At 35.9% G+C, this 72,089-nt stretch overlaps 4 protein-coding genes and 1 pseudogene across 9 annotated transcripts in view; 1 reads left to right on the top strand and 4 right to left on the bottom strand.

The window, feature by feature from the left end:
• LOC101257678 (protein WEAK CHLOROPLAST MOVEMENT UNDER BLUE LIGHT 1) overlaps positions 1 to 1,041 on the top strand; it is a 6,452-nt gene extending 5,411 nt beyond the window's left edge. For all 6 annotated transcript variants that reach the window (XM_069286778.1, XM_004242905.5, XM_069286776.1 and 3 more), the window contains one exon: positions 1 to 1,041. This exon is cut by the window's left edge and continues 1,112 nt beyond it. In XM_069286778.1, coding sequence (XP_069142879.1) covers positions 1 to 757 — 757 coding nt within the window. In that variant the 3' untranslated portion in view covers positions 758 to 1,041.
• Positions 1,042 to 1,549: 508 nt separating this feature from the next.
• On the bottom strand, positions 1,550 to 6,700 carry LOC101257186 (photosystem I chlorophyll a/b-binding protein 5, chloroplastic). Its single transcript, XM_004242903.5, has 7 exons — positions 6,450 to 6,700; positions 2,797 to 3,804; positions 2,584 to 2,716; positions 2,395 to 2,507; positions 2,224 to 2,328; positions 1,881 to 1,969; positions 1,550 to 1,805 (listed from the first exon to the last, which is right to left on the bottom strand). The coding sequence occupies exons 2-7, from the start codon at positions 3,000 to 3,002 to the stop codon at positions 1,663 to 1,665; spliced, it is 789 nt and encodes a 262-aa protein (XP_004242951.1). The 5' UTR covers positions 3,003 to 3,804; positions 6,450 to 6,700; the 3' UTR covers positions 1,550 to 1,662.
• Positions 6,701 to 13,928: 7,228 nt separating this feature from the next.
• On the bottom strand, positions 13,929 to 14,788 carry LOC138337371 (uncharacterized). Its single transcript, XM_069287281.1, has 3 exons — positions 14,527 to 14,788; positions 14,184 to 14,301; positions 13,929 to 14,022 (listed from the first exon to the last, which is right to left on the bottom strand). Exons 1-3 carry the CDS (start codon positions 14,786 to 14,788, stop codon positions 13,929 to 13,931), a joined length of 474 nt encoding a protein of 157 aa, XP_069143382.1.
• A 13,965-nt stretch (positions 14,789 to 28,753) lies between these two features.
• Positions 28,754 to 32,292, bottom strand: LOC101244968 (3-hydroxyisobutyryl-CoA hydrolase-like protein 4, mitochondrial; annotated as a pseudogene).
• Positions 32,293 to 33,212: 920 nt separating this feature from the next.
• LOC101244681 (uncharacterized) lies at positions 33,213 to 48,538 on the bottom strand. The gene is made up of 6 exons (XM_010325247.2): positions 48,411 to 48,538; positions 38,377 to 38,462; positions 36,814 to 37,687; positions 34,166 to 36,769; positions 33,533 to 33,647; positions 33,213 to 33,446 (listed from the first exon to the last, which is right to left on the bottom strand). Exons 1-6 carry the CDS (start codon positions 48,536 to 48,538, stop codon positions 33,213 to 33,215), a joined length of 4,041 nt encoding a protein of 1,346 aa, XP_010323549.1.
• Positions 48,539 to 72,089: the final 23,551 nt, after the last annotated feature.

Below are 72,089 nucleotides of genomic sequence, written 5' to 3'. Positions count from 1 at the left end.
TGCACAAACAGCTTGTGAAGAGTTGAGAAAGGCAAAGGAAGAAGCAGAGCAAGCAAAGGCAGGAGCAAGTACCATGGGAAGTAGACTAATTGCTGCTAATAAGGAGATAGAAGCTGCAAAAGCTTCTGAGAAGTTGGCGCTAGAAGCCATCAATGCACTGCAAGAGAGTGAATTAGCTCGAAGCACCAATAATGAAGATTCCCCATCTGGAGTAACACTCTCTCTTGAAGAATATTATGATCTCAGCAAACTGGCCCATGAGGCGGAGGAGCAAGCTAATAAGAGCTTAGCTGCTGCTATAACCCAAATTGAAGTATCCAAGGAATCAGAAGTGAGAAGTCTAAGCAGGCTGGAGGAGGTTAATCGTGAGATGACCACTCAAAAGGAAGCTCTAGAAATTGCAATGAAGAAGGCAGAAAAAGCAAAGGAAGGGAAATTGGCAGTCGAGCAAGAGCTGAGGAAATGGAGGGCTGAGCATCGGCAAAGGAGGAAAGCTGCTGAATCTCTTCCACTGATAAACACTATCAGAAGCCCGAGAACAAGCTTTGAGGAGAGTAAAGCATCAAAAACCTATGAGCGTGCACCAGAGGCTGCTTCACTACATCATAGGTCAAGTCCAAGAGCATATGAGCCAGCAAGTAATACTGAAATTGATACATCTCCAGAAGTGAAGATCCCAAAGAAAAAGAAAAGGTCCTTCTTCCCAAGGCTCTTGATGCTTTTGGGAAGGAAGAAATCACAGGCCAAGACAGCATGATGTGCTTTGGGGTTTTAGAGACTCTCATCATTTTATACAACTGTCCCTTTATTTTTCTGGTTATTTGTCTTTGTTGACGGAGTGTAAATTCTCACTGCTTTTCTGTATACATCCCGAGCATCATGTATTGTACAATATGAAAAGTACTTCTCTCACCTTTTGGAGGGGTGTTTATAGAACCGAGTAAGGTTGTTATAGGTTTGGCTGAGGCCAATAAAGTGATTCTGTAAGTAAATCATCTGCTGCTTCAACTATTTTATCCAGCTAGTTCTCAGATTCTGAAATATTGGGCTTCTTGGCAGTATGGGTTGTATAATTCTAGTATTTTCTAGTTTTTTTTTTCAAATCATTTGGTATCCCATTCGAATTGTTTACTTCCCATTGTGATGTACTCTGCTTGTTTTCCGCTTAGTTCATGCAACCCTGATCGAATGCTGTTATGAAGTAGCAAATATTCATATTGACCATTTCTGTTGGGTAGAAGATGCATAAGATATTTGAAGCACTTATACACTAATTGTGAGAAAAATACTTACCTGATCTCATTGTTTACACTTTACACCAAACCAAGGTATTTAACCTGAGTAAAACATTATATGCATGAAATGTGTATTGCATTCACTGATTTGGCACAAAACCTGGTGCAAGTAAGATTATTACTTGGTGTGGCCTAAAGATCATCCTTAGATAACCTGTCCTTTGATCTTTATGTAGAAACCATATGATACTGTTTAATTTCCTTCATTGACAACTGTTCTCTATATGTCCTAGTATTATATTGTCAGTCAGAAATGGAAGAACATGATTGAAATACACATAAGTTTATTATACAAGGTTGCTTGCTTTACTGAATGGCCTTTAAATGAAACATTTCAGTATGCCATGTTCTAAACAAACTCCAATAATCAAGAACTCGATGCAGCAATGGTTTGAAGAATGGTTTTGTGCCATGGATTGGAGAGATGATCGATCAGATTGTCAATAGGACCAACATGAGTAACAGAAGCCTGAACGAAGATACCAAGCATAGCCACCATAGCTAGGCGTCCTACAAAACAAAGGAAAGTATAAAAATATTTGACAAGACTTGAAAGCACTAAAATAATGATGCATCTCAACAAACCGTTTTTAATCTCTTTCAGTTTCCAGTCTTTAGCATTCTTGATATCTTTTCCAATTCCAAGAGGATTCAATAAAGGACCACCTGGATACCTGCTAAATGTCAATGTCTGGCTATGCTTAGTAGGAGTATAAGCCTGTGCAGAGGCAAATCCAAAATTTAGAATGAGTATAATTATATTGTATACTAGAGCTTAATTTATTATCTGTCATCTATGAACGTAGTTTGGACAGCAAACAAGGGGTTTAGTTGAACCCATAGTACTCGAGGTGGATCAACCTATACGGTTCTTTCCCTACTCCAGCACTAGCAAAGGTAAGTTGGCAAAAGAAAATATTTAAATTACCCTGGTTCAAGGCCTTCCAGTGCAGCTTCTAGTCCAAAAAAAGATCCAGGTTTTGCTTGAGAGCCAGGATGAAGAAAATCCATGTACCTTTTTGTTTCAACGAACCTGTAAATACAAAAAATCAGAGAGAGGTATAGATTGTCCAGAATCAACATTGTGTTAACGTTGTACCCCATCAATAATAGTTGAATGATGAGCAGAGTCGTTGTGCTGGCAAAGTTAAATTTTGTAGCTCCTGCTTCATACCACACTGGCAAATCCCTTATTCGAGTGACACGAAGCAACTTAAAAAGAATGACCAGAAAAATGTTTAGGATAAAGAGAAAAAAAAAATGTATATATTATATGATGATGACTTACATCAGTTAAAAGTATTCCAGCAACCCCAGCCATGGCGAAGCGGGCATGAACAAGTTCTGCTTGTACATACCATTTCAAACTTTCAGGATCCTCTCCAAGTCCTAGTGGATCAAAACCAAAATCTCCAGCAAGACTATAGAAAAAGAAGGAAAATGAGGTACTAATTAAGTAGGAAAGTTGGTTAATTAGTAGCTAGGCAACGAATACGCTTACGTTCCATCAAGATGAGGTGGAGGGTCAAGGCCAGGAAGCCATGTTGGCCTTTGGTGAGCTTGAGCCAGAGGTGTTAGAGAATGTCCTTTTCTAGCTCTAGTCGAATTAAATCCTTTTACACAAGTTCTACGTATACTCTTTCCATGAAAAGATGAACCAGACAATAATGTCAAAACTTGGAAACTTCTACCCACTGCAATCTCCATATATCACCACTCAACAAGCAAACTCAATTGGTGAATAAGCAACAATCCATTCTACAAATGATATCCAAAACTTGGCTTTGTGGCGTTACAAATAAGATAGAAGGGCCCCCCTAAAGGGTCCATATTAGGAAGATGACATGATATGGCCACAAAATTTTTTTTTTTTTGAATGATCCAACTTTGGATGATCCAAAAAACACTTTAAGCCCAATATAATGATCCATGAATTCTCCCTCTATTTTCACCATATTCATTACTCCCATTTTCGATTTTGAGATTAAAACAAATATATCATCTTTTATCATAAATTTTTCGTATATCTTTTATGTATTTTGAATTATTAATTATTCTTTATAAATATATAACTTTCATTGTTTTAAAATTGAAGATTTCATGAGCGAATTCTCAATTAAATTTAAACCGTTTGATTCTTGCAAAAACGAAATTTGTCGGATAAATTAGGACAAAGTGTAACGGAAATCCTCAACGTGGTGAGCAACAACAAATATTAGGTAGCTAACCAAATTGGAACACTACAACAAAAAAGAACTTTTAGCAGCAATAAATATTGACATTAATAAAGAGTGTCGAAGTATTTATTGATATTAATTAAGTGTCATTAGAATCAATATTGCTAAAGATTTTTTTGGATCATTTATAAAAAAAATTTAATTATCATTAAAAAATATATTTAACAGTAATTAAAATTTAATTACCATTATTTTTGATGTAGTGAAAGAAGAGGCTCTGAACCTGGACGCATCACTTTAAGCTGGTGCGTGCTATATAGCGAAGCACAACTCTGCAAGTTTAAAATATCAATGAACAAGAAGGATTCTTGAACAACATTTGGAATAGATGAATGGAGTGACAGAGAAATTGAAAAAAAAATTAAGCTAACCAAGAAAATTTGAATATATTCTTCTTTCATACAAAACACAAGTTAAGATAAATGGATTGGATCAATTAACTTATTTTGCTTGTCATGTTCCAGCCTTTTACCACTATTTATTACCACCATCAGAATCCAACTATCAGTTTATCATATCATCATATCATATATGATTATAAGAGAAAATTAAAAAAGTTGAATTATAATTTTATTTTTATTATAAATTAAAATGTTATAAAAATATTTAACTATTTCATTTAAATATTAAATTATATTATTATAATAAAAATGTTAATAACTTTTACACTTTTTTAGAATGATTCTTAATTAAAATATCTAATTTAATTTATTTTCTTTAAATTATTCACCCTCTAAATAGATACATGTGTATGGTTTATTTTCTAAATTAATTTTTGTTCTTAATTAATATTTGTCTTTAATTTTTATAACACTTTACTTTTCAACTTTGTAAGTGAATCTTCATATTCCAAAGATATATACTTTCCTATAAATATAAATCTTTTAACATTATTTTCATAGAAAGATTTATATGTGATACAGTTTTTGTGTGTGGAAGACTAGAGAAGCTTTAATCAAGTGAAGAAAATTTTAAGGCTTGATGTATTTTTTTTTTATTATTTGTCGAGTTCAGAACTATGATAAGACCCCTCCATTCATGTAGTTGAATATCACTTTCATTAACTTGTCTTTCAAAGATTTTAACTTTTTTTATGGTCAAAAGTTGAATGTTTATTACTATAAGTTTGTTTCAATATTGTCTTAGAATTTTTCTATTTTTCGTTGGTAGCGTTATGCTAAATTTGCTTCTATATATGATTCTTTTTTTGTATTTGTAATTTTGTTTTAAGAATATATTTGATTGAAGGGTGTATTTTTTGCTTTAGAAAATGAGACAAATACAATCATAAAAATAGTGTATAAGGCATGTAAAACAATTATTTCCTACAAAATATTCTGATTTCATATTATTAATAATTACATTTTTGCATCTTAAAATTTAAATATTTGTAAAGAATCATTCTTACATGGCTTGTGGATAAACTCTATAGTTTTTAAACAATTTTCATTAAAATTATCATGAGATCCAAATTTCAAAGGCAAAAAAAATGATGCACCAAAATGCTTAAAGTTAGAAAATCTTTTATCCTTTGACCAAATATTGCTACCATTAATTTTTTAATAAAAAAATGTAAAATATATTTTAACAAACTTTTAGTTGTAAGAATACTAATATTGTCATTTTGGCTCTACAATAAATTAAATTCTGATTTATTTGTTTAATTATTAATATGTTATTTGTATAATTACATAATTTAAATACCAATCATTGCACTTATAATCTCTAGTTATTCCTTCTAATAAGTTTCTTATTTATAAATTTGAATTATTTAGTTGCAATCTACTCAATGAGAATGAGAATTTCGTCTTGTACTAATAAATGTCAAACATTTATCTTCTTGAAATGTATATATTGTGTAACTATTAATTTAATTTCAATATTTTTACTCTATTCTATGAGACAAGAGAGACATTTATACTATTTTATGAGGAAAAAAAAGACAATTTAAGGAAGTTATTCATAAGATACTGTGCCTCCATCTTTATTATTGCTACTTTATTTTGTCTTTTAAAAACAAATATAAAATTTCTATATCAAAATTATAATAAAGAGAGGACTAAATGAAAAAAAAAAAAACTTCAAGTTAACTATACACTACAAACATTTTTTTAAAAGTTAAATCGCGCATTGCCCTTATATTAGTTAGTTTATACACTAAAAACGTTTATCACTTTATTTATCGTTATGAGTAAACGCGCAACACACGTGCCCATATACTAGTATTAAAAAAATCATTTCAGAAAAGACTCATCAAATGATCAAATCAATATACAATCCAACACAAATGAAAAACCTCTTTAGATATGTATATATAAGGATCGTTACATTTAGCTCCAGTATTTACCATACTAAAGTTGAATGGAGAAATTTTTTTTAAACTCGCGAAAAGAAGAAGAAGACTAAAGAGCGAAACAGTTGATCATAGATAAAGCTTGTCCAATTAAATTGTATTTAGGACACGTGTTGAATCTCTGCATTGCAACATAGATGTCAAATAAACAGGTTAGGTTAAAATTTGATATATTAAAATGAATTGAAATAAAAACTGGATTGGATCTTGACCCACCCTTAACTTTGGACTCAAATATGATGGACTAAAAATCTAAGCAAGACCTGCCAAATTTGATATTCTTAATCTCAATAATTTTAACCTTTTGTTATCTAACTTTTATAACTACAATTTGAATTTTAACTCGTAAAAAATAATTACAAATGGATAGATAAATTCTAAACGATATAAAATAGATTATATCAATGCAACAAAAAAGACTTAAAATATATAAGAATTGAAGATTAAATTGAGCTCAACTAAAAATTTTCTTAAAATGAATGAAGTCTTGAAATAATTAAGAGTGAACTTAATTCAAATTATCTTGAACTCTATCATTAAAATTCTGAATGAATTAAAGAGTACCTATATTTTGGCTCATTTTCTATGCCCCTACATTGCAACACATGGGAAGCTAATTTAGTGGAGGCGAGGGGGTTGAGTTATTGTAGAAATTGTTGCTTCTCTTTTCCTTCATTCTTTGGAATAATTTTGACCCCACGTCGTCTCCATTCTTATCCTAGCTAATGAAAAAGAGTGTATTCCAAAAATATCCAAGTGAAAGGGAAAGACATAAAATCTAATAATCCCTAATAAGTGAGAGAAAAAGCTAACACATTTCCCTTCAACCTAGCTTTTATATATAGGAATTGAAATATAGATCTTGTTCATATTGTTAGGATATACTATTAACCATATATTTTGATATAGTATGAATATTGAACAATTGTTTATTTATTTCTTCAATTCAATAAAGTGTTACATTAAATAGATCAATTGTCATATATGTGTCCTTAACTTATACAGTATATGATTTGGTGTATAGAGTTTAAGCTTATACACAAAAGATTAAATCAACGTTTCTTATAAGTTAAAAGTTGTAGTTTACAATCATAGATGAAAATCTGGACAAAACCATCAGAAAGATTATAGCACGAGATAAATGTAATTTATCTTGAGTATGAGAATGACATAGTTCTGACTTCTCGTGCTAGTGCATTTGGTATGTATTGAACGGGACCGAGTAGGGATAGTTGTTTTAGAGTGACTGATAAAAACATATTTTCTAAACTATTAAATGTACTTATATTTTTAATCTTTATATAACGATTATGATATGCATTTATTAATTATCATTTTGATTTATTAAAAGGAGAGATTATGAGATGTGTCAATATTCCTGATAGATTAGATGATAATAATATATATCGGTGACATAATTAGTTAGTTGATGGAATCCATGTCTCAGTATAGAGATTGATGATACACCTTTTATGAAAAGCTAATAAGTTTTCATGTCTAAATCCGGACAGTAGATTTATGAATCTGGCACATGAAATAAGTTAAGTATTGCTCTAAAAGAAGTTAATCATTGAATTAAATTCGTCAGTAATTTAATTTATTAATTAATATCGGTAATCTTAACATGGAAAATTACACAAGTGTTTAATGGTGAATTTCGAAATAAATAGAGGAGTGCAATTACGAATTTTTAGTGGAATGATTTGTAATTTATTATGGTAAGAATAACTCAAATTAAATATTTAGAAATATTTCCATAATAGGGAGTCTCAGTAATAAATTTTGTGGTCCCTCCAATGCCCATTTTAACTAGAACTCAGAATCCTATTTTCTAAAAAAGGAAAAAGAAACATGTTCTTCTCCAAAAAGAAGAAGAAAGCTGTAGTTTTGTTTTTCTTAAAAGAAAAGGAATTCCCTTTGGACTAGGAAGAAAAATCTATAAGTAGGTATTCTTCTGACCTTGAAAGAGACGGAATTCAGTATTCTATACAATACTTGCCCACCCAAGTACTGAGAGAGTTCAATTGTTAATTGGGATTACTGTAGAAGACTTAGAACTGGAGTTGGATTTGCTTCAAGATATCTGCACACGCTTCAAGAGGTAATTCTGAGTTAATTTTCAACGTATTTGTATGTGATGGATATTTGTGATTGTTGTTTATATTAATGCAAGATGTATGATTCTGGAATGCTTCCGTTGTGTATGCTATTTTCTAACAATTGGTATCAGATCCATAATTGCATTTTTATAAACAATTGAAAATATGTATATATGTATATTGATATACCGTGGTTTCACGGTATTATTAATACTTTTTCCTTAAGTTTAGTGTGTCCAAAAGTCTTTTTGTGTTAATTTTTATATAAGTTTCTTTTTATTTTGCAGGAAATGTGTCCAAAGCTGAATACGGAGATTTTGAGCAAAGAAATGCAGAAGAGACCACCTACGGAGCTTATGACGGTCCTTCGTGCTTGTGACGGTCCGTAGGTGGCAGCGTAGTGCAGTTGCTGAAGGAAGATGGGGAAGTCTGACCAAGTGTGGGGTTACGAAGCTTGTGACGGTCCGTCATGTCTATGACGGTTCGTCCTGCAGGTTCGTCATGAAGTTCAGAGAAGTAATCCAGTACCCATATTCCAAGAGTTGAAGTGTGTTGGAGCGAAGACCCTCAACGGACCGTCTTGTGACTATGACGGTCCGTCATACTTACCGTTGAGGGTAATGAAGAAGATCAGCAGAAGAAATTGCATAAGTATGGGACGACGGAGTCTATGACGGTCCGTCATGACCATGATGATCTGTCGCGAGGTTCGTCGACCCAACCGCGTTTTGGCAGATTTCCAGCAAAAATGAAGTCCTTGTTTAATTAGGTTTTTATTTTTTATAAATAGTTCGAAAAACCTCATTTTTGAGGTTACACTTCGGATAGTTAGACTCCGGATAGTTAGACTCTGTTAGGTTAGACTCTGGATCATTGTTAGACTCCGTATTGTTAGACACCGTATTAGAAAATATTGTATTGTTAGACTTTTGATTATCATTGATTATTGGTGATTTTTGGTGATTAATCAAGCAAACTTTCGGATTTTACTCTTTCTCATTGAAGTAAGTGCATGAATTCTTATTTAATATATTTGAATATTATGATTATGACTATGAGTAACTAAACTCCATGACTAGGGTTGTAGGAACCATATGCAAATAATGAGATAAAACCTAACTAAAATAACAATTCTAGAATGGTGTCTTGCATGTATTAATAATTTTTTCGCTTAGAAGTCTTTTTAACGGATGGCCAACGTTAGAACTCTCCTTAATGCTACTTGCTGGACCAAGGAGGTAGATAATAGGAAAAGAATTATCAACATAGATTTAGTATATACTATCTAATAGGGTAGTATTGATTGGTACGAGGTAATAACTTAGCCAAATATCGAATATGATGCTTAATATGAGGTAAAGATAAGGGTTAGGATAGCAACACACGTAGCCGGACCAAGGTGCGGAGTGAGATTTTCTAGATGTCGGACCAAGGATTTAGAAATACATAACTTATCACTTTGCATGCAAGATACTAGGAAAGAATTGTTATAGTTAGAATTATCAAGTTATGAACCTGTGGGGAACACGTAAACCCTAGTTACTTTGATTAATTGTTTATAATCCAACATTCAAAGCTGTTAAGTGTCTCTTTCAATTGCGTTAGTTATTTACATTCATTTAGAATTAGAAACCCCCCTTTTATTGTTTTTACTTTCCAAGGAAGTCATTGACCAAACAATAGTAATAACAAGTCATTCCTCGTGGGAATGATTCCAACCTCACTAGTTGGGTTATTTACTTGACACGACCGCAAGTGAATGTATGATTTGTTGTGAGAATTTTTTTATTACGAAAAGAACAAAACGGATAAAATTTGAATTGTTTTGTTTTGTTAAGTGCATACAGTAATATTGACTTGTGAAAATTATCCAATTAGATTTGATAGAATAATCTTGAGATCTTGCATAAGGACATGAATATTTTTTATTTTTTTTTGAAAAAATTAATGGCTGCTCGATTCGTTTGTTTTTTTGTGCCGGCAATCTTGTGAAACAGCTCACAATTTTTTCTCATGTTACTGTCGGCTGGTTGTTTTCTAATATATTAAGAGAAGACAAAATTGAATTGCTAAAAACAAATTCATTAACTCGTGATTGTTTTAAGACAAGAAGTGTTGGGTGTTTTTTTGAATAAAAAAAGGTGGAGGCTGTTTTATGAGATGTCTTCCAAAATTTTTTATAAGTGTCGGCTGAAATTTGTTCTTGTAATGATACTGCTGGTTGTTTTTGATACGCTCAAACTTACTTCTCAAATAAGAAGTAAAGCGGTCGTGTCAAGTAAATAACTCAACTAGTGAGGTTGGGGTCGTTCCCACGAGGAAAATAGTCTAGACTTAACTTCAACCTGTTATTACTATTGTTTGGTCAATGACTTCCTTGGAAAGTAAAAACATAAAAAGGGGGGTTTCTATTTCTAAATGAGTGAAAATAAATAACGAACTTGAAAGAGACACTTAACAACTTTGACAGTTGGATTTTAATCAATTAAACAAAGTAACTAGGGTTTACGTGTTCCCCACAGGTTCATAACTTGATAATTCTAACTATAACAATTCTTTCCTAGTATCTTGCATGCAAAGTGATAAGTTATGTATTTCTAAATCCTTGGTCCGGCATCTAGAAAATATCAGTCCGCACCTTGGTCCGGCTACGTGTGTTGTTATCCTAACCCTTATCCTTACCTCATATTAAGCATCGTATTCGATATTTGACTAAGTTATTACCTCGTACCAATCAACACTAGCCTATTAGATAGTACACACTAAATCTATGTTAATAATTCTTTTCCTATTATCTACCTCCTTGGTCCGGCAAGTAGCATTAAGGCGAGTTCTAACGTTGGTCATCCGTTAAAAAGACTTCTAAGCGAAAGAATTATTAATACATGCAAGACACTATTCTAGAATTGTTATTTTAGTTAGGGTTTGTCTCATTACTTGCCTATGGTTCCCACAACCCTAGTTATGGAGTTTAGTTACTCATGGCCATAAACACAATATTCAAATATATTAAATACGAGTTCATGTACTTACTTCAATGAGAAAGAGTAAAATCCAACAGTTTGCTTGATTAATCACCAAAAATCACTTGCAAGAATCTCCAAATCTAACACTAATACACAAAGTCTAATAATATGATGTCTAACAATACGGAGTCTAACAATCTAAGAGTCTAATTATCCGGCGTCTAACCTCAAAAATAAGGTTTTTCGAACTATATATAGAAAATAAAAACCTAATTAAACAAGGACTCTGTTTGCTGGAAATCTGCCAAAATGCGGCTGGGTCAACGGACCTCGCGATGGATCGTCATGGTCACGACGGACCGTCATGGACTCCGTCGTCCCATACTTGTGCAATTCCTTCTGTTGCTCTTCTTTATTACCCTCGACGGCAAGTATGGCGGACCGTCATGGGAACAACGGTCCGTCGAGGGCCTTCGTTTCAAAACACTTCAACTCTTGGAATATGGGTACTGGGATCACTTTTCTGAACTTCATGACGAACCTGCAAGACGGAGCGTCATAGACACGACGGACTGTCACAAGCTACGTAACCCCACACTTGGTCAGACTTCCCCATCTTCCTTTAGCAGTTGCACTACACTTCCACCTACGGACCGTCACAAGCACGACGGACTGTCATAAGCTCCGTAGGTGGTCTCTTCTGCATTTCTTCGCTCAAAATCTCCGCATTCATCTTTGGACATATTTCCTGCAAAATAAAGAGAAACTTATATAAACATTAGCACAAAAAGGCTTTTGGACACACTAAAGTTAAGGAAAAAGTATTAATAATATCGTAAAACCACAGTATATCAACACCCTCAACTTAAATTCGTTGTTTGTCCTCAAGCGATGCACTATGACTCAATACAAAATCTTTGTACAATAGTATCCATGTTTTATCCTTTGCAATCATTTGGCTATCAATCCCGATTAATCTCATCAAATCTATGCATGCTATCACTATTAGGCTTGAATTATATGGGATCAGAACATGGCACAGACTCATCATGCACTAACACCTATCCTCTTCAATTTCTCACCGAGGTGCTAACAATTCTGGTATTGCAACTAGTGTACTCACTTTAAAACAAAATCCTCATTTTTCACACAATGATTTCAGTTTGAGTATAAGGATTACTTTTCAACACTCGCTCTCAGAACAAAGTCACACTCATTCATACCTATTTCCATTAGCTTGCCCTTATTTTCACTACCTTAAGTTCGCTATACAACCCTTAGGATCACGATAGGACTTTCTTAGCTAGTAACATAGGCTCAGGGTCAGGTAGGGTATATTTAGGTATACTTTAGTGACTTTTTGCCCTCCTTGACATATCGGCTAAACCTTCCACTTTCTATCATTTTATCTCGCCCAGTTTCTCATATTCTTTCACCTTGCTATTTCTGTTCTTTCTTCATTTGTGTAAGTGACTCTCTTCTTTTCTTGCTTGTATTTCTTGTATATTTTTCTTTTTCTTTACTTTTCTTTCAACTAATTCTTGAGTCATTTTGTTTTTGTTCTTTCTCTCTCTTTGTTATTTCAACCCCACTTTCCAGAGCATTCCTCATAATAGCCACCCTCAACTCATGGCTTTGCCATGAGTCAAGGTACACAATACCCAAAGTTTGGTCAGGGACATAACGAAGGTTGTTTACTGCATTATCCACCCTCAACTTATGATTTTGTCATAAGCTGAGGTGCACATGTCCAAGGAGGGACCAGGGCCAACACATTGTTCCCAGAAAAGATCAGTTGGGGTGAAAAAGAAAGGTCTAATTTAAGCTCAGATCATTTGGATAAAAGAAGGATAAATTTCATTTGGTTTCTTTTATTTAGGCTAGAAATGGGCTATACTAAATAAGGGCCTATGATCCTTTCCTAATTGTTTATTACAACTCACTTTTAGCAGGACTAACCAAGCAAGTTCTAGCTCAGTACCAATAGTGGACTATTCAAATCTTCCTCACACTCACTTGACATCTCATCACTATACCAGATTATCAGACACCTAGTTCAAATTTTAGACTTAGGGTAATGCAATGGTGTACCTCTATGTCATGCTCAGAGCCACACAATTATCAGTTACTATGCCTAGTCATGCATCATTTTCCAGTTTATCAGGATATCATTTTAGCCATCATGCTCCAGAATTAAGCTATGTACAAAAAATATAAACATGCCGGTTCAACAAAAAAAGTAATCAGTCTCTTGGGGAAAAAGAACACAGGCAAGAAAACCCCAAAAGGGATAGTGAATTGGGCTACTCAGACTTCACCCTAGCACTCACTTTCCATTTACCCCACCCCCAACAAAAAGACATGCAATTGTCCCCAATGCATAAAAAAAATTTGAAATACAAGAGTAGTAGGTGAAGCAAACCTGGGGCGCAAAGAGACGACAATCAGCACGGACCGTTGTCGATGTCCGTCGTGGGACACTAAAAAAAATGGAGACCCTTAAGAGAGGGGTCTCTGACCTTCATGACGGTTATACAGGACAAACCGTCGAGAGTATGACGGTCCGTCGTAGATGTCTGTTGGAGGACACTTAGAAAATGTGAGAGACCCTTAGGAATAGGGTCTCTGATAACCAGAATGGTTGTGCAGGACGGACCGTCGAGAGAATGACGGTCCATCGCATGTGTCCGTTGGTGACTGTTGCAGAGTGATTTTCTGCAGAATTTCCTGGTGATGTGCCTGTAAATTTAAAACCCATTAGTAGAAAATGCTATCATTACTAAAAAGACTATAAGTATTGGGTTGCCTCCCAACAGGCGCCTGATTTAATGTCGCGGCACGACTGGGGACCCTTGATTACTCATACTTCATCAAGATGGTATGCCTCTATCACTTCATTCCCCGATGCTTTATGCCCAAAATTGAGTTTTATTCTATATCTATTCCTCTTAAACCGCACTCCCTCCTTGGCTTTTAACTCAACTGCTCCATGAGGGAATGCTTGGGAAATCAAGTAAGGTCCAGTCCATTTGGACTTGAGCTTGCTTGGAAGACAAGGCACCCCTGAACTGTCTACAATCACCAAATCCCCAACCATAAACTCTTGTTTTGCATTTTTCTGTTCAGTCTCCTTCTTCATCTTTTCTTTGTGGGATATGGCATATACCGATTGGAGCTCACCACTCTACCTCATGGTCCTACAAATGTTGAAGGTCGCTTCTTCATTATTCAACCGAAATGTCATCTGTCCCTTCTCCATATCAACTAATGCTCTACTTGTAGCAAGGAACGGCCTCCCAAGAATAATAGGCACTTCAAAATCGACCTCACAATCAAGAATAACAAAATCACCTGGAAAGATGAATGACTCCACTTTTACTAGCACATCATGGAGTATCCCTATAGGCCGTTTCACTGTCTGATCAGCCATCAGTAGCCGCATCGCAGTGGGTTTTGGATCCCGCAAACCCAATTTCTTGTAAATCGAGAGGGGAATGAGATTTATGCTTGCCCCCAGATCACATAATGCTTTCGCAAAATATAATGACCCAACTGTACAAGGGATAGTGAACGCACCAGGATCTTCTTTGTTTTGTACGAGGAATCTTGTAGCAATAGCACTACAATGCTGCAGTCTATCGTCATCCTTGAAAGTGACCGATCTTTTCTTGGTGACCAGATCTTTCATAAATTTGGCATAACCGGGCATTTGTTCTAGAGCTTCTACCAAAGGGACATTGATAGAAAGCTGCTTCAACATAGTTATGAAACGCTGGTATTTACCATCCTCGGTCTTTTTCACTAATCTCTGAGGGAAGGGTGGTGGTGGCCTAGGCATGGTAATTACCTTGATAGGTACTTCTGCATCTTTTCCATTAATTTCCTCTGCTTCACCACTACCCTTTACCACATTATCATTATCCTTTCTCACATTTTCCTCAGTAGATGGCATAGGGGGTTCAATGGTGTGCTTACCACCCCGAGTAGTGATTGCCATACAGTGCGCATCATTCTTTGGATTTTGGACAGTGTTTCTAGGAAGAGTGCCCGGTTGCCATGTGTTCACTGTCGCAGATAATTGGGCCACTTTCAATTCGATCTGTTTAATCGAAATTGCATGTGTATCAACTTTTTTCCCAATACTAGCTAAATCACCCCTTAACTCTTTAATGTGCTCATCACTAGCATCGAACCTCCTCATCATTTTGTGCAACATATCCTCAACTCTCACCATACTATCTCCACCATCCCTAGGAGTAACTTCACGATTTTGAGGAGCGACATAGGGCCTAATCCTGTCGTTTCTATTAGCATAGTTACCCCTGTTAAAGTTGTTGTCGCGGTTGTAGTTTCCATTTCGGACATATTGACCCTCATGATTGTAATTACCATAGTTGCGACCTTGGTGCCAATTATCTTTATTTGAGCCTTGGGTGCTTGGTCGGAAACCCCCCATCTGCTCATTTACTGCATAAGTGTCCTCCTCATAATAGCATTCATCATTAGGAGGGGTGGTTTAGCCAAGTAGTTGACTGCATTTATCTTTTCTGCACCCCAGTGACATGTTTTAATACCTACCCAAGCTCAGTTCTCATATGAGCCATTTCTTCACAAATCTCATCTGTGGCTGGGTTGTGAGTGGACTGCATTGCTAAGGTGTTTCTCCCTGTATCAGACTTCCTAGTACTCCAAGCTTTGTTATTCCGGGAGATTTTCTCTAATTTTTCAGCGATCTCAGCATAAGGACACTCCCCATAAGATACACCTGCTATGGTGTCAACACCGCTTTATTGTTATCATCCTGTCCCGATAGAAGTATTCCTTCAGTGACTCATCATCTATACGGTGATTTGGAACACTTCTCAAGAATGAGGTGAATCTATCCCAAGAACTACTAACTGTCTCTCTTGGTAGTGCCACAAAGTTGTTCACTCTGTCTTTGTGGTTTAGTTTCTTGGAGACTGGATAGTAGCATGCTAAGAAAACATCCCTTAATTGGTTCCAAGTGAAGATTGAGTTGTATGGGAGCTCAGTGAACCATATAGCAGCCTCTCCCGTCAGTGAGAGAGGAAACACTCTGAGACTTATTACATCTAAATCCAAATCAGGCCACCCTACACAGCTTTTACACACTACCCTTACCTTAGCTATATGAGCATGTGGATCCTCAGAGGGTAGCCCTGAAAACAAACCTCTGGCAGTGAGCATTTGCATCAGGCTACTAGTTACCACAAATGTGTGGCCTGTGGGTAGAGGAGGCAAAACCAGTGGCCCATCAGAGTCTGCTATGTTATCATTGCCTCTGTAGTATGCTTGGGGCCGTGGAGCAGGATTTTGTCCCCTCTGTTGATGTTCACTCAGAGCATTGGGTAACAACTGACCATGAACATCAACCGGAGCTGGGATGTTCTGGTTCGGATCATCATCATTTATTTCCAAGTTTGGATTCATATTGCGCTGTGTACGCTCTAACTCGTGATCGTAGGGAAACAAGGGTTCTCTTCCTCTCCATGTATTTGGCATACAAGGAGGATAGTTCTAAAAAAAATCAAAAACAATAAAACAAAGTAAAATCAAGAAAATATCAACAAAACTATAGTAATAATTTCAAGTTAATCTAAAAGCTATAATCCCCGGCAGCGGTGCCAAAATTTGATAACCTCAAACTTACTTCTCAAATAAGAAGTAAAACGGTCGTGTCAAGTAAATAACCTAACTAGTGAGATTGGGATCGTTCCCACGAGGAAAATAGTCTAGACTTAACTTCAACCTGTTATTACTATTGTTTGGTCAATGACTTCCTTGGAAAGTAAAACATAAAAAGGGGGTTTCTATTTCTAAATGAGTGAAAATAAATAACGAACTTGAAAGAGACACTTAACAACTTTTACAGTTGGATTTTAATCAATTAAAAAAAGTAACTAGGGTTTACGTGTTCCCCACAGGTTCATAACTTGATAATTCTAACTATAACAATTCTTTCCTAGTATCTTGCATGCAAAGTGATAAGTTATGTATTTCTAAATCCTTGGTCCGGCATCTAGAAAATCTCACTCCGCACCTTGGTCCGGCTACGTGTGTTGCTATCCTAACCCTTATACTTACCTCATATTAAGCATCGTATTCGATTTTTGACTAAGTTATTACCTCGTACCAATCAATACTAGCCTATTAGATAGTATACACTAAATCTATGTTAATAATTCTTTTCCTATTATCTACCTCCTTGGTCCGGCAAGTAGCATTAAGGCGAGTTCTAACGTTGGCCATCCGTTTAAAAGACTTTTAAGCGAAAGAATATTAATACATGCAAGACACTATTCTAGAATTGTTATTTTAGTTAGGGTTTATCTCATTATTTGCCTATGGTTCCCACAACCCTAGTTATGGAGTTTAGTTACTCATGGCCATAAACACAATATTCAAATATATTAAATAAGAGTTCATGTACTTACTTCAATGAGAAAGAGTAAGATCCAAAAGTTTGCTTGATTAATCACCAAAAATCACTTGCAAGAATCTCCAAATCTAACATTAATACACAAAGTCTAATAATATGATGTCTAACAATCTAAGAGTCTAACTATCCAGCGTCTAACCTCAAAAATGAGGTTTTTCGAACTATTTATAGAAAATAAAAATCTAATTAAACAAGGACTCTGTTTGCTGGAAATCTGCCAAAACGCGGCTGGGTCGACGGACCTCGCGACGGATCGTCATGGTCACAACAGACCGTCATGGACTCCGTCGTCTCATACTTGTGCAATTTCTTCTGATGCTCTTCATCATTACCCGCGACGGCAAGTATGGCGGACTGTCATAGGCACAACAGTCTGTTGAGGACCTTCATTTCAAAACACTTCAACTCTTGTAATATGGGTACTGGGATCACTTCTCTGAACTTCATGACGAACCTGCAGGACGGACCGTCATAGACACGACGGACCGTACAAACTACGTAACCCCACACTTGGTCAGACTTCCCCATCTTCCTTCAGCAGCTGCACTACGCTGCCACCTACGGACCGTCACAAGCACGACGGACCGTCATAAGCTCTGTAGGTGGTCTCTTTTGCATTTCTTCGCTCAAAATCTCTGCATTCATCTTTGGACATATTTCCTGCAAAATAAAGAGAAACTTATATAAACATTAGCACAAAAAGGCTTTTGGACACACTAAACTTAAGGAAAAAGTATTAATAATACCGTGAAACCACGGTATATCAGTTTTTCCTTTTCATTAACAATAGAGAAAATAGTCAAAGTTTGTAGTGGGACCAATGAATGATTCCTTTTAGTAATGCATGCTGATACTATTCTTATATGGTCACAATTTTTTTACGGTAAACTTTAGTACTCATATACTTGTTGTTAGTATATGTGAGATATTTTGGTGTCCCATAATAGAGGATGTTGTTTATGTTGTATGAATTCAATGGTACATTGAATGAATTGAACTAGTCATGTTTATGTTTTATTTTTCTGGACTTTTTTTTTTGTATAAATTGATAAAGAAAATATAAATTGTGATGAAAGTTATTTTCAATATTTACCAAGATTAAATAGCAATGAAGTATTAAGTTTATGTGTTGACTTAGACCTTTCTCCCCATCGGATGAATTTAATACAAGTCGCTACGTATTTAATCAATTGTTTGATAATTTGTATTAACTCTCTTAAATTGAGTAATATATAATTATATCAATGTAATTAGAGGATATTCACTTGAATTAAACTAACTGTAGACTCTCCATCTGAGTTAGGTCTGGATAAATTTACGGAGTGAATAATCGGTCATTTTATATGTATATTGTATGAGTAGTCCTCCAGTCCCATCGATTGGCTATGCAAGATGCATGAATGTATATGGCTGTGATGAGTTTGAATGTAAATATTCAATGTTATATGACTGTTTGATTGATCTATTGTAACTATTTCTTAAATCTCAGATTCAACATGTCTCCTTTTAATCCCATTAGTACTATTTTGGATCAAAACAAATTAGAGGGTTGTAACTAGGTTGACTGGAGAGAAAAACTCGACATTGTGTTAACTACTGAAGAATATAAGTTTGTACTTCATGAGGAATGTCCATTGAAATCAAATGATCAGTCTAGTGATGAGGATAAGTTAGCTTATCAGAAATGGCGCAAAGCTGATGAGATGGCGCGATGTTACATTATGGCTTCAATGTCAAATGTTTTGCAACATCAACATCAAGCTATGTTGTCTGCTTTTAAAATTTTGGAGAATCTCAAACAAATGTTTGGAGACCTAGGTCGATCAACTAAGCAGACTTCCATGAGAACATTCATGAACACTAAGATGGTTGAAGGCACTCATGTAAGAGACCATGTTCTGAAGATGATAGGTCTTCTGAATGAACTAGAGGTCTTGGGGGCTGAAATTGACAATGACTCCCAAGTTGATATGATATTGCAGTCTCTACTTGACAGTTTTCAACAGTTTTTCCTAAATTATAATATGAATAAGATGAGTCTATCTTTGGCGCAATTGTTGAATGAGCTGTAGGCGGCAACGACTCTTGTCAAAAAACATGCACCATCAATGACACTTATTGTTGAGAAAGGTTCTACTTCTAAGCCGCAAGATGGAATGAAGAAGAAAAAGGCTCACAAAGCTAAGGCAATTGCACCTCCAAGTGGGGGCGTGAAAAATTCTAAGGGCAAGTGTTTTCATTGCAAGATGTCAGGCCATTGGAAGACACATTGTCCAAATTTCATAACCAAGAAGAAAAACAAACCAGGTAACTCATTCTCACTTGTCATTGAAACATTTTTAATGGTTGTTTCTACCACTTCATGGTGTGTAGATTCAAGAGCCACTGATCATTTCTGCATTACTTTGCAGGGGTTTCAAGAAACGTGCAAGCTGATTAGAGGTGAAGTTACCGTTTTTCAAGCAGATGACTCAACAACTCCAATTTTAGCATTAGGAAATATTACTTTTCGTTTGATAGTGGTAGAGTTTTAATTTTAAAAGACATTCTATATGCACCTACTGTTAGAAGAAATTTAATTTCAGTTTCTAAACTTTTGAGAGATGGTTATGATGTTAGTTTTTCTGATAATGGTTGTGTTATTAGCTATAATAAACATATTGTCTCTACTGGTACATTGATTTATGGTCTTTTTATTATTTAATGTCTCTACAGAATTACAACAAACCATAGAACTGAATAATGTTAACCTTTCAAGTAAAAGAAAACATTCTTCTGTTTTTAATGAGACTTATCTATGGCACTTGCGTCTATGTCATATAAATCTAGATAGGATTTCAAGGTTGATTAGAGATGGACCTTTAGGTTTATTTAAAGTGGAGGCACTACCAACAAGTGAATCTTGTTTAGAAGGAAAAACGACTAAGAGACCTTTTCCCTCAAAAGGAAATAAAGTCAAGGATAAACTAGAGTTTATTAATTCTTATTTGTGTGTCACAATGAACATTAAAGCGAGAGATGGGCATGAATACTTCGTGACTTTGATTGATGATTACTCAAAATATGGATATATATATTTGTTGCGTCGTAAGTCTGAATGCTTTGAGAAATTCAAGGAGTTTAAGGCTGAAATGGAGAAACGACATAGAATAGATATCAAGTCATTGCGATCTAATCGTGGTGGCGAATACCTCTCTAATGAGTTTATTAGTTACTTATTAGAGCAAGGAGTTTCATTTCAAATGTCTGCATCTAGAACTCCACAACAAAATGGTGTAGCATAAAGGAGAAATAGAACTCTTTTAGAAATGGTTAGATCAATTATAAGTTACTCTGGTTTGCCTTATTTGTTTCTATGATATGCATTAGAAACTACGAATTACATTCTGAACTTAGTTCCTTCTAAATTTGTTCCTTTGACACCCATTGAACTGTGGACTGGGAACAAACCTAGTCTGTAACATATTCGGATTTAGGGATGTCCAACACATGAATTGAAAGGGAAGACAGAAAAATTGGAACGTAAAACAGAAGTGTGTATTTTTATTGGATACCCTAAGGAACAAAAGGTGGTATGTTTTACAATTCTAAAGAAAAAAAGGTCATTGTGACACCAATGCCAAGTTTCTGGAAACAATTTTTTAACAAACCATATTCCTAGAAGTAAACTAGTTTTACAGGAATTAAGCAAAGAGATAACAAAACAGTCTACTGAAAATAATTTGGAAAAGGGTCTAAAATACCCTCAAAGTATTGGAAATTATACAAAATTACCCTCCATCCACCTATTAGCTCCAAAATACCCTTCCCACTCACCTATTGGGTCCAAAATACCCTTGTCATCCACCTTTTGGTTCACTACCCACCCATTACTAATTAAACCCTCCAAATTAATAAATCACTCACATTATTAATGCAACAACAGAAAAGTTACTGCCAATTGAGTACTTTTAAAAATTTGAGACGAAAATATCTATAGATTTAAATTATCATACATTCAAGTGTCTAAATAAAAATTATCGATAAACTTAAAAGTCTGACTATGTTCATCTTAATTATTCTTACGTCTCAATTATGTGATGTTACTTCATAGGTAACTTCTTTTTAAAACAATATATTAAAGGTTTTAAAACAAATCATAATTATTTATAAAATTATATTTTAAAAAGTGCATGAATTAATTCGGGATATATTACTTCTTTACCTTTAATCATAAATTTCTAATTCAATCTTGAAGAGAATCAAATTGAAAATGTCCTCCTAAATAAGCGACTCAAGATACATTTAATTGGGGCTTCGATTCAGACTCGAATAATTTTGGATGTCATTTTTATAAATCTATAATTTTATCGTGTTTTAATAGTCTTTATGACGATTTTGATATTATAGTTGGATTATTAATTGAGTGGGGTTTACTTAGTAATGGGTGGGTAGTGGGTTTGTTTATAAATAATATAATTAAATTAAATTAAAACCAATAGTTCAACATAAAGTATTTTAAAAATATTTAAATAGTTTAAATTTAAAATTATTAAATAAGTGGTGAATTTTGAACTCAGAGGTGGATGACGAGGGTATTTTGGAGACAACAGGTGGGTGAAAAGGGCATTTTGGAGCCAATAGGTGGATGAGGGGTAATTTTGTACCATTTTCAATACTTCAATGATATTTTAGACCCTTTTTTGAAAATAATTAAAACCAAATTCAGACCCCACATATTAGAGTTTACATACCATTGCATTATAGTAGTGGGGTTAACAAACATAAAATTCCACAAGTACAAGATCTTGAAAATTCATTGCAGCAAGGTAGTGGGATTAATAATGAGAATATTGTATTAGAGGAAGAAGTTGTTGATATCTCTGCACCACAACGTACTGAAGATAACATGGAAACAAGATCCTAAAAATGATGTGGTTCCACCACAAGATCATAATATGCAAATCTCTCTGAACCTGCCCTGCAACTATAGTGTCTCGTCGTAGTGGGAGAATGATAATAAAACCACTTCAGTATACACTCTTGGGAGAGTATTTCAACAGAATCCCTTAAGAGTCGAATACCAAACTGTGAATTACGATGAAGCACTACAATATAAAGATGTAGAAAAATGGATTGTTGCTATGAAATAAAAAATGAAGTCTATGTACTCTAATAAAGTTTGGGATCTTTCGGAACCACTTGTAAATGAAGTCAAACCCATTGGATGCAAGCAGTTTTATAAGAAAAAGAGATAAGTATATGGACAAGTGCAAACTTACAAAGCTAGACTTGTAACAAAAGGGTTTACCCAGAAAGAAGGGATCGACTATGAGGAAACTTTTTTGCCAGTAGTCATGCTTAAGTCTATTAGAATTCTCCTATCCATTGCTGCTCATTATGATTATGAAATTTGGAAAATGGATGTCAAGACAACTTACCTAAATGGAAGTCTTGATGAAAGCATATTTATGCGACAACCAGATGGTTTCATAGAAAAAGGAAAAGAACACATGTTGTGCAAGCTTAAAAGATCTATTTATGGATAAAAGCAAGCTTCTAGGGAATGGAAAACTTGCTTCGACAATGCAGTCAAGTTTTTTGGTTTTGAGCAATGTCTTGATGAGTCGTGTGTGTACAAAAAGTGAAATGGGGATAAAGTGGTGTTTTTTGTATTATACGTTGATGATGTCTTCCTCATAGGAAATAATGTGCGCTTGATGAATTCATTTAAGGAATGATTGTCCAAAAACTTTGAGATGAAGGATTTGGGAGAAGTTGCTCACATCCTTGGGATCAAGGTTCTTCTTTATCGCAAGAAAAGGACGTTAGGTTTATCTCAAGCTATTTATATTGATACAATTCTTACCAGGTTAAGCATGCATAATTCCAAGAAAGTATTTCTTCCTTTTAGACATGGAACCTCTCTATCTAAGGATCAATGTCCCAAGACAGATGAGGAAATTTAAAGCATGAAGATAGTTCCTTTTGCATCTGTGGTAGGAAATTACTTATGCATCTGCAGTAGGAAGTCTCATGTATGCGATGTTGTGCACTAGACCTGATATTTGTTTTATTGTAGGCATGGTTAGCAGATATTAGTCTAATCCTTGATGAGAACATTGGACAGCAGTTAAGCATATAATTAAGTACCTGAAAAGCACTAGGGATTGCATGCTAGTCTATCATTCGGATGAGTTGGAGCCCATAGGGTACACAAACTCAGATTTCCAGTCTGATATGGACTCTAGAAAGTTGACCTCAGGAAATGTGTTTACTTTGGGAGGTGGAGGCATTGTTTGGAGAAGCATAAAGCAAACCTGTGTTGCTGATTCTACCATGACAGCCGAATATGGAAACCTCTAAGGCAGCTAAGAAGGCAGTGTGGCTTAGAAACTTTCTGAAAAACTTGGCAGTTGTTCCTGCAATAGAAATGCCTCTTACAATGTTTTGTGATAAGTGGAGCGGTTGGACATTCAAAGGAACCAGGAAGTCATGAGAAGACAAAACATATTGAGCGAAAATACCATTTGATTCGAGACATAGTAAAGATAGGAGATGTGATGGTGGCGAATATTGCATCAAAGAACAACCTTGCAGACCCTTTCACAAAAGCTTTACAGCAAAAGTCTTTAGATAGACATGTTGAAGGAATGAGTGTTAGGGTTGTAGGTTCATGTTTATGAGTCTAAGTGGGAGATTGTTAGGATATACTATTAACCATGCATTTTGATATAGTATTAATATTGAACAATTGTTTATTCATTTATTCAATTAAATAAAGTGTTACATTAAATAGATCAATTGTCATATATGTGTCTTTAACTTATACAGTAGATGATTTGGTGTATAGAGTTTAATCTTATACACAGAAGATTAAATCATCAGTTCTTATAAGTTAAAAGTTATAGTTCAAAATCATAGATGGAAATTTGGAAAAAACCACCAGAAATATTGTACCACGAGACTAAATGTAATTTATCTTGATTATGAGAATGACATAGTTCTAACGTCTGGAGCTAGTGCATTTGGTATGTATTGAACGGGACCGAGCAGAGCTGGTAGTTTTAGACTGGCTGATAAAAACATATTCTCTAAACTATTAAATGTACTTATCTTCTTAATCTTGATATAACGATTATGATCAGTATATATTAATTATCATTTTGATTTATTAAAAGGTGAGATTCTGAGATGGGTCAATATGCCTGATAGATTGGATGATAATAATATATATTTGTGAAATAATAAGTTAGTTGATGGAATCCATGTCTCAGTATAGAGATTGATGATACACCTTTTATGAGAAGCATATAAGTTTTCATGTGTAAACCTGACTGGTAGATTTATGAATCTTGCACATGAAATAAGTTAAATATTTCTTTAAAAGAAGTTAAACATTGAATTAAATTCGTCAGTAATTTAATTTATTGATTAGTATCAGTAATCTTAACATGGGGAATTACACAAGTGTTTAATCGTGAATTTTGAAATAAATGGAGGAGTGCAATTACGAATTATTAGTGGAATGATTTGTAACTTATTATGGTAAGAATAATTCAGATTAGTTATTTAGAAATATTTCCATAATAGGGAGTCTCAGCAATAAATTCTGTGGACCCTCCAGTGCCCAATTTAACTAGAATGTAGAATCATATTTTCTCGAAAAAAGGGAAAAGAAACATGTTCTTCTCTAAAAAGAAGAGGCCAAATTCTCACTTCAAGAATTAAAATTAATTTGAGGAAGTGTGAAATATTTTTTGTTGGGGAGGTGAATGATATTGGTACTTGCTCAAGTTTTGAATTTTAAGGTTGGGGCTCTTCCAACTACATACCTTGGAGTACTGTTAGGTCCTTCAAACAAGGATGGCAGTGGAATTCAGCTATTTAGAGGGTGAAGAAGAGACTAGCAAGAAGGCAGAAAAGACAAATGTCCAAGAGTGGGAAGGAAGTGCTTATAAAGAGCACACTTTCTAGCATTCCCACTTACTACTTGTCCTTGTTTCTTGCTCAAACATCAATCATTGCAAATTTGAAAATTCATAGAAATTTCCTATGGGATATGGACAAGGATAGGAAGATTCATTTGATGTGGTGGGAGATTAGCACATCTCCTGTTGCTATAGAAGAACATCAAAACTGACGACTTGGATCATACTAGTGACAACATCGGGTGAATCCTCTTTCTCTTAGTGACTAAGTGATAACATAAAGACGGTTTCCTCTCCGTCTACCCCTAAGGTAGCTCAATCAGATGGAACTCATTTTTGGTAAAGCAATTGAAGAAGACTGGGCTCTATTGCCCTCTTTACCATTACTCTGTCTGTTCTTAGGATATTGTGGGGGGGGGGGAGTGGGGGAGATGGGGGAATTAACGATCTAGTAGTGTTTGGTAAAGTTTTATTGTGCAAATGGATATGGAGGTGCAAGATCTATGGGGGGTATTGTTAGGTAATAAATACGGTATTACATAAGGGGGTTGGAAAACCTTTTTTTTCTTTTTTTTGATATATATAAGAGAAGGGGGTTGGAAAACTAGAGATATTGTTTTGCATTTTGAGTGATTATGGAGAAATATTATGAAGGTAGGGGATTATTTTGTGGAAAGTATCTCATTCTAGGTCGGAGATGGAAGAAGAGTGTATCTTGGGGAAATAACGGTGGGAACATAATTTCAGAAAATGAATTCCAGAGTTTGAATAGAATATCTTGCCAAAGAGAATGACAATTCAACAAATTAGGAGATCACAAGGTGGAGAAACTTTTTAGGATTTGGTATTCAGAAGGGATTTTCAAGATTGAGAAGTGAGTGAGTTCTTAAGATTGATAGATCTACTTCATAGGCAAGTCAATCTGGTGAATAATCTTGATGTGTGGGGTGGGGGTTTTGGAAGTAATGGGGTGTCCTAAGTGCGATCCTTTTATGAGAAACTTTTGGTTAGAGAAAAGGTTAAATTCCCTCGTTATGCAATATGGGCTCCAAGTGTGACGAGGAAGGTGTCTTTTTACTTTACTAGGAACTAGAGGAGTGGATTTCGACAGCGAAAAATCTCAGAAAGTGGAAGGATGGAAGCATTAGTTGGTGCACAGGAACAAGGAGACGGGCGAGGACGTGGAACACCTTCTTCTACATTATAGATTGTCCATGAGATTATGGTGGAATATGTTTAGATAGTTCAACAATCCTTGGTAATGCCAAAAATTGTGAAAGATTTGATGCTCAGTTAGAAGAGCATGACAAGGAGGAGAAAATGAAGGGCCTAGAATGTGGTTCTGATGGCATAAATGTTGGTAGTTTTGAGAGAGAAACAGGAGAGCTCTTGAAGGTGTAGAGTCAAGCTTCTTACCGTTAAGAAGTAGTTTCCGCTCCTTTAGTCTTTAGGTGTTGTTGAGAATACAACTAACCAATAAAAGTGTGATCTCTCTAACAAGCTTAAGCTTTTAGATGAGATGCTCACACTTGAACATGGTATCAGAGCAAGCAAAGGTTCTGGGATTGAATCTCACTGCCGCTCATATCAAAAAAAAAAAAAATTCACGTGCTTGGCCCATGAAAAAAGAAGCAGGCCCGCAAGTGAGGGAGCATGCTAAGAATATAACTCTATATAAAAGCTTAAGCTTTTAGATGAGATGGTCACACACTTCAACATAGAATCAAAGCAAGCAAAGGTCCTAGGATCAAATCTCACTACCAACCAAATTTAAAGAAATTTCCACGTGCTTGGCCCACAAAAAGAATTAGTTCACACATAAGGGGGCATGTTGAGAATACAATTAACTATAAAGTGTGCTCTCTCTGTCAGCTTAAGTTTTTGGATGAAACGGTCACAAAATTCAGCAGGTGCCAACAAAAAGTTCCTTGTTGTATAAAGGATTGGGTGGAGTTTGTAGAGTGTCATATTTTGTAGAGGCTTGATCATTTGGTGTAATTTTTGTATATGGCCGTTTTGGTGATGTTTATTAGTTAAAATACTTTTATCTAATAAGAAAAAAAGAACAGAAAACTTCATTGTATTGATGCAAAATAAATGCATTTATGCCATTTGTCCCTAAAATCCATGGCCCTCGTAATATTGATGAAATACTTTGAGTTGACATGATCAAAAGATTTCTCAATGTCTAGTTTACAAAGGACTCGTGATTTCTTATCCTTCTACCTAGCATCAACACATTCCTTTGCAATAAGGGAAGCATCAATAATTTGTCTACCCTTATGATGGCATTGGTGTTTGTTTACTATCTTCTCGATCAACCTTTTTATTCTTTCAGCTAGATTTGTAAATAATGCTAATCTGACTTCTCTCAAAATAAGCATAAGAGTGAAAATTTGCCAGTCTTGAAAATATCCACCTTCAAAAAGTAACAGCAAGCACTTAGAAATCCCATTGACTAACCATCAGGAATAGGGGCTTTGTCATTTGCACATAATCTGATAATTTGAAGCACCTCCTGCTCTTGAAAAGGTCTCTCCAACCATGATTTTTCCTCATCTGTGATTATGGTCTGATTCTAGATGGTAAAGCTGTGTCTCCATGTTTCAGACTGAGAAAAGAGTTGTTTATAGGTAGTGATGATTTCTTCTTTATAGCATTGAGTCACTGACTTCCTCCCCATCGATGTCCGGTTTGTCTAGTGTTTGATCTCCAAAAAAATAAAAAATTGTAGTGCCTACCCCTGATTCCATTTATCTGAACCCACCCTTGTGATCGCGATTGAGTCCACAAATTAGTCTTTTCATTTGTTGTTCCCCTCTTTCCCAGGTTTGCATGTTAATCCCAAATGTGTTTGCATGCCTTCCCCTTAGTAATCCTCGTCCACTGTGAACTACTCTCAATTACTGTTGACCTGTCTATGATTTGCAGGCTAGAGACCCCTTATACCACGTTAATGGCAAAGCTGCACTAATAGTTTGAGAGGAGAATTCAGTATCTGAGGTGTTTATCGGGCCAAATCCATTTCCATATGCAGCGAAGGTTGACGAGGTAATTGAGGGATATCCTCTACTGGGTCTTGTTAGTCATTAGCATCTGAGGGACAAACTCCTAAACTTTGTCCAGATAGAAGATTGGGGAGGTGCTGTGTTGGTGAATTTGAGGCGCGTCAAATCGAATTGGTGCAGAATTCAGTTGTAATATACTAAATATGTTAGCATTTGAGTCTGGTTTATGACCGCCGACAGCCCTCTAGACTAATTTCTATTTTATTAAACTCCCACCTTCAATTGGGCCTTTCTTTTTGTGCCTTCTTTCTGTAATGATTTGTGCCTCAAATATGGCCCCAAATGCCAATTGTGTGCTTTAATCACGCATTACCCAGCGGGTTAACAGGTGGCTTAATATTAGAATTGAAGCTTGGCAAGTGTTCTTACGAGGTGAGACTATTGAGGGCCTGCTCCATCAGACCCCCTTTTGCTATTTCACCAGAGCCATTTTTCACAGCTGATCTGAGTTGAATGTGATTGTCATTTAGAATTGAAATTCGGAAGCTCTGGTCGAAAGAGTAAATTCTAGCACTGAAGTGAGCCAATGCAGTCCTTTGTATCCTCATTGATACCAAGGTTACCACTATACTAATCTCCAAACGTCTTAAAACTGTTAACAGATGACGCTTGAAGAGGTATGCCAAAAGCTTTGACCCATCTTTGTTCTGATTTTGGCAGATGCACACAGACAATTTCTACCATTCAAAACCACTCTACTTTGATTCTAACTAATTCTTGTCTCGAGGGAGATCCAACAAGAAATGATCGTGATTAACGGGAGTGACTTTGAGACCTTCGACAAGGACAAACCTTCTATCATAAAACTCAGTAAGATCTATTATTTTAAATGATTAAAAAGACTCTTCAATCCATAACTAAGCTGAAAAGGGACTTCATCGAAAAATTTATTCACCGGTGAGCTGAGAAGGGAGATGGAAAGAGGAGAGTTTTCAGACATTCCAAATAGAGAAGCATTTTTTGCCTACCACAAAGCCTTCCAATAGTAATAGGTGTTTCTAAAACTTCAAGTCCGTTTTAATTGATATTTCATTAATGCAACTTCACCAGTAGAAAGAGAGAATGCATACCAACTGCCCCTTCGCCAGGACTATGTGCAGCTATATAAGAAAAACCAACATCTGGAAACAACTCGATTCAATTTTCTGGCATAGCTAGAACAGTCCTCTGAAACAATATAAAGAGTATAAATAAGACAATAGTTGCAACAATCAGTACTCATACAAGGGGGGAGGGGGGAGGGGGGGAATACCTCAGTGATAAGCCTATAGATACCATGACCTGATAAACCAATGCCAAAGCCCATTGTTATGCCATCCATGAAGCTGATGTAAGGCTTTCTGTAATTGGATATTTTGCAAATCGGAGAATACTCTGCTGCGAATACCTGTACATAATGAAGGAACACCTCTCAATTTTCTGAAAGTCCTACTAACAAACTTAGTTGCAGTGTTCACTTCAAACATACCCATATATTAACATATTAAATATTAAGGCATCACCCAGAGGCTTGCAGAACTCATATATGGTGCTAAGAGTGGTAGAAGAACAAGAGTGGAGCAAGTCACAGACTCATTGTGGTGTTAAAGAGGTTCATCAAACGATGAATGTCTGAGAAAGACCATGAGTTTCCCCTCTTTGAATAGGACATATGTATACGTGCTATTATATGTAAACGAAGGGTTATATATCAAAAACATTTTTGCCAGGAGAATATATTAAGAACATAAAGAAGCAAATCATCGAATTGAGCATGATTAAGTGCAACTATCAACTCAAAGGATACATGGTAAAAGAAAAGCCCTCAAGTATTAAAAAGGACAAATATTTTGAAGAAGAATAAACATGTTTTGCATTAAGAAAATATCAACTTGTGTAAACAGACATCATTCAGTTATGAACAGTGCCATGAACCAACCACAAAGCACCAACTACACATACTTCAAGAATACAGAATGTTCAAATGAATCACATTATTATAATAGGTAGACCATCAAAGAGAAACTTATGAATGTCCTGTGGCAGACAAGTCAGCTTACTGCTAATTAAGTTCAAGTTTCTTCGAGATTCATAGCTAGATATTTTCTATTGATTCTTGATGAACGAAGAATACTGATGTGAATTGGATGTTATTATTGAAGATAGCCGATTTAACTCTAAATATTTGAATCTACCTACACCATTGATCTCCATTGTGAATGGCATTAACCTTACGAGCTATATTATTTGAATTTGAATCTTCCTTCTCTCTGGCACGTGAAATACGTGAGGCACCTTCTCCAGTGGAACTTGCTGGGTCTTTTTCCCAGGGAGGTGAGGGACTTGATGGTGGTGTTGGTTTGTACATGGCACCGACAAAAATATAGAGAACTACAATGGTACTGATCGCCAAAAAATTTGCATGACGACAATCGAGAGAGAGAGAGAGTTGCTGTAACTGCAGCATCTACCCCTAACCTTGCTCTTACTCCATGTGTGAAGTAGAACACAATAGAGAAATGGAAGAATGTTCTCGGTTGATTATTCTCCAATGTTATGGGGTGTTAAATAGTAAATGCATATATTTAAACAAGAAAAGAAATCAATGCTACATAGTCACAATACACAATGTCTCCCTAATTGTTTCTAACAATATTCATCAGAATTGCATAAAAGACTAGGGTTCTTTTTATACCTCCTTGTTAAGAACCAAACTACAAAAGATAATGGTATTCTGATTCTTTTTTCTTTTTTTATAAAAAAAAATACAGCTAGTGTATGTACCTCTGCTAACACAGACTGTTATGATTTTGCGCACATCAAGGGGACACTGAAAGACCTCAACCATATCTAATCAACGTTTTTGTCTAAACCAGCTTGAGCAACCTCTTCAGGTAAAATCACTAGTATTACTATTTCTAATATGCATCAGCATCAACTCAGCAAGACAAAATTTATCCAATGAAACTACAAAAAACAAAGACTAGGATACAGAGAAGAAGAAACCAACGATGATTCCAAAACACCACAGGAAAACTTTACATGTTGAGTACACTTATAGGGTAAATCTTATAATGTGAGAAAAACCTTTTGCACAAGAGGTGTAAATTTGTCCTTTTGAATTTCAGCAACAACCCCCTTAATATCCATACCTGCATCAGAAAAAAAAATTGTTACCCATATATATTACTAGAGCCTGTCAAACTAGGCATCATAACTAAGACTTGTAGTCTCTACCAAAATTGACTAATGATGTACCAACATAACTTTTTTAGGAAATAGATGCTGCAAATATACCAAATAAAGTACTAGCCAGTATACATCCAGTAAATTAAAGACTTCTGATGGTTACCTGCTGAAAAGGCACGCAGGGAGCTACTCTCAACCAAAGCACACTTGACCATTGGGTCTGTTTCCCACTCATCCAGGAAACTCTTGTACTTGATGTCCATATCTGTGTCACATATCAATCAAGCATGAGGTAAACAGAAATGAAACTGCTTAAATGAAGATATAGTATATCAATTCTCAAGCTTAGAGGGAAAAAAAGTATATATTTATACTAGTATTCCGATTTTTCCTTCCTTCATTTCCATTAAACTCCTATACTTGTTAATGGGAAAAACTATAATGAGAATACAAATTAAATACGACAAAATTTCACTTAAGACACCTCAGGGTCTGTTAATTTTGACATACACGGAACAAAGGAAAACAATAGAAAGATTTGAGTGTTTGATTCAGCTCCAAAACAGTTAAAGGGAAGAAAAAAAGTGTAATTATACCAGGAAAAAATGAAAGTGAAGTAAAATAAAAGTTCACCGAGGTTCATGGCATTGAGAGCTTTAGGACGATCGAGAGTGAGAATAGTAACGTTGTTACGGTGAACATGTCCTTTGACAAATTCGTCACCGTCGGAGGCCATGATCTCGATTGTTGCAGCTTTTGATGGAATGAAGAAAGAAGCAGGAGAAAATTCAATGGAAGGTGAAAGAGCATCGATTTATTTTTATCACACACCACTACAAACGTCTGTAACACTCGGCCTACTTGCATCCACGAAAATTGACTAGGTATAGAAATACTTAAAAGAGCAGCGTCAAACAACCAACAGAATTTACAGGAACCAGTCCCAACCTTTATTAACCTTTAAGTAATACAAAGGAAGGCTTCACGAATTAGTCTAAGGCTAGAAAAACTCTGTTTTTGCCTTAGACGAACTTCCACCTTTAAATCAAAATTCTGCACAATGGCAGTTACATGCGGCGGTTACAAATGACACCTGTCCGACACTTGTCATCAAAGGGTTCAAAACTAACTTTCCAACAGCTATATTTCTAACAGATAGAATCTAATTCAAATGACATACTTATCTACACGAAATATCAATATTCTAACACTTAGAATATTTCAGGCTTCATTCCAACACTTAGAATATTTCTGTCAGCTTCCAACACTTAGAATATTTTAGCTGTCTTCCAACACTTAGTTTTATTTCAGCAATTTCGGGTGAACTGCCTTTGTTCTTGACATTGACAAGTCTTAAAATCCTTGCCTCATCAAGTCAACATGTTGCCTTGCCAATGCCCTTAGCCCGCACATAAGCCATGCACGTTCAAGTTGCCTTGCCAACACCCAAGCACCTTGAACTTGTGTTGCACTATTTTGTCATCATCCATGCCAAGACCAATGCCCAAGTCCTTGAAATGTCTGCACGTAGTTAGATCAAGTAGTTTGCGGGTCTAACAGACCACCCGCACCACTTGAACTCGATGTCCTCATCGAGACTGTTTTGAGATAGTCCTCGATTTGAGCATCAAACTACCATGGGTCTTTTGCTTTCTCTCAAATAGCATCTGTTGCACTCTTGCCTTTCCAGTGAACCAAGAACTCAGTCTTAGTATTCTTCTTACTTGTGCCCAAAACCCGGTGATCAAGGATCTTCTCAATTTCAGCATCATACTGTGTAGGTACTGATGGAGGAGCTCTATTTGACCTGTTTCTGTCCGGATCATCCGCATCTGCAAAGTAAGGTTTCAAGAAACTCACATGGAAAGTCGGATGGATTTCAGCTTCAACCTATAAGCAACTTCGCCCACTCATTTCACCACTTCAAATGGACCATCACACTTAGGAATCAAACCCCGATGTCTGGTCTTACTTACAATCCGTTTCCAGATTTGTGGGGTTTTCAGCAACACCTTGTCACCCACATTGAACTCAACTGAGCGACGATGTTGATCAGCATACTTCTTCATGCGCCGCTGAGCCTTGCGCAAGCTATCTTATGCCTGAGATAACATTTCAGGTTTGTCCCTTGCAACCCTATATGTTGCTGGACATTTTCCCTGATTCTTAGATTTAGCAACATCTAGTGGTGTCATAGGCTGTCTGCCTAAGACGATTTCAAAAGGGCTCATTTCTGTTGTAGACGACTTGTGCAGATTATTGCAAAACTGCGCAGTGTCTAACAATGCTACCCAATTCCGTTGACTTGCTGTCACATAGTGCCTCAACTATTCCTCCAACAAGTGATTAATTTTTTCCGTCTGTCCATCTGTTTGTGGGTGATTTGCATTAGAAAATTTTAATTTAGTTCCCATCATATTGAACAATGCTGTCCAAAATCTACCAGTGAACCTTGTGTCTCTATCACACACAATGTCAGCCGGAACACCAAAATACTTAACCACATGTTTGTAGAATAACTCAGCAGCAACTTCAGATGAGCATAATTCAGGAGCAGCAATAAAAATAGAATATTTTGAAAACCTGTCAACTACCACCATGATAGATACTTTCCATCTACTTTAGGGTATCCAGAAATGAAATCCATGCTTACTGATAGCCATGGCCTTTCAGGAACAGGCAAAGGTTGCAGCAAACCTGCTTCCTTCCTACGTTCAGTCTTGTCCACTTGACAAACATGACAAGTCTTGACGTACGCCTCTATATCATCTTCCATTTTTGGCCAAAAATAAACACGAGACAGTAAGGCTAACATCCTTTCAACACCGGGATGTCCAGCCCAAGCAGAGTCATGCGCCTCTTTCATTAAGTCTTTGCGCAACCCACCCTGATTTGGTACAAAGATCCTCTCCCCTTTAAAATAGAGCAGACCGTCCTCGATCCAATACCGTCTCATTGTGCCATCTTGCACTTGACCCATCCATTTAACATACAATGAATCATTTGCAGCACACAGCCTAATTCTATCATAGAAATCAGTTTCCAGTTTCGAAATTGAATATACTGCAACAAACACTTCTTTTTTACTCAACGCATCAGCAACCTGGTTGTGTTTTCCTGGTTTATGTTCCCACATGAAATCATAATCTGCCAGGAATTCTTGCCACCGTGCTTGTTTAGGACTCAACTTTTTTTGTGTCTTGAAAAATGTATTTGCTACATTATCAGTTCTCACTACAAATCGAGTTCCCAAGAGATAGACTCTCCAAACCTGCAAACAGTGTACTACCACAACCATTTCTTTTTCATGTGTTGAGTATCTCTGTTCAGCATCATTCAATTTTCTACTTTCAAAGGCCACTGGATGACCTTCCTTCCCTAATACGCCACCAATTGCTTTGTCTAACGCATCAGTGTGCACTTCAAATGGTAACTCAAAATCAGGCAATTTGAGTATAGGTTCAGATGCGATAACATTCTTTAAGTTCTGAAAAGCTTCATCACACCGTTCAGACCAAACCCACTTTGTATCCTTATTTAACAAATCTGTCAAAGCCGCTGCCTTCTTTGAGTAGCCAGCAATAAACTTTATGTAATAGTTAGCCAAGACAATAAACGACCTCAAATCCTTCACATGACGAGGTGTCTGCCAATCAACAATGGCTTGCACTTTCTTAGGATCCATTCGAACTTGGTTTTTACTAACAAGATGCCCCAAGAACTTTATCTCTTGTATAGCAAATTCACACTTTTCCATCTTGACATAACGCATGTATTTCCTCAATTGAGACAAAACCAGACTTAGGTGATTAACATGTTCTTCCAATGTTCGACTATAAATGACTATATCATCTAAATAAACAACAACAAAGTCATCAAGATAGTCAAACAGTACATTGTTCATTAAGTTGCAAAACGTTTCCGGGGCATTAGTCAGCCCAAACGGCATTACAAGGAATTCATAGGAACCATATCTAGTTACACATGTTGTTTTTGGTTCATCACCCTCTGCTATCCTAACCTGCCAATAACCTGCCCTCAGATAAAGTTTTGTGAACCAGCATGCCTTGCTTAACCTATTTATCAAATCTTGCACCAACGGAACCGGATACTTGTTCTTTATAGTTGTCTTGTTCAGCGCCCGGTAGTCTACACACGTTCGCATTGTTCCATCCTGTTTCTTTTGAAATAGAACAGGAGCACCATATGGAGCCTTAGACGGCTGAATCAATCCAGCATCTAGTAATTCATTCAATTGTTTGCGTAATTCAACCAATTCCTTAGAAGCCATACGATAAGGAGCCTGTGCAGGAGCAACCGTACCAGACAACAACTCAATCTTATGATCAATATCCCTCCTTGGTGGTAATTTCTTTGGTAATTCAGGCGGCATAACATCAGCATACTGTTTAAGTAAATCAACAACACAATCAGGCACTTCCATTTTCACATCAGGTTTCACTTCGACCAAGACAGCAAGTATAGTGTCTTCACCCTTCTTCAGCCCTTTGTCGATTGACATAGCAGACAACAACATTCCCTTGTCTTTCTTCTTTGCAACCTTATTAATGTCCCCAAACGGATGAACACCTTTGAGAAAGCCAGCATTTCTTCCATTCATGACCATCACTCCATCTAAGTGAGGAAACGGAACAAACTGGAATTTCCATAGGAAATCAATCCCAAGTATGATTTCAAAGTCATCAAGCGGCATCACCATCAAGTTATGTTTTCCCACCCAACTTCCAGTCGCCATAGACACACCATAAGCCATGCCCACAATGGCTTGTGTCTTAGCATTGACTGTTTTGACGTAGGAAGGGCTTTTGGATAACTTCAGCCCCAATTTTGTAGCAATCTTCACATCTACAAACGTGTGTGTGGACCCTGTATCAACCATTGCCATCACACATTCTTCTTTCACTTTCATTTCTATATGAATTAATGAAGCATGAGGATTCGAAGTACTAGAGATTTCTCCAACATTATTGATCCCCATAATGTGATTGAAGGACAATCCCAATGGGTTTGCCATTGCAGCCACGATTTCTTCATCCTCCTCCCTTTGATTCACGTTACCAGCAAGCAAAGCATTCACTTTTTCCAGTTTGGACAAGATTTGGCAAAATGAGGACCACCACAAGTCCAACAGCCCTTCGAATTTCCATCTTTGTTCTTTGGCCTGTCTTTCCCATCCTTCATTTGTGCCTTTCCTTTATCATTTGTATTGTCTTTACGACTATCCTTTCTCCATTACCCTTTCTTCTCATTCTTTTTCTTAGTTTTTGAAGTGGAGGGGACGTCTGTGGAAGGACGAGTCGTGCGGAAATCCTCTAACGAATCGGCAGTAGCAATAGCCCCGGGCAGATCTTTAACATTCTGCCTTCGTAGTTCGTTCTGAGCCCAGCCTTGCATGCCCAAAATGAAGTTGTGAAGTTTATCCTCATCAGACATATTTTGTATGTCTAACATCACAGAGGTAAATTCTTTTATGTATTCCCTCACTGAACCCGTCTGCCTTAGCCTTTTTAATTTATCCCTTGCAAGCCAAGATGCATTGCTAGGAAGAAATTGGTCACACATTTCTTTGATTAGCTTATCCCATGTATCAATTCTAGGAAGACCAGCACTTACGTCGTCTGCATTACGAGTCCTCCACCAAAGTTTCACATTACCCAACAAATACATTGTGGTAATATTCAACTTATCAACGTCCGACACTCTTGCAGCGGTAAAATACTGCTCCATGTCCCAGATGAAATTTTCCAGTTCATTAGCACTCCTTGCGCCATTAAAGGCCTTAGGTTCTGGAATCTTTACCTTAGACGATTCAACACGAGTTGAACTTAACGTGGCCACAGCCCGACACAAAACAACGAGCTCTGCACGAAGGTTCTCATTTTCCTTCTGCAGTCCCTCCAGTTTTTGCGTAGTTGTGGTACGAAAGTCCAAGATTTCAGTAATGTGGTTATCAACATTATGTCGATATCCACCAATTTCTCCCTGAACTTTCTCAGCGTCCACTCTTAGCTCAATGATTTGTGTGAATAAATCCACAAACGTAGGGTCTCCCAAAATGTCTTCAGTAAACCCGACGAAGGATTCAATTTTTCGTGCCAACTCCCATAGTTCTGCGTTTTTCACTATTGTTTAACTGCGCTCTGATACCAATTGAAAGAGGGTCGATTTATTTTTATCACACACCACTCTAGGCAGTCTTACAAACGTCTATAACACTCAGCCTACTTGCACCCACGAAAATTGACTAAGTATAGAAATACTTAAAACAGCAGCGTCAAACAACCAACAGAATTTACAAGAACCAGTCCCAACCTTTATTAACCTTTAAGTAATACAAAGGAAGGCTTCACGAATTAGTCTAAGGCTAGAAAAACTCTGTTTTTGCCTTAGACGAATTTCCACCTTTAAATCAAAATTCTGCACAGTGGCAGTTACATGCGGCGGTTACAAATGACACCTGTCCAACACTTGTCATCACAGGGTTCAAAACTAACTTTCCAACAGCTATATTTCTAACAGATAGAATCTAATTCAAATTACATTCTTATCTACATGAAATATCAATATTCTAACACTTAGAATATTTCAGGCTTCATTCCAACACTTCGAATATTTCTGCCAGCTTCCAACACTTAGAATATTTCAGCTGTCTTCCAACACTTATTTTTATTTCAGCAATTTCGGGTGAACTGCATTTGTTCCTGACATTGCCAAGTCTTCACAGCCTTGCCTCATCAAGTCAACATGCTGCCTTGCCAATGCCCTTAGCCCACATGTAAGCCATGCACGTTCAAGCTGCCTTGCCAAAACCCAAGCACCTTGAACTTGTGTTGCACTGTTTTGCCATCATCCATGCCAAGACCAATGCCCAAGTCCTTGACATGTCTACACGTAGTTAAATCAAGTAGTTTGCGGGTCTAACAGAAGGTGTCAAATAAGTCTTGATTTGATGAGTCTTGATTTAATTTTTGGTGTCAGATGGTCAAATAACTTTTAAAATGTAACTAAATAAATTTGGGATCAAATTAATATTTTTAAATTTTTTTAAATTTTTATAATATAAAAAAATATTTCATTTTTTTAATTCTTATCATTTTATCTAAATCATTTTTTAAAAAAAAATAAAATAAAAATAGGTATTTCTCTTCTTCTTCTTCTCTCAATTTTCTTTTTTCTCTTTTTTTATTTTTAGATAATCTGAATATCCGACTATCAAAATAAATATTATCTCTTATTATCTTATCTTCCTTCTCATCTCCGATCGTGACTCTTTCTTCTTTTTGAACTGAAGATTGTGTTTGACTTAAAATGCATAAGTTATTTTTTTTGAGAGATTTTACAATTTGTGAATAATACTTAGCTTTTTTCTTGGATTAATGAAGAATAAATCGTTCTATAGATGTGAAAAATGAACAATAGTTTAATGATACATATTATTTATTGTTTTAGAAAGAAAATTAACAAATCCAAAAAGCCATAATTTGAGAAAATGTATATGTAATGTTAACATCCGGTGAATTTTTTTTTTTGTGTGTGTGACCATTTTGTTTATATGATTTAAGAAATGTAGTGTTGTTCAGTTGTCCATAAATATTTGAAGTGCATGAGATTGAAAAAATCTATTTCTCAATCACTATCTATAATTAGTGAAAGAAAAAAACAATGACTTATGCTTTGTATCTCACTCACACCCAAAAGACAAAGAGAACAAGAAAGAGAAGGAGAAGGACATAGAGATGGAGAAGGAGAAATTGAAAAAGAAAGCGAAAGAGAAAGAGAAAAAAGTAAAAATCGTCAATTGTGATGTGAAACAACAATATCCACCATTAATTAGATTAATTGTTATGTATACCATTGTGAATTACTTTTTTTATCGATAAGTTGTATAAAAATATTGCTAAAGTGTTTATTTTTGCTGATAATATTAGCGATTTTTTGTTGAAACAAATGTCAATTATGATGGGAAAAAAGAAATGTGGTGTATGTGGCAACTTATATAACCTATGTTGTAAAAAAACATCACAAAATTATCTACATGTGTCCCAGTAGAAAGGATATATGTTGCAACATATGTCACAGAAAGAAGATATGTGACAACATATGTCATAGAAAAAAGATATATGGCAACATATGTCACATAATAAAGATATATGGCAACATATGTCACAAAAAGAAGATATGTGCCAACATGTGTCACAGAAAGAAGATATGTAGCTACATATATCACAGAAAGGAGATATGTTGTAATATATGTCACAGAAAGAAGATATGTGTCAACATTTCATTGTTACCAATGTGGTGTCTGTGGCAACATATATAACCTTTGTTGTAAAAAAATTATAAAATTATCTGCATGTACCCCAACAGAAAGGATATATGTGCCAACAGATGTTACACTATGAATTATAAAAAAATTAATATTAAAATAAAAATGTCTAAAATAATCATCCTTTCATTTTTCCTTTCTCCTCTCCTCTATAAAAGGTCGTTTCATTTCATATTTCAAATTTAATTTATTTTTACTAATTTTCATTTTCTTTTCTCTCTTTCCTTTCTCCCTTTCTGTTATTTCTTTACAATTCAAATTATTATTATGTTTTCTACAACATCAGTGGTAATATGTTGTGATTTTCTTCTACAACAAAGCGTTGTTGCCCTCATCATTTCTAGTTTATTATTGATATCTTTAAGATAAAATATAATAGTTATTGGTATTAAATCAGGACTTTTTTTAGTGATTTTTATCACTTATTTGTTTGTAGGATGGTTGGGTTGTTATTCCTTTTGAAATATTATCTGGAGAAAAAACATTTTGAGATGTACATGTTGCCAAATATGACATGTCTGTTGCAATTTTTTCAACAAAACGTGCATATGTTGTCACATATGTCACTTCAAGGTTGATTTAAACGATAAATGAGAGATTTAGGAATGGAAAAATGTCAAATTGGATCAAATTTTAGTACTTTGGACCATAATTAAACAATAAAAATATGTTATAACACTTGGAACAACAATTTACATGGGCGTTACATAACCATCATATGAAGTTACTTGGTCATTGTATGATGAACTGGTGATATGATTGTCTTTGTAAAAAGGGAAAATGGTCAAATATGCACTAAACTATTCGAAAAGGTCTATATATACCCTACATTTAAAGTTTGGTTCACTCATGCCCTGACTGTCCAACTTTTGGTTCGAATTGCCTTGATGGACGTTGTTGCCATGTTGGACATATCCAACTCATTTTTTTATTTTTTAAATTCCACATGGAATTGTCATGTCATTTTGACCTTGCCACATGGAATTGTCATGTCATTTTGACCTTCCCACATGACATTTATATGAAAATGGAAAGATATTCGGACTCATAAACACCTAATCTGATCCATAAATCAAATCCTTTTAAATTTACTATCTGAATCATTTTTAACAATTTTGTTTAATTTTTATTTTTTGGTAAATCCCGAAAATAGTAATTGATTAATAAAAAATAGGAAAAATATATAAAAAAAATATATAAAATTAACGCCAAAATTCACAAATAAATAGTAACCTTAAATCTAACATTTTAATATTTTTATTAAAATTTTTATTTTTCGGTAAATCTCAAAAATGAATAATTTGATTAATAAAAAATATGAAAAGTATGAAAAAAAATATAAATTAACCCCAAAAGTTCACAAATAAATATAGTAATATTTCATTCTACATTTTTTTTAAAATTTTATTTTTTTTTGACAAATCCCAAAAATGAGTAATTTATTAATAAAAAGGGAAAAATATGAAAACAAAATAAAAAATTTACATCAAAATTCACAAATAAATATAGTAACCTTAAATTCAATAATTTCAACAATTTTTTTATTTTATATTTATTTCATATTTTTCATTTTTTATTTTGTGAATTTTTAAAGTAATTTTTACATTTTTTGTTAATAAACTCGTTTTTGGGATTGCGAAAAAAATTAAAAATTAAAAAAATGTTGAAATTGTTGAATTTAAGGTTAATGTATTTACTTTTTAATTTAAAAAAAACTAAAAAGTGTTTAAATTGAATTTAAGAATACTATAATTATTTGTGAATTTTTGGCGTTAAATTTATCCTTTTGTCATATTCTTCCTATTTTTTTATTAATCAATTACTCATTTTTGGAATTTATCAAAAAAATAAAAACTAAACAGAATTGTTGAAAATCGATCGGATAATTTATTTAAAAGTGGGTTGATTTATGGGTCGTATTAGATGTTTATGAGTCCAAATATATTTCCATTTTCATATAAATGTTATGTGGTAAGGTCAAAATGACATGACAATTCCATGTAGCATCTAAATAAATGAAAAATGAGTTGGATAGGTCCAACATGTCAACTAAAGCCCATAAGGACATATTTGGATCAAAAGTTGGACGGCGAGGGCATGAGTGAACCAAACTTTAAGCAAATGGTATATTTAGACCTTTTCGAATAGTTTAGGGGTATATTTGACCCTTTTCCCTTGTAAGAATAATTGATAAAATTGATGAAAGTTGTTGTATTAGACCATATTTTTATGCTTAGACATGTCGTATGACTATATATTAATGTTACATGTTGAATTAGGTGATAATCTAATTGAATTAACCCCAAAAGACCATTTTATGATATACATATGTTGTCACATATGACATGTCTGTTGCAATTTTTCCAACAGGACATGCATATGTTGCCACATATGTCACTTCAAGAATGTGTTAATCGATAAATTGAACGATTTAGAAATGAAAAAATGTCAAATTGGACCAAATTTTAGTACTTTAGACCATAATTAAACAATAAAAATATGCTATAACACTTGGAACAATGATTTACAACGATGTTATATAACTATCATATGAAGTTACTTGATCATTATATGATGAACTAGTGATATGATAATTTTTGTAAAAATAATTGATAAAATTGAGGAAGGTTATTATGTTAGACTATAATTTTGTATTTAAAAATGTTGTAGGACTATATATTAGTGTTACATGTTGATAGGTGACAGTTTAATTGAATTAACCCCTCAAAAACCATTTTATTATACGTATGTTGCCACATATAACATTTCTGTTGCAATTTTTCCAACAGAACGTGCAAATGTTGTTACATATGTCATTTCAATGATGACTTAATCAATAAATTAAACAATTTAGAATGGAAAAATATCGAATTAGACCAAATTTTAGTAATTTGAACCATAATTATGCAATAAAAATATGTTATAACACTTGAAACAACGATTTATAAGGGTGTTATATAACTATCATATGTAGTTACTTGGTCATTGTATGATGAACTAGTAATAAATAATAGTCTTTGTAAAAATAATTGATAGATTTGATGAAGGTTGTTGTATTAGACCATAATTTTGTACTTAGACATGTTGTAGGACAATAGATTAGTGTTACATGTTGAATTAGGTGACAATTTAATTGAATTAACCCCCAAAAGATCATTTTATGATATACATATGTTGTTACATATGACATTTTTGTTGCAATTTTCCCAACAGAACGTGCATATATTGCCACATATATCACTTCAAGGATGACTTAATCGATAAATTGAGCGATTTCGGAATGAAAAAAAATGTGAAATTAGATAAAATTTTAGTACATTAAACCATAATTAAGCAATAAAAATATGATATAACACTTAAAACAATGATTTACAAGGGTATTATATAAATATCATGTCAATTGCGATATGTAAGTCATATGTTACTACATGTCTAGCTTATATGTTGCAACTTGTGTAAGCTATATGCTGCAACATCAGTCAATTCTGTTGCTATTGAAATTACCTTTCTGTTGCTACATATGACTATAATTTGTTTCAATAGTCAATTGTTGCAACATATAGCAATCTGTTGGAAACACGAATGCAAATTGCAGGTGCCCAAATAATTATGAATGATTTCAAAGAACTATTAGTTTTACATATCAAAACAATGGTGTGTGACCCTAATCATTTATGAAGAAATTTCAATTGAGAGCAAAAAAAATCTTATCCGCTGATTAAATTAGTTAAATCTGATTCAAGAAGAAGAAAAGAAGAAAGATCAAGGACTAACAGTCAAGACCAATAATGTACGAAAAAAGAAGAAAAAGATAAATGGGAGCGGGAAGAAAGACAAGCAAGCACGCAAGAACGACGACGAAGAAGAAGAGGAAGAAAAAAAAATATGACGAGAGGTGGGGGAAAATACTTTATTTCCCCTTTTGGTACAGCTTGCTAGTGGCTTCCCCAAATTTTAATTCTCACCAAAATTTGTTAAATTAGGTTTTAGTCGATTTACCCTTTTACTATTTATTTAATTCAGTGGACTAAATTGTCAACTTATAAACACGACTACTCCATAATCCTTAATCATTAATCATATAATTGTTACCTACACCCAATACTTAAGACTTATGTCATAGCCCATTTATTTTGAAACCTTATTGTCACTTTTTTTTAAAAGTCAAGAAGCAGAGAGAAGACTGATGGATCTACAAAAATTCAAGCTTTAGCAGCTCACAAAATTTGGCATACTCCTGGACTTCTAGTAGTCTTTGCTTGGTAAAATTTGCCCGACTCAGTCAAATAATATTTTCCAAGAATATTTTAAAATGTATAATCAAACACTAGCTTAAGTTTCATTTGTTTCCATTAAGATAAGAGGTCTGAATCTGAATACATATCTGAATATTAAGATTTGTATTAAGATTCAGGTGTTTTGATCTAAATATACATCTGAATATTAAGATGTGGTCTCTAAATCTGAACACTAAATAATTAATACTGTTTGTTTTCAATATCTGAATGTGCATGTGAAATTAACATTAAATTAATAAAATATCATAAAAGTTTCATTTTAAAAATATATGGTTTTATTATTAAAAAAAAGTTTTAAAAGTTTTAGTTATCATGATTTGGAAGTACAATTTTTTCATTCAAAAACCTTGATAAACATCAATCTACCAATAGTGTTCTTGACACAGTCAATATAAGAAAATTATTAATAAAAAAACTTTAACGGATAAAACTTACCAGTTCAAGAGGGAAAATGGTGTTTGATTGAGAAAAGAGAGCAACAAAGATTTTAGTTATGAGATAACAAGGCACGCTTAAAGTAGAGAAACGATGATTTATTATTTGATAACTTATTAAATGAGTATGAATGTTGTTAAGAGTCTCCTACAGATCTAATATTTAGACCTCTTCAGACTCATTAAGAGCATTTTTAAAAAATAAAACAAATGAACTTAATGGGATAAATATGAATGATTCAGATTCAGACCTAAAAATCAAACGTACTTAATAGGCTAAATCTCAATGATTAAAGATTCATACCTCCATAAGTGCAAAAAATGTGGCCTTAGTGTTCCATGTTAAAAGATAAAAAATTACTTAGATTCTTAAGTCAAAATCAAAGGACAATTTTGTTTTTTTTTCTCGCAATATTTATTTATATTATTGATATAAAACACTGGTACAAACTAGGGACAATGAATTAATGGTTACAAAGAAGTTTCAAAATGAGGGATTGGTGACTCAAGTCTACAGTATTGAGTAGGGGTGACAATTTTAAAACAAAGAATTGAGGAGTTAAACTAAAATGTGAACTAAAAAAATTAGGGATAAACAATTCTAACTCCTTAATTCTTAATTTTAAAATTGTCACCTGATACGCTCAAATTATACTTCCCTGAAGAAGTATAAGCGTTCGTATCAAATAAAGAACTCAACTATTAGGTTTGGGTTGATTCCACGGGGAAAATGATTTAGACTTAACTTTAACGTAAGATTACCTCTGTTTAGTCAAGTCCTTTCCGAAAACTAATAACTAAAAGGGGGGGGGGAGGGGGGTTGTGAAACAAAAATATTGTAATGTTATGAAATCTAACAAGTAACAAGAGTAAATTGTTGATGTTTATCAAGTTATGAGAGAAACTAGGGTGTAAGTGTTCCCCATAGGTTCATAATGCCATAACCCTAGCTTATAACAATTCTTCCTTAAGGTTTTGCATGCAAAATGATAAGTTAGGTATCTCTAAATCCTTGGTCCGCCATTTAGAGAATTTCACCCCGTACCTTGGTCCGGCTACGTGTGTTTAAATTACTAATCCTTACTTTTTACTTCATATTAAGCATCATATTCGATGTTTGACTTAGTTATCACATCACACCAACCGAAACTAGCATATTAGATAGTATTCAGTAAATTTATGTCAATAATTCTTTTCCTATTAAATATCCTTTTGGTCCGGCAAATATCAATATGGCGAGTTCTAATGCGTGCACTCGTTAAAAAGACTTCTAAACAAAAGAATTATCGATACATGCAATAACCTAGTTGAGAATTGTTAATGAGCTAGATTTATTTTGTTAATCACCCATGGTTCCCACAACCCTAGTTGTGGATTTAGTTACCCATGTTTAGAAGAACACAATTCATATTTGTTGAATAAACTTACTTTGACAACTTTGAAAAAAATTCAGAAATTATACTTGAAACAACAAAATTCAATTGAGAATCGATTTCGGATATTTGAATTAATTTTCCAAGTTGCAAAGTCAATTCTCCCTGAACAAAAGTATGAAAAATAATAAGAGATCTTACCCCAAAAACGAGGATTTACACCCTATTTACAAAAACATTGTCCTAATATGAAAGGAAAGCAATTAAGGAAAGTTTGTCCAAAAAAATCGGCTTCAATCGAGGACCCCACTAATGGTCCATTGATCAAACGACAGACCGTCGACTGCCTCTGTCGATCCATACTTAGCATCTTTTTAAAGCCTACACATTGCATCTTCTCTTATACAATCGATGGACCAGCAGCACGGTCCGTCGATGCCTTCGTTGTTCCATTCTTACACTTTTTTCAACATCTGGTACTGGAGCAGTCTCTGATCTCATCAACAATTTTCTAGGATGGTCCGTCAATCAGTTGACGGATCGTCGATCCTTCCGTAGCCCTACACTTGGTCAAAATTCCCCAAGTTTCTTTTAGATGCTTGAACCTCCAATCGACGATCACTACCTACGGTCCGTCGATGGCTTCGTCGGTCACTTTTGCACAACGTTATGCATTTCCAATTCGGATAACTTTCCTACAAAACACAGATAAAACACATTAAAATTACTACAAAAAGGCCCTAGACACACACTAAACTTAAGGAAAAAGCATTAAAAGTACTGTGAAACCACAATACATCAACACCCTCAGCTTAAATTTGTTGTTTGTCCTCAAGCGACGCACAATGACTCAACACAACACCTTGTACAAAAGTATCCTCTTTTAAGCTTTCGGAATAATATGGTTATAAATACCGAATTTTGTTACTGTTTTAGTGCATGCTTTTACTCTTAGGCTCACTAAACTCATTCATGTGGATCAGACCATGGCACAGACTCACCACGCACCGACACCTCTACTCTTTTATCGCTCACCAAGGTACCAACTTTTCAATATTTCAACTAGTGCCCTCGCTTCAAAAGATATCCTTCTTTTTCATACAATGATTTCAAATTTGAGTATAAGGATCATTATTCAACACTCACGCTCAAAACAACTTCACACCTAGTTGATACTTGTCGCCATAGGCTTTCCCTTATTTTCACTGCTTAAGTTCACCATATTACTCTTAGGATCACGATAGGACTTTCTTGGCTTGTAACGTAGGCTCTGGGTCAGGGTTGATACATATTGGTTCATTTTAGTGACTTTTGGCCCTCCTTGACATTACGGCTAAACGTCCTACCTCTTTCATTGTCTATTATACCCTACTCTTCCTTTTCTTGTACATTTTGCCTTGTTTTCTCCTTGCTTTCTCCTTTTGTTGAAATGACTCTTACTTCTTTTTCTTAATTACTTCTTTTATATTCTCTCTTTTTTTTCTTTGATAATGGATTTGACTGAGTCACTTCTCTTATTCACTCTTTTTTTTTCTTTTTTTTGTTTTACAATAGTCCTTTCATCCCCTTTTCGGAACATTACTCATAATAGCCACCCTCAACTTACGGCTTTCCATGATTCGAGGTACACAATACCCAAGATTGGGTCAGGGCCAAGACGAGGTCAATTTTTGCACTAGCCACCCTCAACTTATGCTTTTGGCCTAAGTTGAGGTACACATGTCAAAGGAAGGACCAGGTCCAATACATTATACCAAAGGAAGATGAGTTAGGATAGAAAAGAAAGGTCTATTTTAAGCTCAAAATATTTGGATAAAAAAGGGCTCAATTTCATTTGGTTTTATTTTATTTAGGCTAAAAATTTTCTAACTTGAATAAGGTCCTATGATCCTTTCCTAAATGTCTAACACAGATTTCTTTTTGCAGGACTAACTGGGCAAGTTCAAGCTAGGTACCAACAGTGGAACAATCAACTTTACTCACACTCTCTTAAAACCTCATTACCTTATCAGATTATTGGACGCCTAGTTCGAGTATTAGATTGAGGATCATCCAATAGTGCATCTTTATCTCATGCTTAGAGCCAACACATTCAACATTCATTATGCCTAATCATACAAGCATTCTCTTTAGAACGGGATATCATTCATATTTAGCCATCATGATTTAGATTTCACATTCATACATTGTACAAGATACTACACATGCCGGTTCAATAGTAAAATAACTAGTCTCTTAGGGCAAAAGAACACAGGCAAGAAAACCGCGAAGGGAGGATCGTGAGTTGGGATACTTGGACTTCACCCTAGCACTCACTTTCCATTTACTTCACCCCAACAAAAATACATGCAATTGTCCCCAATGCATAAGAAAATAAAGCAAAGGTGGTAGATGAAGTGAACCTGAGACGCATAGCGTCGAGATTAACAAGCCGACCGGTCATGTTTCTTGGAACCCTCTGTAGTAAGTCCACCATTAGTGGTGCCCACAACAATATCTTAACCTTCAGTGGTGCTTCTTTCAGCAACATCCAATCTGGAGCTATACGCCCCAACAACTAACTCTCTAGCCCTCAACTGATGGGCCTCCTCATCTAGCAACGATGCACTCCTCACAGCCTCCAAATCTGAGCCCGAGCCATCTCACTCTCACTGGTGTGGCAGGATTGGTGCCCTCAAGTGGTGGTGGCAGCAGTGCAGTAGTGGTAGTAAATAGTGCAACCAATATTGTATCCTCCGCAAGCTCCGTAGGTGCGGCCTCAGTCTCAGGCGTACTCACATCTAGTATAGCATCAACATCAACACACAGACTCGCCACAACCTCCTGTAAAGTATTCATATTAATGGTGGGGGCTGGACGAGCTAGGACTCGGATCTCAAAAGCATCTAGGCAATGATGGACTGCCTGAATCTTGAACTTTGTCTTCTGTGCCACCTTATTCTCAATCCGGTGTCAGCTCGACAATAGATTTTTGCATCCAAGGCTGGATATGGTGCAGCAAGGTGGCCATCTGGACCTCTAAATTCTGGACCTGAGCAATCAGGACCAGTGGTGCTGATGGTGGGGTAGACTGGGAGGAACTAGGAGTCCTACTCGTGCCAGGGCCAGACTATGTCGGGATGGCGTCAGTAGGCTCTGAAGTAGCATGATGATCCCCTTGGGCTTGCTCAACCGTAGCCGCAAGTTCTCACCTAGCATTTGCACATCACTTATGGGCCCACGCCGTGGTGCCGCCTCATTGGCCTTATCTCGGATGAGACCGATATCAACCATTCCGATAGGAGTGCGGAGAACATCTCTGTGCCAAATGGGCAGTCCAGCATCCCTGCACAGCTGGAAAATCATACAAGCAAATGGGTAAGTGGTAAAGGCCTTAAAATCCCTATCATGGATGACGAATATCAGCAACTTGGCAAAATCAACCTCCAACCCGGCTACCAAAGTTGCTACAAAGATCGCCCTATCCCAAGTGAGTATATTATCTGCAGCCGCGGGGGATAGGCGGTGATAGACTAATAGCCAGAAAAACTTGTCCGCGAACGTGAGGTTGTCCTTCTTGATAAGGCCTCTGGTGTCCAACACCCAATATGCGCCCTCACCATCAATGGAGATCCGTCGTGCGATCCACCTCTTGGTGGACTCTCGCAATTCTCTACTTCGCTGAAAATGACCACTCTTCACGATGTCCCACCTGTAGTCGAACTATGGGGTGTGGGTACCTTCATGGAATTAGTGTCCCTATCATATAGGAATCGGCGGATGGCAGAAGAAGAAATATCCACCCGGCAGCCTCGAACACGGACAACAGTGACCGGTGCCTACTTGGCAGGGTTAGCCCGCCTATCTAAAGGACCTCAGAGAGTCTCAACATAAGAGGCGTAGAAATCTCACACCATCTCCTCACTGTAAGGCCCCACACTCCTAGCCTTCCACTCAAGTAGGTTACGGTTAAACAAATCATGTACTGCATGGAATGTGTGTAGGCTCTCTATAAGAACCCGCTGCTCGATTGTCAACGTCTGAGTTATCACCCCTTTGTCGTTCAACACTTTGGCATCTATGTAAACTTGGTACTGGACCTCGACACACCACCGATTGGTTTCATTAGTGACCGGTACAAGGACCTCAAACTTGGTGCAAGAGTAGACTCCGAACTTTGGGCCTCATCAAACGAGGCATTGTGGGCAGACATGGCAGGTGGAGTAGCACCCTATGCACTGGAATCGGAGGCAGCGACCTCATTCGACCTTGTAGAATGGGTTGACTCATAACCAGAGGCCTCCTCAGAGCCAAATGCTCCCTCTGAATGTGAGGCATAACCATATGGTGTGCCGGTTAGTATGCGCTCCTCATCAGACTATGAGGCAGTGAGTACGTCGGGCGCCACCTTCTTGGGGTATCCCCAAGTGACTCTAGCAGCTGATGTCGGGGTGTAAGTAGAAAAACACTTAAGATCATTCTCATCATTGGATGAGCCAATCAGGCATCGAGATGGTGCCACAGTCTTGGACCGTACCTTAGAATAGACAATATCCGGTTTGGGGGCCATTAATACCTGAAAAGAGAGTTGTTAGTTTCATAGTTATAAGACTACACACACAAAAGAAACAAAACAAAATCTGGAAAGAGAGGACAAATGTGAGTGCAAATACGTAGACTCAGAAGACGGGCACTATACTCAGAAGACGGGCACTATCGATGAAACTACGGTCTATCAATGGTGGCCATCGATGGATACTTAGAAAATCTCAAAAGTCATCTTTCCTCAGAACTTGCAGTTAGAAACGACAGACGTGTAGAACGGTCAGTCTATTAATCGAAGGACCTTAGTCCACTTCTGTCGTCGGATACTTAGAAAATTTTCAAAATGCTTTAGAGACCAGGGTTTTAGCTAGGAGCGACGGACGTGCAAAATCAACGGACCGTATTCCACTTCCGGCGTTCCAAAGTTAACAGTTTTCAAGAGTGAACCATCGACGGACCCCATTGACGGTTCGTCGATCAACCGACGGTCCGTAGACTGGGTCTCATTCTGTTGGTCAAAGATAAAATTTGGGACGATATATTACACCACAAATGGAAACTTTGAAGCACAAACTAGTACACCTAACTTGCAATATCAAGCAAAAGACTAATTCAGCATCCCTACGGCTTCAATTTTGCCAATTTCAACCATGGATTCTAAGTGACTAACAAGCCCTATGTTGAGAAAACATCAAAAAATAGACTATACACATATTTAACCCCCAACCCATTCACTTTCTATCATTATAACGGACATGGAACCCAATTTTTAACAAGTGAAACATTCAATTATGTCCCGAAGTCAAAACCCACACATAACACATTTGATTCCACAGGCAAATAAATGAGAATTCATTAAGCAAAGGAACATGAACTACATGAGAGTTGTAGTGGAGTAAAGTGAGTGTGTGATCGTGCAACACCAACCTACTTACCTGCCTTCAAACACCGACCGGAGAAACAAGGGAAATAGGGAAGGAACTGTAGAGGGAAGGGTTTGGGAGATTATGGGAGTTTGGGAATTTAGAAAATCGAAAGAAAATGTGGAGTGAATGATTTTGGGAGTTAATGGGGAGTTAAGGGAATAAGGGATGGAAATGGTTGGGGGAATTTGAAAAGGTGTGGAGGGGTAAATTAACAGTTATAACATTATAAAGTCGGTCAGGTTGGGTCGGGTCACTAGTTTTTGTGAACTGAAGAGACCCCGTTGACGGTCCGTCGATTGGTCCATCGGTTGTGCCCTAGGTTAGGAGAAGCTTGAAAACATATTTGGGATCTATGGGAACCATTGATGGTCCGTTGATGGGACGACGGCTCGTCCGTTGGTCCATAGATTGTGCACCAGACCAATTTCTGCAGAATTCTTGTGGTTTGGTCCTTGCACGTTGAGCACCAATTAAGCCATTCCTTTTGTGTTTTTTTGATACTTTTTGGACACGGACCCTAAACTACTCTCTATCCAATAGATAAAAGCTAAAAGGGACAATTACACATGATATTTGAGTAAAACAAAATGAAACAAAAGAATGCAAAATATTTCGATAAAGAAATGCAAAAAACCTATTGTTGGATAGAGGATGCACATTGGGTTGCCTCCTAATAAGCGCTTGATTAACGTCGCGGCACGATGCAAGACCCTTGATTACTCAGACTTCATTAAGGTAATATGCCTCAACCACTTCATTGGCACTCTCTTTATACACGAAGTAGATTTTGATTCTTTTCCCGTTTACCGTGAACCTTGCGTGCTCCTTGTTTTCCAACTCAACTGCTCCATGTGGGAACACTTTGGTGATGAATAATGGACCAGTACATTTGGACTTGAGTTTGCCCGAAAACAAGTGCAAACTAGAGTTAAATAGAAGTACCAGATCCCCAACTACAAATTTGCGCTTCTCAATCTTTTGGTCATGGTACTTTTTCATCTTTTCTTTGTAGAGGGCTGAACTTTCATATGATTTTATACGAAACTCATCAAACTCATTCAATCCATTAAGTCTCTGTTCTACTGATTCATTCCAATCCATCTTCAATTTCTTCATCGCCCACATGGCCTTGTGCTCTAACTTAACCGAAAAGTGACAAGCCTTCCCATAGACAAGTTGGTATGCAGACATACCTTTGGGAATCTTTTATGTTGTCTGTTAGGCCCATAGGGAATCATAAAGACTCATTGACCAATCCATCCTATTAGCATTCACCGTTTTTGACATGGTCTGCTTGATTTCTCTGTCGGACACCTCAACTTGCCTACTAGTTTGCGGATGGTATGGAGTGGCTACATTGTGGTGAACCCCATATTTCTCCAATATTCCTTTGAACAACTTGTTGCAAAAGTGGGACCCCCATCACTGATAATAGCCCTAGGTGTGCCCCGTCTAATCATTCAATGTATAAGAATCCTCTTCACAGTAGAATTCATCTGCTGGCGGTGGTGGTTTGGTCAAATAACTCACCGTATTTACTTTCTCTGCATCTCTAGTGATATGTTTTAATACCAACATGAGTTCAATTCTCTTTTGAGCCATCTCTTCACGAATCTCATCTGAGGCCGGGTTGTGTGTAGCTTGCACTGCAAAGGTGTTTCTACGATTGTCCGACTTTCTAGTGCTCCAAGTCTTATTGTTGCGAGAGATTTTCTCCAACATCTCCATAATCTCTGCACTCACCATAAAAACCACCCACAATAGTATCAAGTACTGCCTTATTATTATCATCTTGCTCCCTATAGAAGTACTCTTTCATAGACTCATCATCAATGCGGTGGTTTGGGACACTTTTCACAAATGAGGTGAACCTATCCCAAGAGCTACTTACCGACTCCCCAGGCAATGCCACAAAGTTGTTCACCCTATCTTTGTGGTTGAGATTTTTAGACACCGGGTAATACCGTGCTAGGAACACATCCCTCAACTGCTCCCAAGTATGGATTTAGTTATAGGGCAACTCAGTAAACCAAATTGCGTTCTCTCCCGTCAGTGAGAGAGGGAACACCCTTAATCCGATTACATCCATTATCAAAGTCTGGCCTCCCCACACAAATTTTACACACCGACCTCTGTATGGTGATGTGAGAACGTGGTTCCTCAGATGATAGTCCCGAAAATTAACCTCTAGCAGCGAATATCGGAATCAAGCTACTAGTTACCACTAATGTATGACCCATTGGTAGAGGAGGTAGGACAAAAGGCCCATCAGAAACTGTGATGTTAACATTGCCCTTATAATACTTTTGAGGGCGTGGGGCGGAAGGTTTCCTCCTCAAAGCACCATCACCAAGGTTCTCCACAATCACTTGGTTGTGAGCATCAATTAGCGGAGGAAGTTTACGGTTGATTCCATCACCAAGATTAGAAGGATTTTGTGGATCGTTCATTCTACAGAGTGTACAGTTCAGTTTAGGATCAAATGAAAGTATTAGTTCTCCTCGACTATGTGTACTTGGCATACACTAGAGCTAGACCTGAAAGAGACAAAAACAAAGAGAAAAAGTAAACTTAGGAAATTATTGACTAAACTTCAGTAACTGGTATTAAAGTTAATCTAAAAGCCACTTTCCACGGCAGCGGCACCAAAATTTGATACGCTCAAATTATACTTCCCTAATGAAGTATAAGCGATCGTATTAAGTAAAGAACCCCACTATTAGGTTGGGGTCGATCCCACGAGGAAAATGATTTAGATTTAAATTTAACGTAAGATTACCTCTATTTAGTCAAATTCTTTTCGAAAACTAATAATTAAAGGGGGGGGGTTATTTTGTGAAACAAAATTGTTTAAATGTTATGAAATCTAACAAGTAACAAGAGTAAATGTTGATGTTTATCAAGAAATGAGAGAAACTAGGGTGTAAGTGTTCCCCATAGGTTCATAACGCCATAACCCTAGCTTATAACAATTCTTCCCTAAGGTTTTGCATGCAAAGTGATAAGTTAGGTATCTCTAAATCCTTGGTCCGACATTTAAATAATTTCATCCCGTACCTTGGTCCGACTACGTGTGCTTAAATTACTAACCCTTACCTTTTACATCATATTAAGCCTCATATTCGATGTTTGGCTTAGTTATCACCTCACAGCAACCGAAACTAGCTTATTAGATAGTATCCACTAAGTCTATGTCGATAATTCTTTTCCTATTAACTATCCCCTTGGTCCGGCAAATAGCAATATGGAAAGTTCTAACACGTGCACTCGTTAAAAAGACTTCTAGACGAAAGAATTATATATACATGCAATAACCTAGTTGAGAATTGTTAATTAGCTAGGTTTATTTTGTTAATTACCCATGGTTCCCACAACCCTAGTTTTGGATTTAGTTACCCATGTTTAGAAAAACACAATTCATATTTGTTGATTAATAAATCATGAATTTACTTTGACAAGTTTGAAGAAAATCCAGAAATTATACTTGAACCAACAAAATTCACTTGATAATCAATTCCAGAAATTTGAATTAATTGCCCAAGTTGCAAAGTCAATTCTCCCGAAACAAAAGTATGAAAATAATAAAAGATCCAACCCCAAAAACGAGGTTTTACACCCTATTTATAAAAACATTGTCCTAAAATAAAATAAAAGCAATTAAGGAAAGCTTGTCCAAAAAAACACGGCTTAAATCGACGACCCCACTGACAGATCGTCGACTGCCTCCGTCAGTCCATACTTAGTATTTTTTCAAAGCCTGCATGTTTCATCTTCTCTGATGCAATCTACAGACCAGTAGCACCGTCCATCGATGCCTTCGTTTTCACTTAAACTTTTCTTCAACATCGGATACTAGATCAGTCTCTAATCTCATCAACGATACAGTCGATCAGTCGATGGACCGTCGATACTTCCGTAGCCCCATACTTGGTAAGAATTTCTCGAGTTTCTTTCAAATGCTTGAACCTCCAGTAGACGATCACGATCTACGGTCCGTCGATGGGACGATGGGCCGTCGATGGCTTCGTGAGTCACTTTTACACAGATTTCTGCACAACCTTCTGCATTTCCATTTTGGACAACTTTCCTGCAAATCACAAATAAAACACATTGAAATTACTTAAAAAAGGCCTAGACACCGCATTGAAAGTACCGTGAAACCACAGTACATCATCATCCCTACTCAATACTTAAGACTTGAGTCACCAATCCCTCATTTGAAACTTTTGTATAACCCTTAATTCATTGTCCCTGTTTGTACAAAAAATTAAAATAAAGGTATTTTAAGTCTTGAATTAAGTATTGGTGACAATGTTGACTAAAAATAGGTTAATGATAGTTAAATATTTGATACGCTCAAACTTACTTCTCAAATAAGAAGTAAAGCGGTCGTGTCAAGTAAATAACCCAACTAGTGAGGTTGGGTTCGTTCCCATGAGGAAAATAGTTTAGACTTAACTACAATCTATTATTACTATTGTTCAGTCAATTACTTCATTGGAAAGCAAAAATGATAAAAGGGGGGTTTTCTATTTCTACATAAATGAAAATAACTAGCGAAATTGAAAGAGACACTTAACAGCATCAAATGTTGGAGTTTAATCAATTAATGAAAGTAACTAGGGTTTACGTGTTCCCCACAAGTTCATAACTTCATAATTCTAACTATAACAATTCTTTCCTAGTATCTTGCATGCAAAGTGATAAGTTATGTATTTCTAAATACTTGATTCGACATCTAGAAAATTTCACTCCGCACCTTGGTCCGGCTACGTGTGTTTCTATCCTAACCCTTATCTTTACCTCATATTAAGCATCGTATTCGATATTTCACTAAGTTATTACCTCGCACCAATCAATACTAGCCTATTAGATAGTATACACTAAATCTATGTTGATAATTCTTTTCCTATTATCTACCTTCTTGGTCCGGCAAGTAGCATTAAGGCGAGTTCTAACGTTGGCCATCCGTTAAAAAGACTTCTAAGCGCAAGAATTATCAATACATGCAATACACTATTCTAGAATTGTTATTTTAGTTAGGTTTTACCTCATTATTTGCCTATGGTTCCCACAACCCGTTATGGAGTTTAGTTACCCATAGTCATAATCACAATATTCAAATATATGGTATAAGAATTCATGTACTTACTTCAATGAGAAAGAGTAAAATCCGAAAGTTCGCTTGATTAATCAAAAATCACCAACAATCAATTACAAGAATCTCAAAATAATCAAGAATCTCACAAAGGTCTAAAAAATAATCAAGAGTCTAACAATAATCAAGGGCCTAACAAAATAATCCAGAGTCTAAATACAATCAAGTGCCTAACCAAATAATCCAGAGTCTAAACTCAAAAACGAGGTTTTTTCGAACTATTTATAAAAAAAATAAAAACCTAATTACATAAGGACTCTATTTGCTGGAAATCTTTCAAAACGCGGATGGATCGACGGATATCACGACGGATCGTCGTGGTCACGACGGACCGTCATGGACTCCATCATCCCATACTTGATGCAATTGCTTCTACTGCTCTCTTCATTACCCTCGACGGTAGGTATGACGGATCATCAAAGGCACAACGGTCCGTCGAGGGTCTCCGCTCCAAAACACTTGAACTCTTGGAATATGGGTACTGGACTACTTCTCTGAACTTTATGACGAACCTGCAGGACGGACCATAATGGATACGACGGTCCGTCACACTTTCCATAACCCCACACTTGGATAGACTTCCCCATCTTCCTTCAGTAACTGCACTACGCTGCCACCTACGGACCGTCACGAGCATGAAGAACCGTCACAAGCTCCGTAGGTGGTCTCTTCTGCATTTATTCGCTCAAAAACCTCCGCATTCATCTTTGGACAGATTTCCTGCAAATAAAGAGAAACTTCTATAAAATTAGCATAAAAAGGCTTTTGGACACACTAAACTTAAGGAAAAAGTATTAATAATACCGTGAAACCACGGTATATCAACATTTGATTAAGCTAATTGGGGACTCAATTAATATTTTTAAAAATTTATAATCTTTTAATAAATACAAAACAACCCCACACACCAAATAAAAAAGCTTTTCACTCCCTCTCTCTCCTCAAACACTTTTTTCTCAAACGGTATCTCCTCTCTCGGTTGCGCAACTCTCAAAATTTAAGTTGCTTCATTCTTCCAACCAGTTTCTCCGAAAACATTCAACTTCCGACGCCTATTCATTTATTCTAGTAAGCCAAGGGTACATCGATTTGCGGGTAAAGCTTTGCTTTGTTGAAAAAAGTTAGGAATTTTAGTTCATTTGTTTTAAAGAAATACTGGAATGAACAAATCCTTGTAGCTTTTTTTCATTAAAAAATTAGAGTTTTTGGTTTATGTTTTATTTATTGATTTCATTCTTGTAAGTATTTTTATGAAATATTAATAATGGTGGATTCTTCGATGAAACCCAATTACGGTAAAATGTATATTGAGGATTATATAGTTCGCCTTAACTATTTTAATGAGATATTGAGTTGTAGTTCTTATTTCTTTTTATTATTATTAATATTAATATTAATAATAATGATTATAATGACAATAATAATAATAATGATAATGATAATGATAATAATGATAATAATGATAATAATAATAATAATAATGATGATGATAATAATGACAATAATAATAATAATGATGATGATAATGATGATAATCATAATAATGATAATAATGAGTAAAATGAAAATAATGTCAATAATAATAATAATAATGATATTAATAATAATAATAATAATGATAATGATAATGATAATAATAATAATAATAATAATAATGATAATAATAACAATAATAATAATAATAATAATAATAATAATAATAAAATATAATAATAATAATAATAACAACAACAACAACAATAATAATAGTAATAATAATATTAATAACAATAATAATAGTAATAATAATAGTAATAATAATAGTAATAATAGTAATAATAATAATAGTAATAATAGTTATAATAATAATAATAAAAATAATAATAATGATAATAATAATAATTATAATAATAATAATAATACTAATAATAAAATAGTAATAATAATAGTAATAATAATAATAATAATAATAACAGTAATAATAATAATAATAATAATAATAATAACAATAATAATAACAATAGCTGTAACGACCTGTTTAGTCGTTTTGAGAAGTGGAGTTTATTTCTGGTAATAACTTTCTAAGTCGACGGATCCCACGAAGGACGGTCATGGGCACGACGGGCCATCGAGGGTGTCTCGTTCCAAAACACTTAGAATTCTGAAATTTGGGTACTGAGATCGACTCTCTGAACTTCACGACGAAATGGCAGGACGGACCGTCACAGGCATGACGGGCCGTCACAGACTCTTCAAGGAATTGAGTCTCTGAACTTTGTGACGGAAGCAGCACGACGGACCGTCGCAGGCACGACGGGCCATCACAGTCTGCGTAACCCTGCCTGGGTCGGATTTCTGTTAAATGTTTTAAGGGGCGTTTTAGACTATTCCTGCTTATAATTATGAAGTTAGTGGTTTAATGTTAATAATTCAATTACATGGGGGTTAAAGGAGATAACCTTGAATTAATTAATGGGTTACTTTTGTCATCTTTTATACTTAATTATATGCTAATTAGGGTAAAAGAAAAAGGGTTTGAATAAGAAAAATAGAAAGAGAAGAGGGAGAACAAACGAACGAGAGAGAGGAGAAATGTAGAGGAAAGCAAAGCTTTGGAAAAGTAGATTTCTTGATCACGGATTCATCGGTGGAGGTAGGTTATGGTTTATTCTATTTCATAATAAACTCTTAATAGCGAATGATATGTATGGGTAGTATTGTAAAACCTTCTATATGCTTAATTGTGTGCTTGCATGATGTGATTATATAATTGTGATAAAATCAGCATGATGAGGCTATTGAATCTTAAACCTTGAAACCTCTTTGTTAATGATGATGCCTTGGTATAAAAGAAGGCTCGGTGAACTAAAAGAAAGAGGTTAGTGGATCGGGTGTCACGTTCTGACACCAGGATAGTATTAATGGATTGGGTGTCACGTTCCAACACCAGGATAGTATTAATGGATCGGGTGTCACGTTCCGACACCAGGATAGTATGATGAGGATCGGAGTGTCACGTTCCGACACCATGATAGTATTAATTGATCGAGTGTCACGTTCCGATACCAGGATAGTATGATAAGGATCGGAGTGTCACGTTCCGACACCAGGATAGTATGATGAGGATCGGAGTGTCACGTTCCGACACCAGGATCGTATTAATGGATCGGGTGTCACGTTCCGATACCAGGATAGTATGATAAGGATCGGAGTGTCACGTTCCGACACCAGGATAGTATGATGAGGATCGGAGTGTCACGTTCCGACACCAGGATACTATGATGAGGATCAGAGTGTCACGTTCCGACACCAGGATAGTATGATGAGGATCGGAGTGTCACGTTCCGACACCAGGGTAGTAAAGAGAATGATTCTTGAAATATGTTAATATACTCAATTTAATGAACCTTTTCCCAAATGAGTATGGTATGGAGGCTTGAGTCCTCATGGGTGTACTTGACGTTATTTATCAATGATTCTTGCACATTGTTGTTGCTACCTGTTGAGTATTGTAGTTGATTTTATGATATTATCTAATATATATACTGTTTTCTATTTTGAGTTGGCTGATGATACCTACTCAGTACTTGTGTTTGTACTGACCCCTATTTGTATGTTTTCCTTTGTTAATTGTGGAGTGCAGCAAACATACCGTCGTCTTTAACTCAACCGCAACTCTAGCCAGTCTTCATCACGTCAGATTTCAGGGTGAGCTATTGTTTCTAGCTTGGACTGGATCTTATTCTTCACGTCTTGGTGCCTTGAAGTTCTAGCATGGACTAGCTATTTAGTTATTTCAGCTTCTTAGATACTCTTAGATTTAGTAAGTTGCGGATAGATATTCTTGTGATGATGACTTCCAGGTTTTGGGATAGAAATTGATAAATTTTAGAAGTTATTTACTTGATTTCGTTAATGAGTTTTAAGTCTTCCGCATTGTATTTTGTTCATTATGGTTGAATGTTGGGGTTTGGTTTGGTTGGTTCGCTCACATAGGAGGGTAAATATGGGTGCCACTCACGACACGTTTTGGGTCGTGACAAACTTGGTATCAGAGCATTAGGTTCATTGGTCTCATCACACAAGAACGAGTCTAGTAGAGTCTTAAGGAACGGTAGGGGGATGCCTTTACTTTTCTTTGAGAGGCTATAAGACTTTAGGAAAATTCCATTCCTTCTTTCTTTCTTTCGTGCTATTACTTGGATCCAATTGGTATCTAGGTGATACAAATTGGTATCTGACCATCTTCACTCTATTTTGCAGATGGTGAGAACTAGATCAACAACTGCGCCAACACCAACACCGGCAAGACAAGATGCGTCTGAGCCAGCCACTGGGGCTGTAGCTCAAAGAGGAGTAGTGGCAAGAGGCCGTGGGAGGACGTCCTCTAGAGGAAGAGGACAAGCACCTAGCCCATCTGGTACTAGGGCAGTGACTCCTCCACCGACTGAGGAAGTGGCAAGAGAGGGTGAGGATGGGGAAAATGAGCAAGTACAGAATGAGTAATTACCACCCCAACCTACCCCAGAGATGATCAATCAGGTTCTTGCCTATCTTTGCGGGTTATCTGATCAAGGCCAGACACCTCCAGTGTTTTCTGCACCAACACCCCAGGTTTCGGAGGTACAACATGCAGGTACTGTGGCTCCCCGCATGGATGCCTCATTGGAAATAGGCACGTTTCCTCGTTTGACTACAGGGCCTATAATGACAAGTGATCAGCATGAACTTTTCAGTAAGTTCTTGAAATTGAAACCTCCAGTCTTCAAGGGTGCTGAATCTGAGGATGCCTACGATTTTCTGGTTGACTGTCATGAGTTACTACATAAAATGGACATAGTGGAATGATTTGGCGTTGAGTTTGTAACCTATCAGTTCAAGGGAAATGCCAAAATGTGGTGGTGGTCACATGTTGAGTGTCAACCCGCACAGGCACCACCTATCACTTGGGCGTCATTCTCTAGCGTATTTATGGCGAAGTATATCCCCTGGACCTTGAGGGATAGGAGGAGAGATGAGTTCCTGAGCCTAGAGCAAGGTAGGATGTCGGTTACTGCGTATGAGGCTAAGTTTCGTGCATTATCCAAATATGCCACCCAGCTATGTTTCAGTCCACAAGAGCGGATTCATCGTTTTGTGAAGGGGTTGAGGTCAGAGTTACGGATTTCAGCCTTACAGGTAGCGGCTACAGCAAAATCCTTTCAGGAATTGGTAGACTTCCTGATAGAGGTGGAGGGAGTGAAGCTAAATGACTTCATCATGGTACCGACATCAAAAAGGTTTCGTAAGGGAGGTGAGTTTAATGGTTCTTACTCCAGAGGACAGGGTTCAGGAGGTTACCCAGTCCGACCAATTCAGTCCTCACTACAGGTTGTAGCTGGGGGTCCACCGCAGACCGGTCAACATTTCTCTGAGTTTGGAGGTTATCCCCAGACTTCATCCTTGTCACAGAGACCTATTCTTGAATCCAGAGAGTGTTATGGATGTGGGGAGACTGGACACATTAAGAGGTACTGTCCAAAACAGAGTTACAGACCTCCAATAGTTAGAGGTAGAGGTGGTTATGGAAGAGGCCATCAGTCTAGAGGACGTGGTGGTCGAGGTAATGGTGGTCACCAAAATGTCCGAGGTGACGGGCAAACAGGAGACACTACGACACAACATGGTAAAGGCAACGGGCAGACAGGTGATAGGGCCCATTATTATGCTTTCCCTGGGAGGTCTGAAGCGGAGACATCGGATGGTGTTATCACAGGTAATCTTTTGGTTTGTGATTGCATGGCTTCTGTATTATTTGATCCTGGATCCACATTTTCATATGTATCTTCCTCATTTGCTACTGGTCTTAATTTACATTGTGAGCTGCTTGACATGCCTATTCGTGTTTCTACTCCGGTGGGTGAGTCTGTAATAGTTGAAAAGGTGTATAGGTCTTGTCTTGTAACTATTGTGGGGACCAATACTCATGTAGACTTGGTTATCTTAGAAATGGTTGATTTTGATGTAATTCTGGGTATGACTTGGGTTTCTCCAAATTTTGCAATCTTAGATTATAATGCTAAAACTGTAACGTTGGCCAAGCCTGGGACAGATCCGTTAGTGTGGGAGGGTGACTATACTTCCACTCCAGTTCATATCATCTCCTTTCTTCGTGCTAAGAGAGTGGTTAGTAAGGGTTGTTTAGCTTTATTGGCACACCTCAGGGATGATACTACTCAAGTACCTTCAATTGAGTCGGTTTCGATAGTACGTGAGTTTCTGGATGTGTTTCCTGCAGACCTTCCTGGTATGCCAACGGAGAGAGATATTGATTTCTGTATTGATCTGGAGCCGGGTACTTGCCCCATTTCCATACCCCCTTATAGGATGGCTCCTGCTGAGTTAAGAGAGTTAAATGCCCAACTTCAAGAGTTGTTAAGCAAAGGCTTCATTAGGCCAAGTGCATCCCCTTGGGGTGCTCCTGTTTTGTTTGTGAAAAAGAAGGATGGAAGTTTTCGGATGTGCATTGACTACAGAAAACTGAATAAGGTAACTGTTAAGAACAAGTACCCTCTTTCTCGCATCGCTGATTTGTTAGATCAGTTACAAGGTGCTTGTACCTTCTCAAAAATTTATTTGAGATCTTGTTATCACCAATTGAAAATACGGGCAACGGATGTGCCCAAGACTGCTTTTCGGACCAGGTATGGGCATTATGAGTTCTTAGTAATGTCTTTTGGACTTACAAATGCCCCTGCTGCTTTCATGAGTTTGATGAACGGGATTTTTAAGTCATTTCTGGATCTCTTTGTCATTGTATTCATTGATGATATACTGGTATACTCAAAGAGCAGGAAAGAACATGAGGAGCATTTGAGAATGGTATTGGAAATGTTGAGGGAGAAAAAGCTTTATGCCAAATTCTCCAAGTGTGAGTTTTGGCTAGATTCAGTGTCCTTCTTGGGGCATGTGGTTTCTAAGGATGGAGTGATGGTGGATCCTTCTAAGATCGAAGCAGTGAAGAGTTGGGTAAGACCTACTAATGTTATAGAGGTAAGGAGCTTTGTTGGTTTAGCTATCTACTACCATCGATTTGTCAAGGGATTTTCTTCCGTTGCTTCCCAATTGACAAACTTGACTAAGCAGAGTGTTCCATTTGTATGGTCGGACGAGTGTGAAGAAAGCTTTCAGAAGCTCAAGACTTTGTTGACTACTGCACCAATCCTTACCCTGCCAGTGGAAGGTAAGAATTTCATTGTTTATTGTGATGCATCCTATTCGGGTTTGGGTGCAGTGTAATGCAAGAGAATAATGTAATTGCTTATGCTTCGAGGCAATTAAAGGTGAACGAATGTAATTATCCGACCCATGATTTGGAGTTGGCTTCGGTAGTGTTTGCATTAAAGCAATGGAGACACTATCTATATGGGGTTAAGTGTGAAGTCTATACGGATCATCATAGTTTACAGTATGTCTTTACTCAGAAAGATTTGAATTTGAGACAGAGGAGGTGGATGGAACTACTGAAACACTATGACATCACTATCCTGTATTATCCGGGAAAAGCTAATGTTGTGGCAGATGCGTTAAGTAGAAAAGCAGGGAGCATGGGAAGTCTAGCTCACTTGCAGGTTTCTGGACGCCCATTGGCTAGAGAGGTTCAGACTCTGGCTAATGACTTTATGAGACTGGAAGTAAATGAGAAGGGAGGATTTTTGGCCTGTGTGGAGGCAAGATCTTCCTTTCTTGACCAGATTAAAGGAAAGTAGTTTACTGATGAGAAACTGATCCGGATTCGAGATAATGTATTGCGAGGAGAGGCTAAAGAAGCAAAAATCGATGAGGAAGGTGTTTTGAGAATTAATGGAAGGGTATGTGTGCCCCGCGCAGATGACTTGATTCACACTATTCTTACAGAGGCTCATAGCTCAAGGTATTCTATACATCCTGGTGCAACCAAGATGTATCGCGACCTAAAGCAACATTTCTGGTGGAGTAGGATGAAGCGCGACATTGTTGACTTTGTTGCTCAATGCCCGAATTGTCAGCAGGTAAAGTATGAACACCAGAGGCTTGGAGGGACACTTCAGAGAATGCCCATTCCTGAATGGAAGTGGGAGAGAATTGCGATGGACTCCATGGTTGGTCTTCCAAAGACATTGGGTAAGTTTGATTCTATTTGGGTAATTGTGGACAGATTGACTAAGTCTGCTCACTTCATTCCGGTCAAGGTGACTTACAATGCAGAGAAGTTAGTCAAACTCTATATCTCAGAAATTGTTCGATTGCATGGGGTTCCCCTTTCCATCATATCAGATAGAGGTAGGCAGTTTACTTCTAAGTTTTGGAAAACATTGCATGCAGAATTAGGTACTAGGTTGGATCTTAGTACCGCATTTCACCCTCAGACCGATGGTCAGTCTGAGCGGACGATTCAGGTTTTGGAGGATATGCTTCGGGCATGTGTGATAGAGTTTGGTGGTCATTGGGATAATTTCTTACCCTTAGCAGAGTTCTCATACAACAATAGCTATCACTCAAGTATTGATATGGCCCCATTTGAGGCATTGTATGGGAGAAGATGTAGGTCTCCCATTGGGTGGTTTGATGCATTTGAGGTTAGACCTTGGGGTACTGACCTTCTGAGGGAATCATTAGATAAAGCGAAATGCATTCAAGAAAAGCTTTTAGCGGCTCAAAGTAGACAGATAGAATATGCAGATCGAAAGGTTAGAGACTTGGAGTTTATGGAGGGTGAGCAAGTCTTGCTGAAGGTGTCGCCCATGAAAGGGGTGATGCGGTTCGATAAGCGAGGTAAGCTTAGTCCGAGGAACATTGGTCCATTTGAAGTTCTGAAGCGCGTGGAGGAGGTAGCTTATGAATTAGCCTTACCCCCAGGACTGTCAGGAGTGCACCCGGTATTTCATATGTCTATGTTGAAAAGATACCATGGGGATGGAAACTACATCATTCGTTGGGATTCAGTTCTTCTTGATGAGAATTTGTCTTATGAGGAGGAGCCTGTTTCCATTTTAGATAGAGAAGTCCGCAAGTTGAGATCAAGGGAGATTGCATCCATCAAAGTTCAATGGAAGAATCGACCAGTTGAAGAGTCCACTTGGGAGGAGGCTGATATGCAAGAAAGATACCCACACCTGTTTACTGATTCAGGTACTCCTTTTCCTCCTTGTTTTTCTTCTTGTGATCGTTCGGGGACGAACGATGGGTAAATTGGTACTATTGTAACGACCTATTTAGTCGTTTTGAGCAGTGAAGTTTATTTCTGGTAATAACTGTCTGAGTCGATGGATCCCATGACGGACCGTCATGGGCACGACGGACCGTCAAGGGTGTCTCGTTCCAAAACACTTAGAATTCTAAAATTTGGGTACTGAGATCGACTCTCTGAACTTCGCGACGAAATGGCAGGACGGACCGCCACAGGCATGACAGGTCGTCACAGACTCTTCAAGGAATTGAGTCTCTGAACTTTGTGACAGAAGCAGCAGGACGGACCGTCGCAGGCACGACGGGCCATCACAGTCTGCGTAACGCTGCCTGAGTCGGATTTCTATTAAATGTTTTAAGGGGTGTTTTGGACTATTCCTGCTTATAATTATGAAGTTAGTGGTTTAATGTTAATAATTCAATTACTTCGGGGTTAAAGGAGATAACCTTGAATTAATTAGTGGGTTACTTTTGTCATCTTTTATACTTAATTATATGTTAATTAGGGTAAAAGAAAAAGGGTTTGCATAAGAAAAATAGAAAGAGAAGAGGGAGAACAAACGAACGAGAGAGAGGAGAAACGAAGAGGAAATCAAAGCTTTGGAAAAGTAGATTTCTTGTTCACGAATTCTTCGGTGGAGGTAGGTTATGGTTTATGCTATTTCATAGTAAACTCTTAATAGCGAATGATATGTATGGGTAGTATTGTAAACCCTTCTATATGCTTAATTGTGTGCTTGCATGGAGTGATTATATAATTGTGATAAAATTAGCATGATGAGGCTATTGAATCTTAAACCTTGAAACCTCTTTGTTAATGATGATGCCTTGGTATAAAAGAAGGCTTGATGAACTAAAAGAATGAGGTTAGTGGATCGGGTGTCACGTTCCGACACCAGGATAGTATTAATGGATCGGGTGTCACGTTCCGACACCAGAATAGTATTAATGGATCGGGTGTCACGTTCCGACACCAGGATAGTATGATGAGGATCGGAGTGTCACGTTCCGACACCAGAATAGTATTAATGGATCGGGTGTCACGTTCCGACACCAGGATAGTATTAATGGATCAGGTGTCACGTTCCGACACCAGGATAGTATGATGAGGATCGGAGTGTCACGTTCCGACACCAGGATAGTATTAATGGATCGGGTGTCACGTTCCGACACCAGGATAGTATGATAAGGATCGGAGTGTCACGTTCCGATACCAGGATAGTATGATGAGGATCGGAGTGTCACGTTCCGACACCAGGATAGTATGATGAGGATCGGAGTGTCACGTACCGACACCAGGATAGTATGATGAGGATCGGAGTGTCACGTTCCGACACAAGGGTAGTAAAGAGAATGAATCTTGAAATATGTTAATATACTCAATTTAATGAACCTTTTCCCAAATGAGTATGGTATGGAGGCTTGAGTCCTCATGGGTGTACTTGACGTTATTTATCAATGATTCTTGCACATTGTTGTTGCTACCTGTTGAGTATTGTAGTTGATTTTATGATATTATCTGATACATATATTGTTTTCTATTTTGAGTTGGCCGATGATACCTACTCAGTACTTGTGTTTGTACTGACCCCTATTTGTATGTTTTCCTTTGTTAATTGTGGAGTGCAACAAATGTACCGTCGTCTTCAACTCAACCGCAACTCTAGCCAGTCTTCATCACGTCAGATTTCAGGGTGAGCTATTGTTTCTAGCTTGGACTGGATCTTCTTCTTCACGTATTGGTTCCTTGAAGTTCTGGCGTGGACCACCTGTTTAGTTATTTAGCTTCTTAGATACTCTTAGATTTAGGGCCCGTCTGGATGAGCTTAATAAAAGCAGCTTTAAAAAAGTACTTTTGAGAGTGCTGAAACTTATTTTTAAAATAAGCAATTATGCGTTTGGATAAAAGTGCTGAAGTTGTTAAGCCAAACGTGAAAAAGGAAAAATAGAAGAAAGAGATGTTAGGGTTATATGGGTAATTTGGAGATTGTATAAAAATATTAAGGGAAAAAACATAAAAATGTGGTCAACTTAAAACAGCTTATAAGCTAAAAAAAAAAACACCCCTACCCCATCTTTTAACTTTTGGCTTAAAATAAGTTTTTTTTAACTTAAAATAAGCTATTTTGAGTATTGTCAAACAATTAAATAAGTTTAAAACCAGCTTTTAAGTCAGTTTGACCAGCTTTTAAGCTGAGCCAAACAGGCTCTTACTAAGTTGAGGATAGATGTTCTTGTGATGATGACTTCCAGGTTTTGGGATAGAAATTGATGAATTTTAGAAGTTATTTACTTGATTTCGTTAATGAGTTTTAAGTCTTCCGCATTATATTTTGTTCATTATGGTTGAATGTTGGGGTTTGGATTGGTTGGTTCGCTCACATAGGAGGGTAAATGTGGGTGCCACTCACGACACGTTTTGGGTCGTGACAATAGCAATAATAATAATAATAATAATAATAATAATAATAATAATAATAATTGATAATAATTAATAATAATACTAATAATAATAGTAGTAACAATAATAATACCAATAATAATAATAATTTATAATAATAATAATAATAATGATAATTTATAATAATAATAATAAAATAATAATAATAACTTATAATAACAATAATAATAATAATAATAACCATAATAATAATAATTTATAATAATAATAATAATAATGATAATAATAATAATAATAATAATAAAAATGATAATAATAATAATAATAATGATAATAATAATAATAATAATAATTCATAATAATAATAATGATAATAAAAATAAAAATAATAATAATAATAATAATAATAAATAATAATAATAATAATAATAAGAATAATAACAACAATAATAATAACAATAATAATAGTAATAATAATATTAATAATAATAATAATAATAATTAATATTATTATTATTATAATAATTATAATAATAATACTACTAGTAATAATAGTAATAATAATAGTAATAATAGTATTAATAACAGTAATAATAGTAATAATAATAGTAATAATAATAGTAATAATAGTAATAATAATAGTAATAGTAGTAATAATAATAATAATAGTAATATTAGTAATAATAATAATAATAATAATAATAATAATAACAATAATAGTAATAGTAGTAGTAATAATAAAAATAATAATAATGATAATAATAATAATAATAATAATAACAACAATAATAATAATTATAATAAATAATAATAATAGTAATAATTATAATTTTACTAAGGGATCTTACAAAAACATGAACAGTTTACGTGACTATCAACAAAAGTTATTCTGCATAATTTTATTACTCTCTACAAGAAGTTCTTGAAAAATATAAAAAATCGTAGACCCTGGTTCTTATGGAAACTAAAAACGATTGGAAGGTGTGAGCATACATGATTCGCCTTTTTGTAACCGAAAAAAGTTGGAGATTAATTATTTTGAGTTTTTTACCAAAATCATCCTTAAACTATACCGCAAACTAAAACTACAACATTAAAGTATCATTCTTATCATAAAACATCCTTTTAAGTATTTTAAAGTAAACAATTTTCATCCGTCTACTTGAATTTATTAGAAAACTAATCGATATATCCCACAAAAAATAAGTCGTCCCTTCCTAATTTTTATTCTAGATATGCCAAGAATATTATCGTGAACTTTTTGGTAATTGAGTTAAGAATTATGCAAAATCTTTTAATTTGACAGTCTTTTTCAGTCATTTTTTCATATAATTTTGATTAAAATATAATTAGTTTAAATATGTTTCTTCTCAATTGAATATGCTAGAAGCGACATTTGTTAGAGACTTCCCTTTCTAATAATGTAGAATGAAACTCAACTACAAGACATAATCAATATTTTGGTCACTTTGATATTAGATTGACCCAAAATCTATTAATTTAATTGGTTAAGAAAAAGATAAAAATAATTAATCTCCAACTTCTTTTCGTTACGAAAAAGGCAAATCATGTATGTGCACACCTTCCAACCATTTTTAGTTTTCATAAGCAATAGTGTCTAAGATTTTTTATATTTTCAAGAACTTCTTGTAGAAATAATGAAATTATGCATGATAAAATTTATTGATAGTCACGTTAACTGCTCATATTTTCGTAAGATCCCTTAATCTTTTGACAATATCTAACAAAAGGATGACAATTGTTCACGTACAAATACTTAAAAGATGTTTTCTGCTGAAAATGAAACTTTAAGGATGTAGTTTAAGTTTTAATATAGTTAAATGATGTTTTGTACATTTGGGGTATAATTAAAGGACATTTTTTGATCAAAGACTCAACAAGTACACTCCCATAGTCCCATTCATTCACTTGCACACACACGATTTGACAGTTGATAGTATTAGTAGTATCTTTAAAAGAAACGAGTGAAACGCAGGAAATAGGAATTTTGGGTAAGAATTGCAAGTGTACTCGAAAATTGGAACCTAGAAAGAGACACATGTCCTAATAGTGAATTCTATTTTTTTTCATATTGTTCAAATGGTAAAATATTTTGAAAAATATTTTGTTTTATGAAAATAAGTTTTTAAGATAAGAAAAATAATTTCCTAGTAGAAATAGCTGGGAAATAAATTACATAAATGACATTCCTCATTGGCTAATATCATTTCCATGCTCCAAGCTTTCAACACAACATGGTACTATATACAAATATTTTAAAGATAATATCTTTTGTCAATTATGAATTCATATACAAGAAATTTTCATGAATAACATTTTCTCATTCAAATTTGAGATGACTAGAATATCAAATATTGTCTACACTTGTTAATAAACTACTGCACTTGTATGAATACATTCGTACCATCAATATACCAAATACAAAACTATAAAAAAAAAATTTAAAGACATTCAAGTATGTGTTTAGCACCATTTCAATGTTAGGGATTGAATCTTGCCAGTAAATTTGAAAAACAAATATCTGATCGAGTATTGTAGCAAAATGCATTAATGCCCTTATTGTACGAACATATGGAGTTTCATCACCAAGAAACTCTTCATCATTCTTTTTGAGATCAAAGTGAAATTTTATTTATATCAATTGATCTCATAATCATTGGGTACTTAATGAATGTGAATAATCCATTTCAAATAACATCAACACTTTTTTCTGTATGTGCGCTGATAGACAAATATTTCATTTTTCAAATTATCAATCTGTAGGTCAAGAAAATTCTGTCTTACCAAGAACTTTTCGTATAAATACAAGGACAATTAGGGTCATTCTTTTGTACCCTTTTCTTCCTTGACTATTTCAATCCATATAAGGATTTTTGAAGCTTTATTGAAAAAGCTTCCTTCAAATTTTTATATGCTTCAGGCATCTCGATTGCTTCAAGAATTTTCACATAACCTTAATTGTTTAGATAAACATGAAAATTATTCATTATATGAATTCAAGTTCTTCATATGTTGCCAGATCTAAACAAACCTTATTGCATCACCATAGGAAGAAAAAAAACATCTCCAATATTGTCAGTATTTTTGCGATAAACTTTTATGCCCCAAGGCACAAATCGTAGTTTATATCTTACGGTTATAATATCGCATAATAGTTTATTTGATCCCACTGACATTATACCTTGATGTATGAGCTATCAGTCCAAAACGTCACTATACTTGAATTATGCATTTTACTTGGCCAACCATTTAATAGTCCACACTATATGACAGATTTGAATTCAAGATCCTCGTCATAATTTATATAATTAAGCACTACCTCATATCAAAGATATCATTGTCGGTTATTTGATATCAATTCCAATATGAAATAACTTATCGAGATCTCATCATTTTTCAGGTACCTGAACCTTTTCCGAGGTTTTATGAAGTGTTATGTCAATGTGTTCTTTCATAGCACTTGCCTCATAATCATGACCATATTGATCATGTGCTCTTTCTTTCTTCAAGGAATTCTATATTTGGAATTGATTGGTCTATTATGCTTCCGGCGTATCATAGACGATGTCTTTCAAGGACTTCACATTGGAGCATTTGCAACTGAATTATATCATAGGGTTAGTACATTCATCTGACAATTGATTTGCAACATTATGCAAATGAATTATCCCTTGAACTTTTAGTTCACATATTTATTTAACGAGGATCTAGATAATTCATAATTAACCTCACACATAATTTTCAGTTGTCAATCATCTCTCCCCTAATGTTAGAAAATCTAACATTCATCCTAACCTTATTTGAGAATTCATCTCTGTGCGTGATGGAGTAATTAAAATCATAATCGCACATTCAAAATTTTAGA

This window comes from Solanum lycopersicum, chromosome 7, assembly GCF_036512215.1.
Source record: "Solanum lycopersicum chromosome 7, SLM_r2.1".
Lineage (NCBI taxonomy): Eukaryota > Viridiplantae > Streptophyta > Magnoliopsida > Solanales > Solanaceae > Solanum > Solanum lycopersicum.
This window is presented reverse-complemented; position numbering and strand designations above follow the sequence as displayed.

Coding starts and splice junctions, on each gene's coding strand:
- LOC138337371 (XM_069287281.1), bottom strand. CDS start 14,788: ATGCCTAGGCCACCACCACCCTTCCCTCAGAGATTAGTGAAAAAGACC. Junction 14,302..14,526: donor ACAAAACAAAGAAGATCCTG/GTGCGTTCACTA, acceptor TCATCTTTCCAG/GTGATTTTGTTATTCTTGAT. Junction 14,023..14,183: donor AAGGGACAGATGACATTTCG/GTTGAATAATGA, acceptor TGGTGATTGTAG/ACAGTTCAGGGGTGCCTTGT.
- LOC101257186 (XM_004242903.5), bottom strand. CDS start 3,002: ATGGAGATTGCAGTGGGTAGAAGTTTCCAAGTTTTGACATTATTGTCT. Junction 2,717..2,796: donor CCACCTCATCTTGATGGAAC/GTAAGCGTATTC, acceptor CTTTTTCTATAG/TCTTGCTGGAGATTTTGGTT. Junction 1,970..2,223: donor CTGGAAGGCCTTGAACCAGG/GTAATTTAAATA, acceptor GACATTTAGCAG/GTATCCAGGTGGTCCTTTAT.
- LOC101244681 (XM_010325247.2), bottom strand. CDS start 48,538: ATGTTGCTGAAAGAAGCACCACTGAAGGTTAAGATATTGTTGTGGGCA. Junction 33,648..34,165: donor TACCCTAAAGTAGATGGAAA/GTATCTATCATG, acceptor GGCATAAGATAG/CTTGCGCAAGGCTCAGCGGC. Junction 33,447..33,532: donor CACAAATCTGGAAACGGATT/GTAAGTAAGACC, acceptor AGTTGCTTATAG/GTTGAAGCTGAAATCCATCC.